This window comes from Chrysochloris asiatica, unplaced genomic scaffold (genome assembly GCF_000296735.1).
Source record: "Chrysochloris asiatica unplaced genomic scaffold, ChrAsi1.0 scaffold00178, whole genome shotgun sequence".
Classification (NCBI taxonomy): domain Eukaryota; kingdom Metazoa; phylum Chordata; class Mammalia; order Afrosoricida; family Chrysochloridae; genus Chrysochloris; species Chrysochloris asiatica.
In genome coordinates this window covers 1210709-1280393 of record NW_006408696.1, presented here as the reverse complement: position 1 = coordinate 1280393, position 69685 = coordinate 1210709, and the positions used below count along the sequence as shown (strand labels likewise).

Sequence of the window (69685 nt, the reverse complement as noted above, 5' to 3'; positions counted from 1 at the left end):
CCTAAGCCTTGCTAAGGATCTTTACAACAATCTTTAATACTTAGTCCCTGGGTAATGCAAATGGTTAATACACTCTCTGCTAACAGAAAGCAGTACCTGGGGAAAAGACCTGGTGATCTATTTATGAAAAATCAGCCACTGAAAACCCTGTGGAACAATTCTACTCGGACCCACGCAGGGTTGCCATGAGTCGGAACTGACTCTGGCAGCTGGTACAGGTGCCTGATGATCCATCCTTATCTCACCACCTGCTGGGCTGGAGAGTTCTATATTTTGAAAAGGTCTTCATTCATTAAACCAAAGTCATTTCCTCCGGTTCTTCCCAATTCCCCTAGAGCAACAAGATGAATCTAACTTTTTTCATGTGGTCCCTTGATCACTCACTCATTCACTCATGCACACTAGTCCAGGAGCTTTTGCAAAAAAAAAACAACAACAACAAAAAAACAAAACCGAGGCTTGTGACTATTATCCCTCTAATGGGTCCAAAGAGTCCTGGTGAGGCGCTGTGGGTTAATGCGCTGGACTGCAAAGTCGGTATGGACCACAAGGTTCAAGCTCACCAGCCGCTCCTCGGAAACCCTCTACAGGGTCGCTATGGGTCGGAACAGACTTGACGGTACTTCACAACAACAACAAAGCTCCCCATTTCACCGCTGAATATTCTTTAAGGAGCGCAGTGAGGAAAGCCCCGGGTCACCGACCACACCGCAGAGGGGGTCGAAATCTCTAGTTCCCTGGGAGCCCGCCACCCTCTTACTGGATCTGGGGTCTCCCCACATCCCAAAGCTGGAAAGACATTGGACCAGTCTGTGGAGGCCGGAAGACCAGGAGCCCGAGTCAAGAAGTTGAAAAGGAAAAAGATACTCTCACCCAGAAACTTTCCGAGCCCAAAAGAGAACAAAGAACTGGACCTTCAGAGTGCCCCGCCCCACCTCCTACGAGCGCGCCTGCGTGGCATTTGATTGGCCGAATCCTGGCGTGTCCCACCTCCGTGCCCCGCCCATCCTACTTTCTGTTGAATACAGTGTCACCCGTCAGCCCGAGGTCCTTGTTCTCCCAACATTTTATTTTGTTTTTATAAAAAGCCTGTAAGCCCAGTCTGGCCCCTACTTCGCCCTAGAGGAGATTTAAGAGTCTGGAGGTCGGAAAGAAAAGGGTTCTAGTCCAGTGAATGATAGAAGGTTGAGGGCAGCGGGAAAGATGGGTTTTTTTTCCTTTGCTTCCCATTCCTTGAATCTGGGCGGAGGGATGGAGGTGCCAAAGGTAACGGATTTTTCTGTCTGAAAAGTGAGGAATTGAATAGATGGTTCTCGAAATTTCTTCCAGCTCTTAATTACTGCAATCCTCATGGGAGCTATTCCACAATAGTCCTTAGAATCCGATCCTACAACTCTGCTCAGGACATGACTGACTCACTGCCATCCTGTGAATTCTGAGTCAGCAACCCTAAGGACCAAGTAGAACTGCTCCTAAGGCAGCCAGTCTCTACCAGAGCAGACAGCCTCATCTTTCTCCAGCTGAATGGCTAGTGGGTTTGAACCTCACATCCTACTTTGAGCAACCCAACGCTTAACCAACTACAAACAGGAGCGGAGGATTGTTGTTAAGTGCCGTTGAGTCAGTTCTAACTCATAGTGACCCTACATAAGGCGTCCAAGGAGCACCCTACGGGTTTGAATTGCTGACCTTGTGGTTAACAATCCAGTGCTTATCCTACGGAGCCACACCGGAACTCCTAGAAGCTAAGAATAGAGGTGTGGGGAATCGAGGCGGGTAGACTCATGAAAAAGACTTCAGGACTTCCAATTTTCTGCTGAACAAGCCTGTCACAGAACCACAGTTTCTGTAAAGCACCATCCCTCCCCTTCCTGCTTTTTAGCTTTTTATAATTTAATTTAAAATTTTTTAACCAACTCTTCCAGTCACCATTTCCCCTCCCGGCCCTACCCCAGCACTTTCTCTTCAGACCATGGCTACCAGGTTTCTTAAGGCTGCTCTAAGGAATTAAGTCTCCAAGATCAGATCTAGAAAACAAGGCTAAAAATAAAGATCCCAACAACCTCCACAAGTCTAAGCCAGACATTGAAAGAAGATCGCATTTGTCTTTATTGAGTTATAAAAATGGAGTATGAAGACCTGGATCACTGGGCTTGGAGGAAAACAGTAGGCAACTTTGGATGCTTACAGGGACTTCAGGAAAAGCCTGTATTTGGCCAGGAAAGGGTTGGCCATAGCAGTCAGCTCTTGACGAAGTTCCTGCAGAGCCCTGTCTTTCTCTTCCTGTTCTCCAGTCACCTTCTGCTTGTAATAGTTGGTGTACATGTTCACCCAGTCATCCACCACAGTCGCCATGTCTTCTTCAGAGATTGGACTATCGGGCATGACCTGAGGGGAAGGGGGAACAATGTGATTGGGAAGTGGAGGAAGTAGTCCCTGCAAACTCACTTCGGCCTTCCTTCCATTTGTATTTACTGTCTTGAGTTGCTTCCATCAAATGTACCATTACTCTCCCACTTCCAAAGTATTCTCCCTTCTGCCCTCACCGCCTCCTTCCCAGGCCTGTCCTTGGAAACAGAGTAGCCAGACTTACCTGCTGATTCAGCAGAACACCAAATTCCTTGATTCCTGTGGAAATGAGATCCTTATTGGTCTGAAGAAGGGCCATCTGCCTGGTTAGAGAAAGAGGTAGAATTTAAATATCCCTTATCCCTGGCTCCTGGATCTTTTCCCCCAATCCACATAACTCTTTTGCAGGTCCCTAGTGCCCTTCAGGCCACCGCCCAACATTTTCCAATGTCTACTCTTGTTGAGATGCTGACTCTCCCAGGCAGTGCTCACTTTTCTGGCAAACGGTGCTGTGTATGTCTCGCCCACACTCTTCAGAGACAGTATGTCCCTCTGTGCCAAGCTAGAGGCAAGGAGTCAACAGTCAGCCTAAAAGGGTAACGCCCTAAGCCTAGACCCTGAGGGAGAATGATAGGTCACCCTGGGGAGGGGAAGGAGGGAGAGGCCTCCCTGAAATAAGGAAGATAGTGAGACTAAGAAAAACTGATAACTGGGGAGATCCAGAAAGCACAAGAACCAAAGCAGGCCCACATCCCAGTACCCAGACTTTAAATACTAGGAAAATGAACATTTATTGAGGCCCTATTACACTCTGGTAGTGTAGTGGTTACGAATCGGGTTGCGAACCACAAGGTCAGCAGTTCGAAACTACCAGCTGCTCCACCGGAGAAAGATGAGGCATTCTGCTCTCGTAAAGATTTACAGCCTCGGAAACCTTGTGCAGGGTCGCTATGAGTCGGAACCAACTCCATGGCACATAACAACAACAACATTACATGTGACAGGCCCTTTGAAACCAAAGCACTGTGATGCCAATTAATCTCTCATTTCATAGATGACATATTACAGGATAATGTGGCACGATAGGATAAGCACTGGGCTGTGAACCACAAGGTTGGCAGTTCAAACCACCAGCTGCTCCTTAGAAACCATGGATTGGAACCGACTCAGAAGCACTTAACAACATATTACATAGGGTAAATCTGCTGCAAAAGACCTCTTTAAGATGTTAAAGAGCAAAGATGTCCCTTTGAAGACTAAGGTGTGCCTGACCCAAGCCATGGTATTTTCAACAGCCTTACATGTCCTGGTGTGGTGCTGTGGGTTAATGGGCTGGACTGCAAAGTCGGTTTGAACTGAAAGGTTGGTGGTTCAAGCTCACCAGTTGCTCCTTGGAAACCCTAATCAGGGTCACTGTGGGTCAGAATTTACTCAACGACACTTAACGACAATCCTTAGCTCCTGGTTGTAGTTGGAACCAACTTGGTAGCACCTAACAATAACATATTAATATATTTATGCAACAGATATTTTATGCCAAGCACTATTTCTGACATGTATTGATGTAATTTTAAAAAAAATAAAACCCCAGTTTTTATTATAAAGGTAGGTGCTTTATGAATTGAATTGAATTATGTCCCCTCCAAAAAATACTTAATATAAATCTTAACCACTATTGTTAAGTGCTATCAAGTCGGTTCCAACTCAGAGTGACCCTGCACAGGGTTTCCAAGGCTATAAATCTTTATGTGAACAGAAAGCCTCATCTTTCTCCCTCGGAACAGCTGGTAGTTTCGAACTGTTGACCATGCGGTTCGCAGCCCGATTCGTAACCTGTGGTTATAATCCCACTTGAAAATGGCTTTCTATTCATTATGTTAATAAGTCAGTGCCGCGTAGGGAGTGTCCAGTTCATTTCTTCTGAGATACAAATTCAGATTAAGCAGAGGTAAGAAGACAGATTGCACACCACATGCAGATCACCAAGGAGCTAGAAATAGTTGAGACCAAGACCTTCCCCCACAGCCCAGAGAGAGACACGATTCCCTACCTATAGCTGACATCTAAATTCAGACTTCTAGGCTCCTAAAGTGTGAGAAAATAAACTTCTGTTTCTTAAAGCCACCCCACTTGTGGCCTTTTAGATACAGCAGCACTTGTGGTATTTCTGATAACTAGATACCAGTAGTGTCTGTTATTAGCCACATTTTACAGATGGCTCTGCCCAGCCACACCCCGCAGAATGGAGATGAATTTGCTTTCTTTATGCTCCAGTATATCACCAGGTACTCAGTAAAGCAGAAATAGTCTTTTAAAAAATATTTTCCCTAATGTTTTCCATTTTAGCAGATATTTTTCCATTTTAGCAGCTATTTTTCAAATTTCAAATGCATAAAAATAAGTTTAAAAAAATTGACTCTGAAAAAGTTGATTGTTTTTGCTCCCTTCCTCCACTAACACAGCCAGCATTAAAACTTGGTGAGTTTCCTGGCACGTCTTTCTCCATTTAAAAAACAAAATCCATCAGCACCTATTCAAGGGACCTTCAGAAAGTTGGTGGAAATTGGAATGAAAAGATAATGGAATTTTTCCATGAACTTTTTGAAGCTCACTCATACATTCATAAAGATTTGTGGGTTTGTTTTTTGTTTTTTTTCAAAAAAATTTTTTTTTTACACATCAGCAATATTTCATGCAGAAGTCATCTGTCTACTCTGTCCTATAGTTGAAGTTTCCCTCCATGTTCTACTATCCCTTGATACTTAACACTAGACCACATCCAATATGTCTTTTTTTATTATTATTATTACATTCTGTATGACCCCATATCAGAACTACTACATTATGAATTCTGTTAAAGTCAATTTTAGAATTCTGTTTACTGCTCTCAAATTCACACATCATTTCTCCATGGATTTTCTTTTAAATTTATGTTGGTTTCTTAATCTGGGGTGACTCAGTGGTAGGACTCTCACCTTCCATGAGACCTGGGTTCCATTCCCCACCCGAGCACCACAATGGCGGCCACCACCCTTCTGTGGATGCTGCTGCAATACTATAGCAGAGCTTCCAGACTGAGACGGACTAAGAAGAAAGGCTCCGTGATCTACTTCTGAAAATCAGCTCTGTAATAGGTCATGAGACTATCTCAGGACCAGGTAGCATTTTGTTCTATGAGTCAAAAGCTCAGTAGCAACTAGCAGCAACACCTTAAAACAGCAAAATTGGCTTTGTGGTACATTGTGTAGCATTAAGTCAATTCCAACTTAATAGCGACCCTGTATGACAGAGCCAAGCTACCTCACAGGCTTTCCAAAGTTGTGATCTGGTGTGGTGCAGTAGGACAATGCACTGGACTATAAGGTCAGTTTGAACTGCAAGGTTGGTGGTTCAAATTCACCAGCAACTCCTCGGAAACCCTATACTTCCAAGTCACTATAGGTCTTGGAAGCAGCAGTCAGGAAATCAAACGACGTATGTATTATGTTAGGCAAATCTGCTGCACAAGACCTTTTTAAAGTGTTGAAGAGCAAAGATGTCAGATTGAGGACTAAGGTGCACCTGACCCAAGCCATGGTATTTTCAATAACCTCATATGCATACGAAAGCTGGACAGTGAATAAGGAAGACCGATGCTTTTGATGCTTTTGAATTATAGTGTTGGAGGAGAATATCGAAAGTGCCATGGGCTGCCAAAAGAACAAACAGATCTGTGTTGGAAGAAGTGCAGCCAGAGTGCTCCTTGGAGGCCTCTCATACTTGGAGGTCTCTCATACTTCGGACATATTGTCAGGAGAGAGAAGTCTCTGCAGAAGGATATCATGTTTGGTAAGGTGGAAGGTCAGAGAAAAAAAGAGGAAGACCCCCCAGAGAGATGGATTGGCAAAGTGGAAGCAACAATGGGCTCATGTGTGGCACAGTTGTGAGGTTGGCCCAGGACCAGGCAGTGTTTTATTCTGTTGTACAACTATGAGTTGGTACCGACCCGATGGCACCTAACAACAACAACAACATAGGTCAGAATCATCACGATGGCACTTACCAACAACAACAATCTCTAAGAAAGCACATTGTTATGTCTTCTTCCCAAGCAGCAGCTGGTGGTGTTTCAGTTAGCAGCTAAGCATTTAACTGAGCCACCAAAGCGCCTTTCTTTTTGGTCTGTAGTTTATTCCTTTTCATGCATGTATAGATTAATGTAACAACCTCCACATTCAGGATATAGAACATTTGCATCAACTCCAAAAACTCCCTAGGGTTACCCTTTTATAGTCACACTCAGACTCACCCCTAAACCCTAGAAATCACCAATCCATCACTAGAGTCTTTTCAAGAATGGCGTAAAGATGGGATCATACAGTATTTAACTTTTTTGAAACACACTTCCCTCCCTTAACATATAATGCCTTTGAAGATCATCCAATGGGTTTTAAGTATTAACAAGTTGTTTCTTTTTCATTGCTGAGTAGTAGCATCCCGTTGTATAGGTGCACAACAGTTTGCTTATATCCATGCATCCACTGAAAAACATCTAGATTGTTTGCAGTTTAGGGTGAGTGTGACTAGCACAGCTATAAACATTTGTGTACAGGTTTTTGTGTGAACATGTTTTCATTTACCTAAAGTAGAAAATACTTGTTACCACTAGGGAAATATTTATAATACAATCTGAGAAAGGATTTGTATACTTAATTTATAACAAATCTTACAACCCAATAATAAGACAAAAATCCTATTTTTTTTTAAGCAGCCAAAACCCAAAGAATCTGCACAAAAACTTTCAGAACTAATAAAAGAATTTATCAAAGTTGCTGGGTACAAGGTCAACAAACAAAAATTTGTTGGATTTCCATATACCAGCAATGAGATATCTAAAAGGGAAATTAGTGAAACAATTCAATTTACAATAGCATCTAAGAGAGCAAAATAGAAATCAATCTAACCATAGATGTGAGGGTCTTCATAAGAATTCAGGAAAAAACTACAAAAACAAACTGACAAAATAAATGAAAAATACAAAACAGCAAATAGAAATTCAGAAGATTAACACCAAGATTTCAGAAGTAGAGAAAACATTGAAAGGGCAAGGAGTGGAACTGAATCAATGGAAGGCTGAATTAGTGAGCTTGAAGAGAAATCTCGATATAATCTGCTAGAGGAATAATCAGTAAAAGGAAGAGGAAAGTTCAAAGAAAGTCTAGGAATTATGTGGGACACCATCAAGAGGAATAGCTTACATGTTATTGGAAATTCTGGAAAGGCAGAACCAAACAACCAAACAACAACAACAAAAAAACAAAACAGAGAAACTTGTCAAAGAGTTGTTGGAAGGAAACGTCCCTGGAGACTTCTGGCAAGATGGCAGACTAGGCAGAATCACTACATGGACCTGCTAAGCAAAAATAACAAGAGACCAAGTGAGACAGAGATGAAAACCCTGGAACCCTGGACTTCAGAGAAACATTAGAAAAGTGGGTTGAGAGCTTGCTGGAAGGAGAGGCTGAGCAGGATGGTGAGAGAGGGTGACTGACCATCTTGAACTTTTGTGAGCACCTTTGTCTACAGAAGGTGACCTGCAGACTAGATTCATACAGGCAACAGAAAAAGTGTGATTCCTTCTTTTACCATGCTTTCCTGGTGACCAGAGGTGTGGCTCCTCCGACCCTCATTTACCCCCAGCACAGACCCTGCTCTCTGGGAGTTTGGAGCTGTATGGTTAAGAGCACTCTGGTGTCTGGATTAAGGTCAGCTTGGCTCCAGACCTACAGAACCCACAGAGTCACCAGGCCAGCATTAGTTCTAGCAGAAACCCTCATAACCTATCACCTTGCCCCTAGCTGCCCTGTATCCTAACAGACACTGAAACCAGCTCCATCAAGGGCCTCCACGAACTACTTCCTGATGGAGTGCCCTAAACATAGACAACAAGGCCCATAGGAACTCCACCTCCATCTAGGGCTAGGAACTTGGCTGTCACATTCCTCCCGCACTCTCCTCATGAGCTCCTTGGCTAGTAGGAGCTCCCAAGAGTTTTCCTTTCATTGCTTGATGATTTGTATTTATTCTTTCTTCTCTTTCCAACTCTTTGAATTGTATCCTTTCTATCCCTGCTTTTATTTTTCCTTCTTTTTTTCTATTTCTCATTGCCCCTCTTGTTTTTCCTTTTGATCTTTCTTTACTACACTCTATTCTCTTTCTCTTTTCATCTTCCCTTCCTCTAATTGTTAAGTTAATTTTTATTTATTCCTTTGGTTTTCTCTCTTATTTTTCTTTACTATAGCTCCATTTTCCTGTCTGTCTTTTTTTCTTTTTAGCTATTATATATATTTTTTTTCTGGTTATTGCCTGTTTTTATTTCTTTTTTTTTTCTCCTTTGTTCTTTTCTCTGTTCATTGTTGGTTGCTTGTTTGTTTATTTTGTTTTGTTTTCTTGTGTGTGTGTCTTGGGACATTTCTCCTCTTTCCCACACAAAGGAGACAGCAACCATGCCCATACAGACCAGCCACAACTGTACCTTCTGCAGCTCCACCCACTAGCCAAGAGCCAATACCAACTCTTATAGCATCTGATCCATGAGAGACAGCAGCCAACACCAGTCAAGCCCACCCTAAACTAAAGTTCACAAACAGGGAACTGTGCACATGCATCCATTCTCTAAGTACACCCACAGCAAACAGTGAGAGTCTAAGAACACATCAACATACAATCTTCAATTAAATACAAATATAACAACACTACACTGTCCCACAGATGACAGACAATTTTAGTTTACATGAAGAAACAAGAGAGAATAGCTCAAACAAATGACCAAGATACAAAGCCAGAAAATGTTTCTGAGGAAGAAAAGGTAATAGAACTAACTGGAAAAGAATTTCAAAGACTGATATTTAGGTACCTTCAAACGACTGACAAAAAGATCCAAGAAAGCAAGAAGAACACAGAAAAAAACTTTAGAAGAATTCATGAAAACACTACAAGAACAAACAGACAAAATATATGCAGAATTTGAAACAATACAAAACTTGCCATTAGAAACCCGGAAGGTTAATTCTAAAATTTCAGAAATGGACAATACATTAAAAGGGCAAAGGAGTAGATATGAAGCAATTGAAACCCAAAATAGTGAGCTTGAACAATAATCAGAAAAAAGAAAGAAAAAAATCTGAAGAATGCCTAAGAGTTATGCAGAACACCATGAAGAGGAATAACTTACAAGTGATCAGGATTCCAAAATAGGAAGAAAATTAACAAGCACAAAGTTGTTGAAGAGTTCTTAAAAGAAAACTTCCCTAACATCATGAAAGACAAGAAGATAAGCATACAACAAGCTGAACAGACCCCAAACAGGATAAATCTCAAAAGAAAATCATCAAGATGTGTCCTAATCAAACTTTCTAAAACCAAAGACATGGAAAGCATCTTGACAGCAGGTTGGTTCACCTACAAAGGAGAACCAAAAGACTTAGCTCTGATTTCTCAGCAGAAATCATTCAGACAAGAAGAGTTTCTTTACAAAAATCTGAAAGAAAATAAAATGGCAACCATAAATCATTTACCCAATAAAGCTGTCTCTCAAATAAAATGACACAATCAGGACATTTCCAGATAACAGACACTAAAGGAATTTGTAATAACCAGACCAACTTTACAAAAAAAACTAAAAGGCGTTCTTTGGACTGAGAACCAACATCAGCAGACCTGAGATTAATACACATGACACCACCACCCAGAACTCAATCTAGATCCGTTGTTGTTAGGTGCCATGGAGTCTGCACCGACTCGTAGCGACTTTTATGTACAACAGAAGGAAACACTGCCGGGTCCTGTGCCAACCTCATAATCATTGCTACGTTTGAGCTCTTTGCTTAAATATTTTAAAAAGATAATTGTTATCATATTTTAATGCCATTGTTCAGCCTTGGGAACTGTCCATTGTTCAATGAAATCATAATTAAATAAAATATTTAATAAAACCATGAAAGATAAAAAGATAGGCATTCAAGAAGCTGAATGAACCCCAAACAGGATAGACCCCAAAAGAAAATCACTAAGATATAATTAAACTTTCCAAAGCCAAAGACAAGGAAAGAATCCTGCGCACAACTTGGGAAAAGAAACAAAAATGTTCCGACGAAGGAGAACCAATAAAATGAAGCTCTGATTTCTTAGCAGAAACCATGCAAGCCAGAATGCAATGGCATGACATATATAAAACTCTGAAAGAAAAAAAAAAAAAAAATTGCTGACCAAGAATCATATATGATGGAGAAGCTCTATCTTCAGTCAGACTGTGGAACAAACCATTAATGACTTATATACAAGTTCAAGGTGAAGCTGTAGAAAATTAAAATAAGCCCATGAGGGCCCAATTATGACCTAGAGTATATCCCACTTGAATTTAGAGTCCATCTCAAGAACAGATTTGAATCACTGAACACGAAGCCCAGATGATTTGTGGGATGACATTAAAGACATCATACATGAGTAAAGAAAAGGATCATTACAAAGACAGGAAAGTGGGGAGGGGGGCATGAGGGGCAAAATGGGTATCAGAATAGACTCTAAAACTTAATCATTAACAGAGAATGCATAAAGCAGATTGCAGAAATGATGATGCATGAGAGCTTCAAAAGGTAGGTTAAGGGACAAAAAAAGTATTATAATAAAATGTTCAAAGACTTGGAGTTAGAAAACCAAAAAGGAAGAATGTGATCAGCATTTCTCAAGCTGAAAGAAGTGAAGCTTTAAGTTGCAGTATTGAAGGAGTCTACAAGCAAAAAGGAGCTCTGGTAGCGTCGTGGTTATGAATCGGGCTGCAAACCTCAGGGTCAACAGTTCGAAACTACCAGCTGTTCTGCGGCAGAAAGATGAGGCTTTCTGCTCCCGTAAAGATTTACAACCTCAGAAACCCTGTACTGGGTCGTTATAAGTCAGAACCGACTCCACGGCACATAACAACAACAACAACAACACAAGCAAAATACTGAATGACCCAGTAAGCATTTAAAGAAGATGGCAGGAACACACGATACTCTGTGTTGCCAAAAAGAATTGGTAGATGTCCAGACATTTCAGGAGGTAGCATATGCTCGAGAACTAATGGTCCTGAAGGAAGATGTCCACGCTGCACTAAAGGCATTGGCAAAAAACAAGGCTCCAGGAACTGCTACAAATTGAGATGTTTCAGTGAAATCGATGCAGCACCGGAAATGCTCCCTCATCTATGCCAAGAAATTTGGATGATAGCTGCCTGGCCAACTGACTTGAAGAGTCCCATATTCATGCGCATTCCAAAGAAAGGTGATCCAACATAATTTGGAAATTATCAAACAACATCCTCAATATCACATGCAAATAAAATTTTGCTGAAAAAAATGTAAAAATAATTGTAGAAGTCCATCAGCATAGAACTGCCAGAAATTCAAGCAGAATTCAGAACAAGACATGAAACAAGGGATATCATTGCTAATGTCAGATGGATCATAATGGAAAGCAGAAAAGATGATTGTGTTTTTATTGACTTTGCAAAGGTATTTGATTGTGTGGATCGTAACAAATACAGACAACATTATGAAAAATGAGAATTCCAGAACTCTAATTGTACTCATGTGGAACCTGTACGTAGACAAGAGGCAGCCATTTAGACAGAACAAGGGGATACTGCGTGGTTTAAAATCAGACAAGATGTGCATCAAGGCTGTATCCTTTCACCACGGTTTCTATTTATATGAGGGTGAGTCAAAAATTCTGCTCTGGCAGTAGAATTTATTTTAATCAACTTGAAGTTTTTTTTACTTCAAATGCACCGCTGTCTTTACTTATTCATCAGAAGTGAATATTCAGCATCTAAGGTCTGCTTTCAGGGGACCAAATGGGTGAAAGTCCTATGGAGCAAGACCAGGACTAAAGGGAGGACACTTTAACATCTCAAAACGAAAATTTTGCAGAGTGTCAACAGTGTAGGTGTGCAGACATGCATTGTCATGCAAGATCACAATTCCCTTGGTTAGCAGACATCTGCTTTTAATCCAAAGTTTAGGCTTCAGCTCTTCATTGAATATCTATCTCACTGTAATAAGCACTGTTGATTGTTGAACCTTTTTCCTGATAGTGTTCCAATACTGATCCTTGAGTAGCCCAGAAAACTGTAAGCATCAATTTTCCAGCTGAAGGTTGACTTTTGAACTTTTTCTTGGCCCACAGTTGAGGACATATCCATTCCATACTCTGCTGTTTTCTCTCAGTCTCATAGTGATGGAGCCATGTCTTGTCACTAGTAATGACATTAGGAAATTTTTACCTTCCTTCGAGTATTTGTCCAGATTTTGTTCACAGATGTCCCAACACTTCTGTTTGTGCTTTTCCGTGAGTTGTTTCAGTACCCTTTTTTAACCCCAAGTCTTTCATGGATGATTTCATAGGCAGAGCCATGGCTGATTTGCAAATGATTTGCCACATAATCCACTGTCACTGTCCTATTCCATAGAATCATTTCATGTGCATGCTCATTGTTGTCATGAGCCATGGACATGGAGGGGTTCTTTTTAATATAACCAGAGTGCAGATAATTTTTGACTCACTCTGTATAACACAATGTTTGTAACACCATTTTCTCACTCCATTGGGAAACTAAAAACCAAAAATGCACAGCCTATCTTGATCTCAGAAACTCTTAGATACAGTGAGAGAGGCTGGAAGGGCAACTCAGGTGGAGGGAAGTCCATGAAGAAGAATCAAAAGTTTCCAGTAGAGAAGGTCATTGAAGTCAATCTATGGAGGAACCAGAATAGTTTATTTTCTGAAAGAGAACCTTTGGGCACATTTCTAGTTTGGAGTAGGATCAACACCGGAATGTGAACCACAAGATTGGTAGTTCAGATCCACCAGTTGCTCCTCGGCAAGCCTAAACAGGGTCGCTATGAGTTGTATCGACTCCTCCACGGCAAATAACAACGACACATGTCCTCCAAGTCCTTTCAGAATAGTAATCTTCCAGTCCCAGGGAAAACAGAGGGGCAGAGAAATTCTAGTAGAAGCCAGAGATACCCAGATGGAAAACAGCAAAACAAAAGACTGGGCAACTCGGGACTCTACCCAGAGAAGCAGTGACGCCAGAGATGGAGGCAGAGACGATGACGTGGAGAGATGGACTGGCTGGGGACTTTAGACCTTGAGAGGGAGAGGGGCTATGTGCTGACGAGGGGAGGGGTGGGGCAGGCTTGCAGGGTATACCCTTTGGATGGTTGGTTGGAGGGAATTGTAACCATGGCAATGAAACGATAAACAATAGAATGAATGTAAAGCCAATGTTCTCCCACGTAAACTATCACATAATTCACAATATAACAACAACAACAACAAAAAAAAGTGGGAAAAACAAAACAAAACACTGGGCAACTCAATGTGGCCTTGGGGAACTTCCTGGGGATCATAAATATCTCCTGAGCACCTACTTTGTGTTAGGTACTGGAGATAAGGGAATAGAAAAAGATTTAGTCGCTGGCCCTGGGCTCAGAGAGTGAAACATTGACTTGCCCAGAATAACACAGCTAAAAAGTTTGTGGCTAAACTGGATCTTGAACACAATTGTTCCGTAAGTACACTATCTTTCCTTCTTCCTGTAACTGGAGGTTGGGCATACGGTCGCTATGCGTGGGAACCGACGCATGTCACCTAACAGCAATAACTGCATAGCTGGAGGCTGCATGTCACAGGAATTCTGGTTCCTCCCAGACTTGTAGAGCCAAAGGACCCGCACTCCTCCAGCTAAGGGCTACAAAGAACAAGGTCTGGAGCCCGCCCAGCGATACTTGAAGCGGGAGTCGAAGAGGCCAGAGCACAGGACAAGAGAAGACGCAGCGATCAGTTGCAGTTTCGCGAAAGGAAATTGCCTCTCCGCAGACGCCGTAGCCGAGACGGAAGCGTCGCTCTGCCACGTTTCTCAAATGACTGGACACGGACGCTGAGATCCGGGATGGCGGAGGACCCGGGGTTTGAAGTTACGCTGTGCTCCGAGCAGTTTGGCTCCGGGGCTGCCCGGGGCTGTCGCGCCACCGCCGACGGGCGCCTGCAGTGGGAAGCCGGGGAGTGGCGCTGGTGGGGGTTATCAGGGGTCTTCTCGGTGAAAGCGGAAGGCCGAAATGGTGGCAGAGCAGGGATCCCTAGAGCTCTCTGTCCACCTCTCTCCGCGCTCCTGGCTGTGTTCCTGCCGCAGGGCTTCCCTGACAGTGTCAGCCCGGACTATCTGCCCTACCAGTTGTGGGACTCTGTGCAGGTCAGCCCGGCCGTCCCATGGGTGGGGGTGGAGTCACGGGCCCGGGCCGCCCCACATCATTTACCGACGGGAGACTGAGACCCAGATCGGAGGAGTAACATGGTTCAGGTCACACACCTTAAGAGCCGATGGTAGAACTTAGCCGTCCATGCACCTGTCCCCACCCCTCACCCCACTGATTCTCTTCTCCAGGCCTTTGCTTCCAGCCTCTCGGGCGCCCTGGCCACCCAGGCAGTCTTGCTGGGCTTAGGGGTGGGGAACGCAAAAGCCTCTGTTTCAGCTGCCACGGCCACCTGGCTCGTGAAAGGTGAGATGGGCGCCTGGAGCCTCAGCTCTCCACCCTGCCCTTTCTGTGGCCTCCCTGTTTGTTCTCCCCCATCCCCTCATCAGTACAAAGGCCTCACTCCTTTCTGCTCCTCCCGTGTTCTGCGCTCTACCTCTGATTTGCCATCTCTCTAGTTACAGACTCACACCTGATTAGGTCAAAGAAGTCAAGTCTGCCCAGTGCGTAGAACAGGGCCTTGCATTGAAACCGTATCACCCCTAGCTGGGGTAGCCTTATCCCACACACCAGTCAACAGTCACACCCTGCTGCCCTACAAATGTTCAAATCTATATCCCAAGGCCCTCAGTTAACCACGCCCTGCTCTTCTAGTGTAGTTACAGAATAAAACTACCAGCTGCCTGGAATAGGGAAAATGGCTCTGTTCCAGGGAAGACGGTAGTAGATGGTTCTTTGTGAAAGAAAGGAGGTTCTGGGAAGGATGAAAGGCATTCTAGAGCCTCTACCATACAAGATGATGCATAAGTAACCATTGTAACTATCTGTTGAGTGCCTACACCAGTTTTTAAAACCAGTAATAATATTAACAGTTTGGTCCCATGCCATTCAGGGAGTGGGATAGAGAAAAGGGAAGCTGCCAAGGGCCATGTGTTTCCTTATCAAAAGGACCTGTGGTTCTCTTCATTGACCTTTCTCCTCCCTCAGTAGGTGGCAGAGTGGGTTATGCATTGGGTTGCTAACTGCAAAATCAGCAGTTCAAACCCACCAGATGAGGCTTTTTTGACAGCGCACAACCACTACTACTGTTCCCAGTGGATAGTTAAAGCAGACTCAAGGGGAGGATCAACCTAGCTAATTGTGACTCAGCCCTGAGTTATTGTTGTTAAGTGCTGTCGAGTTGGTTCCGACCCATAGCGACCCTGCACAGGGTTTCCAAGGCTGTAAATCTTTACGGGAGCAGAAAGCCTCATCTTTCTCCTGCAGAACAGCTGGTAGTTTCGAACCACTGACCCTGAGCAGTGCCTGTGTTTTGTTGATTTGGCTGTCTTTTTTTCTTATAATAACAACACTTTGTACCAACAGTGCTTATTATGTGCCAGCCTTTATACTGTTGTTGTTGTTAAGTGTCGTCAAGTCGGTTCCGACCCATAGCAACCCTGTATAGGGTTTCTGAGGAGTGACTGGTGAACTTGAACCTTGCAGTTCTAATGGCTTTATATTTAGATTACTGACTCTGTTTTCACAACCACCCTGAGATAACCAGTACTCAGTTGCCTTTGAATCACTTCTGACTAGAATTGTGCTTTGTAGATTATTCCTCACTCTTCTCAGAACTAGATCTCCAGGCCTTCCTTACGCGACACTGGCTGGACTCAAACCCACCAACCGTCTAGTTAGCAGCTTGAGTATTTGCATCACCCAGGGATTCCAACTCTGAGATAGATACTGTCATTTCCATTTTACAGAGAGGAAGCTGAGACACAAGAAGGGAACTTGCCCAAGGTGGCACAGCCGTCAGTGGTAGGATATGGATTTGAACCACTTAGGTGTCACTGCAGAGCCCATTACCATGCCATCACATTGTACTTAGTTTGCATTGTTTTAGCTGCTCTCCTGTTGGTTGAATTTGGGGAATGTAATTGGAACTTAGGTCAAGGATTGGTGGTTTTATATCCTGACTGAGCATCCCTATCCAAACGAATACGTTGCCTGTTTCTTCAGATTAAGCAGAGTGAAAACACAGCAGCCTTTTTAAGATGTGAAGGAATACCCATTTACTTCAGAGCCTGTTATTGTTATTAAAAGAAGCCCTATTTGTATATAGATTCAAGTGTCATTTTCAATTACTGGTCTCTTAATGGAGCATGTTGTTAACTCTCATAACAATTACAAAAAACACCCCATGCCATCAAGTCAATTTCAGCTCACAGTGTCCCTGAGTGTTGCAGAGTAAAGCTGCTCTCTCGGATTTTCGTGGCTGTAATCGTTGTGGAAGCAGGTCCCCAGGCCTTTCCTCCAGCCTGCTGATAATCTCTATAGCCTCCAGACGTTGCCATTAACCCACTGGCTGGGGGTCACATGGGACCTGGAATTAGGTGTAGGCAAACTGACTCCTATGTCCCACTCTTAACATTCTTGGCCAGTTAGGATTTTAGAGTGGAGCCAAGTATAATTTGTGGATGGCTGATCCCATACTAGCCTCAGAAGTTTATAGATTCTACAACTCTGCTAGTTATAAATGAGGCAAAGAAGGGCTGGCAGAATGTAAATTTCCTATCCTGGACAATATTGGCTTTGAGATAATAGGTCAGGGATATGCCACTAATGAAGCTTAGTGCCAAGGATCAGATTCCAACAAGGGTGCTACATGCTACCTCTGGCATAGAAAGTATGGTAGGACCCCTGTCAAGTGACCCATATGAAGAACGTTTGTTGTTGTTAAGTGCCTTCTAGTTGATTCCGACTCATCATAACACTACATAGTGTTTCCAAGGAGCAGCTGGTGAGCTTGAACCACCGACCTTGTTGTTCAAACTGACTTTACAGTCACACCAGAACATACACTTGATTAAATGTGAGTGTGCAATCAAAATCCCCTGCTGCCAGGTTGATTCTGAGTGATAATGACCCTACTGCACAGAGCAGAGCTGTTTTATAGGATGCCCAAGGTTGTACCTTGAAACAAGCCCAGTGTCTCATCTTTCTTGCATGGAGCAGTGGGTGGTTTCTCCCAGTGCTTAGCCCAGTGCTCCTCCAGGACTCTGGTACAAAGGGTAAAAAAATTGAGTCTGGCCCAGTGGAGGCCCAGTCAATTAGTTAAAGTAGTCTTGCCATATTCAGAGTTATTATTAGCTGATCTAATTTAAGACTATTGAGTAGAACAATGGAAAAATCCTATGGAATTAAACTTGAAGGGGGCAGTGATCTAGGTAAAGCCTGGCAGGAGACAGGAATGGGAGGGTAGAGCAAGTGGGGCGGGAACTGTGTTGTGCCCCTGCCTCTTCTGAGTGAAGGCACTGCTACTCAGCCCTATCCAACGGTGGTGAGAAAAGCTGGTCGCAGTGTTGTCCTGTCTCCGGTGCTTTCAGAGAAGCTAGAAATCCAAATTGTCTTCTAAAAAAGCATACACCAAGAAGAGCAGTAAGAACTTAGACTTCCATGCTTCAGCTGCTATCCCTCACCTCATTTTTGCCTCCAGCCTTGGGCTCCTTGGCCACCCTATGTTGCTGGACATAAGAGTGAGGAATGCCGTCTTCTCTGAGGTTTACTTGCTTGTCTGTGAATAAATGGCCCCTCCCAAGCTCAGAGGATTATTGGAAAGAATGAAAGGTGTCCACCACAGTGCTTGATCATCTTCCTCAAGTCCAGGGTAGGGTAAGCATGTCTAACCAGATGATCTAGTTAGAAGACCTCAATGGCCAAGATCAGAAGCAGTGACAAGGAGTCCATGCATCTTTGTCCAGGGGAAAATGGGCAGGATACCATCTTTACATATTGTGGGAGGTCCCTGACCCTCCTGCCCACAGCCTAGTCTCTCTCCTTCTTGGCATCCACCAGTGAAGGGTCCAGACCTCAAGCTCAGACTATTTGAAGCCCTCTGCCCACTATGTGAGTGAGTCCCTCCCAGTTGTCTGGTTCTTAAGCATCCCTTTGTGTTCCACCTGCTAGACTCAGTGGGTGCTACTCCTGAAATAACCAAAGTCCAAACCAAACCCATTTCAACTCCTCACAATGCTGTCTAGGGTTCCTGAGGCTGTAAATCTTTATGGGAGCAGAAAACCTCATCTTTCTCTCAAGGAGCGGCTGGTGGGTTTGAACTGGCATAAAGGATAGTCTAAATCAGGGGTTGGTAAAGTTTTTCTGTAAAGAGCCAGATGGTTAACATTGTAGGCCATATGGTCTCTTTCTCAGCAACTCAGTTCTGTTGTGCCACAAAAACAGCCGGACATGGCTGTGGTTCCAATACAACTTAAACAAATATCGGGAGTGGAGACCCACAGAGCATCTATTACCCCCTCCTGATCAAAAGCAGCATAGTTCAGACTAACTGCATTCTGCTCTTGCACTAGACTTGGAGGCAGGGACCATGACTTAGGCTCACTTCAGCATGCCCCTGCCTCAGGCACCTGCCTTAAAGTCAACAACCAGCTAGCATTTGTGTGCAAATGAGGATCCAGCAGATTCCAGAGACTTCTGTGACCTCCAGCCTGAGACATCCTCTCTGGCCTTTACCCCACCAGCTCTCTGTCATCAACCTGGAGTTTAAATGTGTTTATAATCGTAATGACCACAAGTAAACCCACTGCCCAACCTAAGAGCTAGATATCAGCAGTCACCTCTAAACTTTGCACTTAGGAGTCCTTGCTGTTTTTTTTGTTTTGTTTTTTTTTTAATGGTTTTAATACCCAAACACTATATTGTTTAATTTTAGTTGCTTTTGAACTTTACGAAAAGTTGATCATGATATATGTTGTCTTAGGTGTCTAATGGGTCTAGAACAGAAAGATCACAGGTGGATAGCTTTAAGAAATACATTTTCTCACAGTTCCCATTGCAAGACAGCTATAGAAGGATCTAAGAGCTTCACAGTGTAGGGACCCCGATCAAAGGACACACTCCGCTCCTGGCTCTTCTTTCTCCATGGGAGTAGGTCCCACCATTCTCAGCTAGCCTCTCTGTCCTTCTGTCTCTTGTAATATAAAAGGTATTACATCCCGCTCTTGAACCTCTTCTTGGTACATCACATCATGGGGTATCCTTACATAACTTCCAAACCTGAGAATCATGGGTCAGCCAAGTTGACACATATTGGGGCTGAGGCGGTGGATATGGTTCTAACCATGATATGTGTAGTCTTCATGACTGTTTTATGCAAGATATTTTTATGATACTCGGATTTATGCAAGGAGCCCTGATGGTGCTGTAGGATAAGCACTGTACTATTAATCATGAGGTTATCAGTTCAAACCCTCCAGCAGCTCCATCGGAGAAAGTTGAGGCTTTCTGCTCCTGTAAAGATTTACAGCCTTGGAAACCCTATACAGGGTAGCTCTGAGCCGGAAGCGACTCGATGGTGGTGAGTGAGCGAGGCTATATGGTAATGTAGGTAGTTTTAGTTGACTGCATTCTCATTGTTCTAATATGCCATCCAGTGAATATACCAGAATTTATTTATGCATTTTCCCATTGATGGGCATTTGCATTATTTCCGTTTTTTTGTTGTTGTTGTTTTGTTTTTGGGCTGTTAAGAGTCATACTGCAAAGAACACTCTTGTTTATGACTCTCAGTGTGCATGGGACATATATTTCTTGGATGTATACCAAGCACTTGCTGGGTGTGGACTCTTCAGACCTGGAGCCTAGCTGTGTCTGTCCACAACTTTGCAAACCAGACTCAGCTCCCACCATCAGTGAGCCAGTGTGAATCAGGAGATTCCATCGCAGGGTCTGCCAGCCCCCAGCATCCTCCGGGCTCGTCCTTGTTCCTTACCAATGCCTTCTTCTTTTCCCCAGACTCAACTGGCATGCTGGGCCGCATTGTCTTTGCCTGGTGGAAGGGGTGAGTTTGTCTTCCCAGTGACCAGCCTTCTGGCTGCTCCCCCTAGACTGGGGTCATTTCTGTTTTTTAAAATAGTTTGGTCACGTAGATATTCACTAGGGCCTTTAAAAGGTTCATGGGAAATTTCCAATATCTCTTCACTTCATTTTTCCCTGAACTTTTTGAAGCCCCCTTATATAAGCTAAGTGATAAATATGGCTTCATTTTGGTGGGTCTAGGGCTTCATGAAGGAGCTCTGGTAACGTAGTGGTTATGAATCGGGCTGCTAATTTCAAGGTCAGCAGTTTGAAACTACCAGCTGCTCCATGGGAGAAAGATGAGGCTCTCTGCTCCAGTAAAGATTTACAGCCTCGGAAACCCTAGGCAGGGTTCCTATGGGTCGGAACCGACTCCACGGCACACCACCACCACCTCCACCAGGGCTTCATAAGAGACATATGGTGTTGCATGTCGGCATCCTAACTGTATTTCTCTTGCATTATACACTTCCTGGCCACCCAAGCGGGCTTTAAAAAGTGTCTGGGGAAACTCCATTCTCTTTTCATTTCAGTTTTCCATGAACTTTTGCAGCCTCTTTGTGTATTCAGCTTCCCCTCTCTGATAGCAGTCTCCCAGTGTTGGAGCATCCTCAGAGTCTCGGACTCTTTAGTGAGTGCCCAGTCTGGGGGGCTTACCCAGGGTTGCCTAATAGCAGCTGATCTCCAGATCTGTGGCTGTGCTCAGACCTCGCCTCAAAACCACTAATGTGCTGCTTTGCTGCCCATCGTGGACAACGCAGAAAGCCAAAGGCTCTGAATGTCCTCTGCCTAAGAAGCTTGTCAGATAGCAGGCGGGAGGTATGGGGTATCCAGAGCCTCTCAGACTTCTTTACTCCCCCTCCTGCCCAGATGGTTTCTTCCTTAAATCAGAGTGGTAACATCCTTTTCTCCCCAACAGGAGCAAACTGGACTGTAATGCCAAGCAGTGGAGGTAAGGAGGGGCTGGGGCCCACAGGAACCATGTCTTCCAGTAAGGGCTCTGACCTCTGATCTCTGATCCTCCTCCAGGCTTTTTGCTGACGTCCTTAACGATGGCGCCATGTTCCTGGAGATAATGGCTCCCTTGGCCCCAGCTTACTTCACCATGACTGTCTGCATCAGCAACCTGGCCAAGGTACCTGCCTTTGTGGGGGCTTACTGTGGGCCCTGGGTGAGTCTGGCCTGAGCCTTCCTCTCAACGAGCTTCTAGAAGGGTGAGAGCATTTAGATGTTTGCAGTTGGACCCAACATCAACTGTGTTTTCGGGTCCTCCTCCAGCCAGGCAGTCTGTAACACTTTAGTCAGGCCATCAGAAGAAGGAGTGAGGAGGTACAGGACTAGTGGGGGAACTCCCAAATCGAAAGACCAGAGTGGCCCCATGTCAGCATCTTGACAAGAACCCTCCATCCTTTCACTAAAATATATATTGAGGGTCTAATGCATGTTTGGAGTCCTAGAGTGGTGGTGTGGGCTAATGCGTCAGACTGCAAAGTTGTTTGAACTGTAAGGTCGGTGGTTCAAGCTCACCAGCTGTTCCTTGGAAACCCTATACAAGGTCGCTATGGGTTGGAATTGATTCGACGGCACTTCACAACAATAATGCATGTTTGGCACAGTACATGAGCCATCCTGTCTTTGAAAGGAAGCCATACATTGTTAGATACATATTTAAGTAAGTATAACCACAGATGTGTCAAATGAGAAGTGCAGAGACCCAAGAGACAATTTGGTGGGGTATCCAACTTGGTCAGTGGGTGCAGGAAGACCTCCCCCGGGATGGTAATATTTCACCTGGGTCCTGAAGAGCGAGTTCAAGGTGCAGCGAAGGTGTTCTGGGCATCCAGAACCATGTGGTTCACTGTCTAGAAGCTGGAGTGACAAGCAAGGTGAGTGTCAGCCTTTGCGTTCCCTCTGGCGGGCTGCTCACCAGCACAGCAGCTCTTTCAGATTGGCTCCATCTACGTAAGAAAACAGAGGCCCATTGAAGTCCACTTAAAGAGCTCACCCATCCACCACAGGGTGTGGTGCCGGCCACAGAGTCAAGACTCCTAAGCAAACACGGAAGATATATCTGTTTGTTTAAAATCACTTTAAAACAGCATTACTCCACGGGGAACTGCTGTTTGGTTGCAACCATTCTTTGTGGTGAAGAATGTTTCGTCTCCCTGGACCAGGCGCTAAGTGCCGTGAGCACACACATCTCCCAAGGACAGGAGTGCCCCAGAGAGAACCGCTGCTGACTGCTGCCATTATTGCTCATTCTGCTACCACCCTTCACCCTGGAGGCCTCAGTGTCTACGTGATAAAGGCCATGAGCTTCTCTCTAGACCCTTCTTCTAAGGTTCTCTGTCTCAGTGACTAAGTCCTGGTGTAGCACTGTAGGATAAGCACTGGGCGGGCTGTTAACCATAGTCAGCAGTTCAGACCCACCAGCCGCGCCTCGGAAACCCTATGCAGGGTCACTCCGAGTCGGAACCGATTTGATGGCACTTAACAAGAACATCTCTGGCCAGCACCTCCCTCCCCCTGATGTACCACCCTGAAGTCTGGTTGTTATTGTGCTGATGTGTGTATGTGTAGTGCTGATACACACACACACATATATCTTATGGGAACAAAAAGCCTCATCTTTCTCCTGCAGAATGGCTGGTAGTTTTGAACTGCTGACCTTGAGGTTAGCAGCCCGATTCATAATAACAATGCTACCAGAGCTCCTTATATGTATATATATAGACTCTATACTTATATATATAGACTGTGAACCACAAAGTCTGCAGTTCAAACCCACCAGCTGCTCTTCAGAAAGCCTATACAGGGTCGCTATAAGTCAGAGCAATTTGAAGGCACTTAACAACAACAACACTTCCTTCAGTTGTATGATCACCACCCCCCTAAATCTCTGCAATCCATTTACTTCTCCATTTCCCAATCACTACTATCTGGTTGGAAAATCAGTTTGCTTCATAGCGAATCTCCCTCCTTCCATTCTCACCCCTCTTCAATCCTCAGAACACCAGATAATCCTTTACAAATGGAAGACAAATCAGGTCACATCCCTGGCCGGAACCCACCGTGAGTCTGACTTAGAACAAAGGTCTTAACAAGACTCACAAGCTTCCGACCCTGCCAGTCACTTCATCTGCGTTTTGTACCGCATTCCTCTTGCCTTTGGACAAAATAATTTATTTATCATTATTGATCTATAAGCTGCAGGAAGGTAGGGGCCCCTAGATCTTGTCTGGTCTGAAAGAGGCTTGGTAAAGACCGTAAAGTAGGGTGACCAGTGACCTTCATCATTGAGCTCTAATCCTGAGCTCTCGGGGCAAGAGCCTGGTGTCCCTGAAGGTAAGGGCCACTGATGGGGTTGTAAGCTGGCCTGGAAGGGGACAGGAAGAGAGCAGAAGAATGATCAGGCAGACAGAATGTTGTGAATAAAAGCATGAAATTAGAAACCTTTGGGCCTGGTAACAGCTGAGGGAGAGAACAAAGTAGGAGTTGGAGGATGGGGAAGTTCTGGGCCAATAACGGTCTTTGCGCCTCCACCTTGAGAAAGGAAATTGTGTGTCCCTGGGAGCCTACTCCACAGGATAGTGGTGGAAAGCAGGGCAAGACTGGGGAGGCATTTCGGGATGAGAACTAGATAGTGAGGAAGGTGTTCAGGCTTTTGTTGTGGGGTAGCTTGAGACCTGGTTTCCTCAGAGGTTGGTCCATGTCGCTTGCTTGGCTTCCCCCAGAAGCGCCTCTGTTTGCCCATCAGTCAGTCTCTCTGACCTATTCTCTTTCCTCACCCAGTGCATTGTGGGCGTGGCTGGCGGGGCGACTAGGGCTGCTCTGACTGTGCACCAGGCCCGGAGAAACAACATGGCAGATGTGTCAGCCAAGGATGGCAGCCAGGTGAGCAACAGAGACTGAGGGGCTACCCGTGGCAGAGGTGGGAGGGTCTAGGAAGTATGGGGGGAAGCTCCTGAGGACCCTGGGCATGGGGATGGGGGCATGCATGGAGGATATAGGTGCTCCCTGCTCTAACTTGCAGACACATGGCCAGGTGTGAGACCACAGGCTCTGGTGGCAACAAGCCCGTTACAGCCTCTGAGCCCCACTTAGGGTGAATGTTCTGGAAAGTGAACGTTTGAGGAGCCACACATGAAAATGGTCAAAAATGAAAGTGCTTGGATTGTGGGCTGACCAGGGCCGTGGGCTGAGTCTCTACTCAGCCGTTTAACAGACCCTCTAGCTGCCACCTGAACTAGGGAGTTTGAAGTAAGGATGGGGACACTCCTAAGACTGAATCCTACATGCATTAGATCCCCCTCAAATCTCTGGGTGCCTGTGTACCTTCTATCCTTCAGCTCTCACACTGACGCCATGAGGTAGATACCAGAAGTGTGCCGGTTTTCCTTGACATGAAGCAATTTAGGAACCACTGCCTGCCTAGTCCTAATTTCTGGCCTTGCCTTACTTTTTTTTTTTTTCAGTTTATAAGTCGAATTTCATTTAAAAACATTTGTTATAAAATAATAAACTAATAGCCATTCATGTCTTGCACCCACTGCCACTGAGTTACTGCTGTCTCATAGAGCCCCTGTAGGTCAGAATAGAAGTGTTCCCTGGCTGTAAATCTTGACGGGAGCACACATCCTCATCTAGAACCACCAGCTCTGTGAGCCGCCCAGCTTGGTACTCACCAGGTCACCAGGGCTCCCATTAACAACCCTAGCACAAGCTCATCTTTATTAATGGGAACATGGGTAATTTTATTCACCTTCCATGCAGCACACGTGGGCTTCATTCCCAGCCAATGCACCACATATACAGCCCGCATCTGTTAGTGGAAGCTTGAATGTTGCTCTGATGCTGAACAGGTGTCAAATAGCGCTTGGAAATTAAGATAGACTCGGAAGAAAGGCCTGGTGATCTACTTCTGAGACTCAGCCAGTGAAGACGCTGTGGATCGCAGTGGTCTGCTCTGCACTAGAGTGTGGGGATGTCTCAGGACCAGGCAGCCTGTCCTTCTGCTGTGTGTGGAGTAGCCTGAGTAGAGTGGAGTAGCCTGAGCAGAGTGGAGTAGCCTGAGCAGAGTGGAGTAGCCTGAGTAGAGTGCAGCCTGGCCAGGAGCTACCAGCAATACTCAGTCAACGTTAACTGTGGACCAAGCATTTCCTTCAGAGGAATTGATTCCATTGTGGACATGGTCTTGTGCAGTCAGTCCTCATTGTCACTGTGGTTACAGATGAGGAAACAAGGCATCAGCCCAAGCCCACTGTCATGGAGTCCATGCCGACTCGTAGCCAACCTCGAGGAGAGAGTAGCACTGCCCCCTAAGGTTCCCAAGACTGCCACAGCTTTCTCCCAAAGAGCAGCTGGTGGGTTCAAACCGCCAACCTACTGATTAGCCACTGAGTACTACATTTAACCACTGTAATACCAAGGCTTCTAAACAAGACAGAGAGGTCCGGTGTCTCTAGGTGAAGCTGGACAGTTCCCTTCTTTCTGGACCTGGATGGATGAGTTCTTCCTTGCTGCCTCTTCCAACTCGAAATCCATGTGTGCAATCCAGGCCCTGCTCTTCAGGATTTCCCAGCTCCACTCCTGCCCTCTCCCACCTGTTCTCTCCCTCCCCGGCGCCTCTGCCCAGCTGTGTCTTCCACAGCCCCGAGGGCTCTTCTGTCCACAGAAGCAGCGGGGCAGCCTGGGACACAAGCTTTCTTAGTCCCAGGCATTTACTTTCTGCTGATGTTGCTCTTGTTGCCACTTCGTGTGGCTGCTGGAAATGGCTGTTCCCTCCTAGAGGGGAGAAGGTCCCTTTGCTCCTGAGCTCCCAAGGCGCCAGGTGTCACAACTCACCTCCTTGCCAGGGGGGCTGCGTCAGAAAAGCTCTCAGGCCTCAAGTCCTCTCTGTGCCAGAAGTCAGGGCCAACAATCGAGATGCCTCCTCCCTGATGAGCAGGTGGCCCTGGGTCTTTCCCCACAAGGGGCCTCGGCTAGGCCAGCTCAGGCCATCAGATTGGTACTAATACTATTGAGTCTCGAGAACCAAGTTTTGCGTCTTGTTCTTTTTTCCTCAGCCCTTTTGCAGATTAGTTTGCCTCTTACCCACCTGTTGCATGCAGCGAGCGGGACTTAGGGGGCTATTGGCCTGTTTAAAAACAACCACCACATAAAAAAAGGCCCCCACTCTGGACATTTATTTGCCTGGGTGTGGGGTTACTCTCTCTCGTGATAACTACAACCCAAAGCGCTATTTCCCAAGGATATTGCATCTACCTGAGCAGAAAAACAGCTGGTGTCTCTGAAATGACCGTTTACTCATCAGAAATGTTAAAACTTGACTAGGTACTCATCAGAGTTGGGTGCCCTGGGAGGTTTTGGAGCAGGGAAGACTGGTGAAAAACCCTCAAGGACACTTTGTCTGATCTGGAAGGCATGCCTCCACTGCTGATCCCTCTGCCATTTTTCAGGAGACTCTGGTGAATCTGGCGGGGCTCCTGGTGAGCCTTCTGCTGCTCCCCCTGGTGTCAGACTGGCCTAGGTGAGGTGAGATTGAGGATGGGAAGGAGATGCCCAGCTGGGCCTCTGGCCGTGGTGACCCTTCACTCTCTTACCCCAGCTTCAGCTTCGGGTGTTTCCTCCTCTTCACTGCCCTCCACATCTACGCCAACTACCGGGCAGTCCGAGCCCTGGTCATGGACACCTTGAACGAAGGCCGCCTCTGGCTGGTCCTCAGGCACTTTCTTCAGAGGGGAGAGGTGCTCAGCCCCACATCAGCCAATCAGATGGAGCCACTGTGGACAGGTGACCCAACCCTATGGTCTGGAGTCTATGTTTCCCTGCCTCTTCCCCTGCCTGGGCATCCTGACTCCAGCTTCCTACAGGTTTCTGGCCATCTCTGTCTCTGTCCCTTGGGGTCCCCCTGCATCGCTTGGTTTCCAGGTGAGTGATCCAGTGTCCCTCACCTGCACTCTCATCACTTCGGTCACCCTGTTCTTCACACATGTACCTTACTCCACTTACACACTGGCCTCGCCTCCTCAGGCCCACTTCTGTTCTAAGGTCTTTATTTCCACCAAACAGACTTGGGGAGCAACAGGGCTGTTTGAGGGTAAAGGGGAGTGTGACCGAGGAGTAACACAGTGATCGTGTGTTAGCTGAAAGAAGGGTAGGTAGGTGGATGACTGGCTGGAAGGTACAGGAAGGCGGGATGGATGTAGGGGTACGTTGGCAATGGGTGCAGGAAGGGTGAAGAGTGGACAGTTGTAGGTAGGTAGGTGGTCACTCCTGCCTTTGCGCCCCCTCGCTCCCACTGCATTCCATTCTCTCTCCAGAGTCTCTGAACTACAGCAGCTGATTGGGGAGCACCAAGAGCCCTACCTCCTTCACTGGAACCAATCACAAAGTGAGTGTGTGATGTTCTACCAGCCTTAGACCCACCCTCCTGGGGTTAGCTCCTAATTGTCGCTCCAGCTCCAAGGTCTGGGATAACACCCCAGCTTAGAGGCTGCCTGGTGTCTGGGGGGGAGCTCTAGACTAATGCTTTGATACATTCATGTTAAGGTTTCTTTACTAAGCTGCATGCCCAGTGAAATTCACTTTACCCCTCTGTAAAATGAAGCTGGTGATAACACCTGCTGTATTGGCTTATAGGGTTTTTATGAGGCTCAGATAAGGTGTTGATGTCGAAGTACTTTGTATATTGTAGTAGGCTGACTCCAGTAAGTATATGGCTGTCTCTGGGTAATCGCTTTCCTATCTCATCTTGGATGAGTCAGAACTGACTGTTAGCAATTAACAACATTAAAAGGACACTCTGGAAATGGTCATGTATTTAAAGGTGCTTGTTCTCATGAAAGAAATGTAAAATAAACCCACCTCAGGGTGCAAGTGTCAAGTTATGGTGGGAAATGGAGCATTTCAGTTGCCCAGAGCATTGGGAACCAGCAGATGATGAAGCTGGAAAGGGAAGAATGAGGAAATGACGTTCCACGCCAGGTGAAGATCTATCTCTAGGGCCAGAGAGGTGATGCGTAAGGACAGGCTGAAGGGGGTGTGGGGAAATGGCCCTTGCTTGCCATCAGTCTCTCCCTGGATCTCTCCAGACCAGGTACAGGTAGTTCTGAGCCCTACAGCAGGGCCTGAGACTGTCCTCAGAGCCGCCACACACGGACTGGTGCTTGGAGCCCTGAAGGGAGCTGGGCCTCTTCCAGGAGAGCTGGAGGAGCTGAGGAACCAGGTGTGGGCAGGTAGGAGCTTTACCATACCATAGGAGCTGTTGATGACTGGGTGGGCAGAGGTTGGGGTGAGGGGGAAGCCTTCTCTCCTATTTTGGGATCAGATAGCTTCTATTCTTGCTACCACCCACCTGCCAGGTCCTGAAAACCATAGCTGGGCCATTGTCAAGGAAACACACCAAGTGTTGAACAAGCTATTTCCAAAGTTCTTGAAAGGTAACATCCCTCAGCTTTCTCCCCAGATCCCTAGTTACCCCCACCTACCACCTGGGAGATAAGTCTGGCTCCTTAGGCCTTAGCTGTCTGTGGGGTGGGAAGTTTAGGGTGGTCACTCAGACTGTATCAGTGTTGACAGTCTGTAATGCTGGTCAGCACTGAGGAAAGTGGGGGTGGGAGAGGACAGTGTTTAGTGTGCACTCCCTGCCAGCTCGTGTCTCTGTGGTGTCTCTTTGAATCCGTCCTGCAAGCAGATGGGGTTTGAATTTCATTTCATGAGCTCAGAGAAGGTACAGAACTTGCAGAGGCAAGAGGAGCCCAAGTAGAACACACACCCTGTGCCCGGCCTGCGCCTCTCTACCCCCTCCCCAGAGTCTGTCCCATAGCCTTCCAGCAGCCCCCGTGTTCTCCCCCCAGGCCTGCAGGAAGCTGGTTGGAAGACTGAGAAGCACCAGCTGGAGGTGGATGAGTGGAGAGCCACGTGGCTGCTGACTCCAGAAAAGAAGGTGTTGTGAGCCGCCCAGGACCAGAGCCAGGGACAAGGACACTGTGGCCACAACAGGATGTGTGAAAGGCAGCTTTATTTTTGTTGAGGGAACTGCTGGATCAGGTTGGCCAACGCCCCCTGGGAAAGTGACTGCCAGTCAGGTGGAGACAAGAAAACGGCCTTTCCCCACTCTTGCCCCCCCCTCTTCTCATGGCCCCCCTCCCACTCCTTGTGAAGCTGAGCCCTGACCTGGTTGTGGCTCATAGTGTCCAACATAGTTGCCTCAGGCGTAAAAGCCCCAGAGGAACGTAGCCACAGCCATCATGAGCAGGGCATTGAGGTTGACCACACGGGCCCAGCGTGGATCCTCACTGATGTCCTCCAGTTGCCTGGCTGCTTCAGCTGCCTCCTCCTGGGTAGGGGGTGGGGGGCTACCTGCCCCACTCCTGCTCATGCCGCAGAACCAAAACAGACACTGGCGGAAGAGGCCCGGTGCTGGGGGCTGGGGCTCTGAGAGAAGTTGAGATGGTGCAGTTAGCATGAAGAGTGCATCCTCTCCAGCCCTCCACCCTGGACAGTGCCTCACCTTCCATGTCCACTGCATGCTCTGGACACCCATTCTGTATAGGCGGTAAGCTTGGGCCTTCCAGCTCCTCGGCCACATCAAGGTCCTCCCGCTCCTCCTTGCTGTGCCGGAGACTGAAGACCAGTCGGTGAAGCTGGGGAGGGGTGGCAAAACAGCATCCTCACTGGCCCTCCCTGCCTGCCCTAACCTTCCTCTGTGCGGCTTGCACAGTTCCTGAAGCTTCACTTTCCAGGGCTTCCCTTTGTCCTCAGGCTAACCCCAGGCTCCTCACCACCACCCTATATAAGAATGCTTGCCCTTTTCTCCCCTCTCATCACTACATCCAGAATTGTAGCATTCCAGCCTTGGGGGTGCAGTCTTACTAACAGTGTTCCTTGCTCCCTCCCCCTGTGGAATCCTGTCCATCCCAAGCCCAGCTCTTTGGTCCAGCTCCCCAGTCAGCTCTTCCCTGGGGTACCTGCCCAGTAGCAACATAAGACCAAACCCACTTGTGGGCTTTCAAGATGGCAATTTACCGCTCTCATCCCAACAATCTGATCCTGTGTTTTGAGTCCCAAAGACTATGCCAAGAATTGACTTGAATCCCTAAGGAAGATTGTGACTGCCCCCCAGTCTTCTTCAGCCCACCTCTCCCAAAATCACTCTAAATAAATGGCATTTAAAGTAAACGTTGTACTGGCCCTGAAAATAAAACATCACACGACTACCAGCCAACCTTCATTATGGAAATTCTCCAGGTCTGGAGGGCATGACACTGACCAGGTGCAGAGGCCAGTTGCTTACGTGTTTGCGTGGGATGGGTGCAGTGCACAGAGAGACGACAAGGGTGAGGAGGCCTGAGCAGAAGAAGAGCACCATAGCAAAATAGAGGTAGTGCACACCGCAGATCAGTGCTGGGCACATCGAGGGTCTCACGCAGCTGCCCGAGCCAAAGGAAAACTCAGGAATAAGCCGTGCCAGGCCCATCAGCAGGCCCCCGATCAGTCCCCAGAAGGCGCCCTGAGGGGAGAAAGAGTCAGTCTCTTCAGATGCTCAAGCCCTGCCCTCCAAGTACACACGCTTACCTTTTCATTGACGCGGGGCACAAAGAGCGCCAGTACGAAGACAGCGGATACTGGCGGCGCCAGGTAGCTGGAGACCGCCTGGATGTAATCGAAGAGCTGTCCACCCTGCGCCGCCTGCACCACAGGTAGCCAGGCTACCGAAACGGCCACGATGAACACCACCCAGAGCCTGTGGTGGAGCGGCCGTCAGAACTCAGCCCTGACTCCTACCTTCCCACAACCCTGCAGGTGCTCCCTGGCCCCATCCGATCCTAGGACGATTCCTGGGGCAGGAGAGGGGAACCCAGGCCGCACCGCCCTATTAGCAGCAGCTCGCGGTCGCTGGCGCCAGGCCGCAGGCGCGTGTAGATGTCCATGGTGAAAAGCGTGCTGCTGCTGTTGAAGATGGAGGCCAGCGAGGACATGAGCGCCGCCAGCATGACCGCCAGCATGAGTCCGCGCAGGCCTGCGGGCGGATGGGAATCCTGAGGCCTGGGACACCCTGGTTGTACGGACTCCACGAGGGATCTACGCAACCTACCCAAACTTGTGGGGGCCCTTCCTCACCATTGGGCATGAGCTTCACGACCAGCCGCGGATAGGCGATGTTGGAGCAGCCCACCTCGGTGCCACACACGCGCTTACACACCTCGGGCACCACGCAGGCGACTTCGTCTGCGGGAAAGAGACCACGGTGCAGCTAGAGTGGGACCAGGTCGGTTACTAGGTTCCCTGAGGTGGGGACTGGGAAGCCTATGAGAGGAGAGATGGGACCCTTGGTGGAAGGCGGGGCTAGGCGCCAGGTCATTACCCGGGTAAAGAATGCGACTGATCATGCCTGGCATGACCATGAGGAACATGGGCATCAGCTTCAGGTAGCCGCACAGGATACAACCCGCCTTGATGTGAGTCAGGTTCTTCCCAGCCAGACAGCGCTGCACTATGACCTACGAGGAGGGGCATTCAGCACCTGTGTCCTGTCCCAGAGACGCCCCACCTCAAGCTTGGCCTCAACTCGCCCAACCAATTCCGGCTGCGTCTCTGGCCCAGCTGGGCCCCCAGTTTAGACCCTGACCCTTGGATCCCTGCTTCATCTGGTTTAGCTCCACCTTAAGGTGTTTCCCTGGATCTGGGGCCATCCGGCTCAGACCACCCAATTGAACTAGCCAGACTGGAAAACGCGCAGGCTCCACCCAGCAGTTCCGGCTGTGAGCGTGTGTTGCCAGGGGCCCAAGCTCCGACCCCGCACCTGGTCACTGCACCAGTACCAGCCTGAGACGATGGTGAGCCCCAGGAGCAGCGCAGGCCAAGGCAGGTCTCCCGTCACAGGGTCCCGAAGTAAGTGATAGGAGTCGGGCCGGGGCCGATAGCAGGAGCTGGAGATGTTGCCCAAGGCAGGGTCCTCCGATACTGTCAGCGATGTCACTGCCCCCAAGTATTTGTCGAAGAGCCCCGAGTACCCGCCCACTTCGTGGAAAGCTGTGTGAGCAAGGCCGTCAGGGGACCCAATGCCCACGCCAAGGCCCTCCCTGGGACTCCTGTGCCAGAGACAAGTGACGTTCCAGCTACTGGGTATCTGCAACCCTCAAACTCCATCTCTCCTCTCCCGCCCCCTGCCGCCGAACGGCTGAGTACTATACCGTAGCCCATGAGGATCAAGGCTCCCCCAAGAATGACGAAGGTCTGCACGGTGTCTGTGTACATCAGCGCTGCCAGCCCTCCTGCAACGGGCCTGGGTCAGTGGGGAGAGCCCAGCTCGGAGTTCACAGACTGTCCCTAACACACAAGTGTCTCTGTGCGAATTTGAAAAAGGTGCCCCTTCCTAGAGAACAAATATCTTAACAGTGGTCCATTCTCTGAGCTAATGGGCCCAACAAGAAGTCACCCGTTGAGTTGTGTGTTGAGGTTTAGGTTCCAATGAATGTTCCTTGCTTGGCCAGGCACCTATGTGCAGGAGTCCTCTCTCTGTCCCAGTTTTCTGGTATATGTACTAGGAGGGAATGACGCTCTGAGGTAACCGCTCAAACCCGCCACCTGCACCAGGCCACGCCCACTCCTGTCCAACATCTGGCTGGAGTTCATCTTGGAACCCCTGGGTTTGACAAGAAATTCGCTCTGCATCCAGGTGTTCAAAAGCTGCTAAACCTTTCTTTTTCCTCGGTGCCCACTCCGAGATTCAGCACGAGCTTGTTGCTCTAAACTTCCAATCCGAATCCAAGTAGGGAAAGGAAAGTTTGCCTTCTAGAAGTTTCGGTCCCCCTCCTACCTGGACCACATTAGACTTTAGAACCTCTCCTCCCGGCTTTTCTCTGGTGACTGCCCTAAAACCTGCCCACAGCTCCACAGCCCCTAGCACATCTCCCCTCTCTTTCCCTTCCCTGGGCCCCTCCGCAGACACCTGTCACAGTGTAGATCATGGTAATACCCAAGAGCGCGATGACTGAGGCGTAGATATTCCAGCCCAGAGCTTGTTGGATGAACACTGCTCCCGAGAACATGTCCACCTTGAGGGAAGGAGTCAGCGCACAGGTCAGGCACCCAGAGCCCAGGGCAGGGGCCCAGGTCCACCTACTGTCCAGGCCACCTCACTACTGACCACACTCTGGAGGCTCCCTCATTTCAGGACGTCCTGGTCTTCCTAGGCGCCAACCCATAATCCCAGCCCAGAGATCCTTTCCTTACAGGTCCCACCTTCATCACTGTTATTGTGGGTTTTGCGTTGGGTCGGTAACCGCAAGGTCAGCAGTTGGAATCCACCAGCTGCTCCACGGGAGAAAGAGGCGGCTTTCTGCTCTCCCGTAAAGATTTATAGTCTCAAAAACCCTTCATAAGGCCCCTTTGGGTCATAATCGACTCGATGACAGTGGGTTTTGTTGGGGTTTCCTCCAGGCCTCTCTATTGTGTGCTTTCTGGTAGAAGCGACTCACAGACATTGTAGGACAGAGGAGCACTGCTCTGTAGGGTTTCCGAATCTAAGCTGTTTAACGGAGCAGATCGCCAGCTCATTGCGCCCTCTGAGCGGCTGGTGGGTCCAACCATTAACCATTCGCTAGCAGCCAAGCGCTTAACCATTTCACCACCAGGGCTGTCAGATCTCTCTGGTGGTACTTATGTGCTGTGGAGTCGGTTCCGACTTATAGCGACCCTGTACAGGGTTTCCAAGGCTGTAAATCTTTACGGGAGCAGAAATCCTCATCTTTCTCCCGCGGAACAGCTGGTAGTTTCGAACCGCTGACGCTGAGGTTAGCAGCCCGGTGCTTTTCAGTGACCCCGCCCATCCTCGGCCTCGCCCCGCCAGCCGCGCATGCTCACCGAGATCTTGGTGAATATGTACAGAAAAAGCGAGAGCACAGACAAGTAGAGTCGGATGCGTTGACCGCCGAAGCGCTTGCGCAGGTACTGTGGCATCGTAATGACGCCTGCTGTCAGGTACACGGGCGCGAAGAGCCAGCCCAGCAACAGCACCACGAACAGGGCCTGCGGGCACAGCGCGGCAGCTGAGGATGACATTGTTCCTGAGATCTTGCGATGAGAGTGACACCCCCCCCCACCCCACCCCCGCGAACCCCACCTGAAGGGTCTAAGAGACCTTCACTTCGTGACCCCTGGGGCCCAGAGGGCGCAACTTCTGGCAGTGGTCTAGTGTTCTGGACATTAAGTGGCAGGGTCTTGACCTCTTCCTGGGCCTTTGCCTCCATGACCCCTGATCAGTCCCTCCCAGAGCTGTTCCTACCTCTGCCTCTTCCCTGCAATCTTAAAAGCATGAACTTAAAGAACATGAGCCTGACTCCAGTCTTTTAGGCAGGGTAACCTTCCTACTCTCCAGCTTCCAAGACTTCTGCCCTTTAAGGCTCAGCTCAAAGGTCTCCTCCTCCAGGAAGCCCCAAGCTCAAGTTCTTCCAGGAAGTCCCAAGCCTCCAAGTTTCACCTCAGTCCCAGAGCTCTGTCTCCTCTTCCAAGTAAGGGTTTTAATTTGGCCCAGGCATCGGCACAGGCCACCACTTCAGAGAACATCAGAATTAACAAGCACTGGGTTCTCTTTGAGGCCACTCACCCTGCTTCCGAGAGGAAAAAAATCAGCGTCCAGAACAGGGAGTGACTTGTCCAGGGTCACACAGCTAGTCAGGAGCATGACCTACCCTTGTTCTGAAAGTTGTCATCCCCGTGCAACTCCCACCTCTGAGCTGGACCCCATCACACTTATTCCCAACCTAACCCCAGCACACAAATGGAAAGTCCCAACTCTGAAGTATCCCCAGGTACGGTTCTCCCAGGGATTCCCACTGGAAGCAGGATTATTGGAGAAAATGGGGGTCTCACATTCCACTCAAATCCAGCCACAGCCAAACCACTTGCAGCGCCAGTCCCGGCCAGGCCCACAAAGTGACCGCTTCCAATGTTGCTGGCAAAGAGAGAGGCCCCAACCTGGGTGGCCAGAGGTGCGGTGAGTTAGACTGCCTCCCTAGGCCTTCCCACCCCCTCCACACCCCAACCCTGCTTACCGGCCACCACACCATGCTCCGTCCAGCCAGGAAGTAGCCACCAACGGTGCCTCTATTGGTTTTGCACATAGACTGGGGAAGAGGAGTGAGGAAGACCTGAGCTCAGGGCACAACTTGGGACTATTAGCCTTCTTAATAATTCCTCAGTCTTGTTTCAGGCTGAAGGTTAACCAATGCTTGGATCCCTAATCTCCCTGCATCCCATCTCCTCTCAGGCACCTGAGCTTGACTGGATTTGGCCTGACTTTTCTGGGGACCTTAGCTACAGGCTGCTGCTGGTCAGTCATAAATGTGGACAGGGGAACAGAGGCCTCATCTTCAATGCTGACCCTAATGAAAATCCAACAATCTCCTCAAGTAGTTCGATCCAAAGCGGGGGTGGGTGGGACAAGGAATGAATGTTGACTGGGCATCCCTGAGGTTCAAAAGACCTGCTTGCCTCCCAACTGGGGATCTCCTCCTCCTCAAAAATCCAGGCAGCCTGCCCCCACCCTTACCATGGGGTTTACCTGAAACTTCCCCCCAGGCCTCAGAGACCTGGTCTCCAGCAGCACCCTATGACTCACCCACAAGCCGACACCAATGACCAGCAGGAAATATGCGGCAATGACCAAGATGTCAGCAGGGTTGTCGATTAGGGCCCTCTGGTTCCCCAAACCTGGGGCTGAGCCTGCCTCTGTGAGTGCTTCCATTCTTCCAAGGTTCTGCCCCTCAAGGGACCAGCTTCTGGACTCCCCCAGGGGAGGGATTAATGGTTACCTCAAGGGCAGTGAGCCGGCAAGTTCCCCGCTCCCCAGCTTTGTTCAGCTGAATCAGGTCTTATCAAGGCCAAAGTTAGCCCTGAGGACCCTTTTAAGTTCTGGAGCAGTCTTTCCTAGCCCCACCCACGCCAATACCCAGGCTCAAAATCCCCCATTTCATCCACCCTAGTCCCAACCTGGTGTGGTACTGTAGGATAAGCACAAAAGATTTGTTTGATTCGAAAGGTCAGCAGTTCAAACCCACCAACTGCACCTCGGAAACCCTGTACAGGGTTACTATGAGTCGGAACTGACTCGACAACTCTTAACAATAGCAAAGTCTCAACCTAAGGAGCCCAACTGAGCCAGCTCCCTGGTTCTACACATTCAAAGGAATCATTTTCTAACTCAACTCTTAACAGTGTCACTCCCCTACTCAAAACCCCTCCATAGCTCCCTACCACTCTCAGGAGGAAGTTCAAGCTCGCCGTCTGATAGTCAAGGTCTACCATATCTTTTCATGCTTCTCTTTGCTCCTCCATAACAATCTGACAGTGAACCGATTCCTTTCCGAGGTCCCTGCCCCGTTCACATTTTCATACCTCCACACCTGTGTCTTCTGCTTAGCGTGCCCTCTTCCACATACTAACGCCTACTCAACCATCAGTACCAAGTCATGTTGTCTCTTTAGGGATTCCTCTGAATTTTCTGACTCACAGTTCACCGTGCGATCCTTGTATGGGTCTAGGTCTGTCTACCCAATAGACTGTTTGAATGCCCCAAGAGCAGGAACCTAATTCACAAAGCCAGGTATAGAAAGGGAGGAGGTGGGTGAATAACTGTACCCCTACCTTTCTTATTGATTATCTCTGAATCTGGGAGAACTGTAGAGGAGGACTCCTGTTTGTTTACAGCAGCTAGGGTCATCCCTGAGATGCAGAACACAGAAAAATATTTTAGGGGACTATGAGTTCTGTTTAAGGGGTGTTTTAGTTTGGCTTCCTTCAGAAGAGATCTTGAGGCAAGAATTTGGGTGCAAGGGCTTTATTTGGTGAATAATCCCAGGGAGAACTGGGAAGGAGTGAGGAACTGAGACAAAGAAAGCAGAGAAGCCAATAGCGTGTGGTTTGATCACTGAGGGCAATTTGGACTCCAGCCCAATAGAAGCCCTCCAGGAGACTGAAGAACACAGCTCAGAACTGCCCCTCACGGGGCCAGGAAGCTGGGTTATTTATTCACCAATTTCTATCTCACTGGCTGAAGATCGCAGAGAATTCCCATGCACACTTCAGGCTTGCCCAATACATGAAGTGTGCTCCCTACCCTAGAAAATGTCCTCAGGGAGCAGTTGGGAAATGTGGGCACTATCTGCATATGGCTTCCTAGGTGAGTCAGATGACTGGACAAGGCACCCACAGTGTCTGCTTCAGTGGGTGATGAGTTTCCAGTTTCTAAGAGAAGGCCAGGGGCAAATGCCAGAAGACACATTTGGCTCATAGGCACTTAAAATAAAACCCGTGTGGTTGAATGGGCTTTTTGTGGTGTGACCTGTTTCCCCTTTAACATTATCTTCTAGACTGGACTTCTTTCTTTTCTTACAATATGCCAAGCATTTTCCTACCTCTTAGCTTTTGCACTCTGGTAGCATAGTGGTTATGAATTGGGCTGCGAACTGCAAGATCAGCAGTTCGAAACTACCAGCTGCTCCGTGGGAGAAAGATGAGGCTTTTTCTGCTCCTGTAAAGATTTACAGCCTCGAAACCTGATTCAGGGTTGCTATGGGTCGGAACTGACTTGAACGCACATAGCAACAAGCTTTTGCACTTGCGGTTTCCTTTGCCTTGAATGCTCTCCCCCAGCTCTTTGGCCAACTCCTTCAACTTTCAGCTTAAACATCACATTTCCAGAGAGGATTTTCCTGACTACCAGGTTAAACTGAGCCCTTCCCAGTCTTCTCTATCTTAGTCTTCCTTCATCCCTCTTTTTCTTTCATGTAGCAAACATTTAATGGGCACTTTCCACACCATTCCTGATAATTGGAAAGACACGAGTCAGCAAACCAGATATGTCCTCTGCTCTCAGGGAGCTTGCCTTCCAGTGTTGGAAACAGACACAAATACCCAATAAACGAACTAACTCTGATTTCAGTAGGATAATGCACTGGACCTCAAGGTCGATTTGAACCGCAAGGTGGCAATTCAAACACACCAGCTGCTCCTCAGGAACCCTTTACAGGGTTGCTATCAGAACCAACTCAATGGCACTTAACATTTATAAAAGTGACAAGTGTTATGAAGAGACTAGAAAGATACTGTAGGGTAGAAATAAGGGGAAAGAGCTATTTTTGGGGAAAACCCCATTCCTTCATCATACTGTGTATTTGTCATCTGTTCCCCTTACTCGATTGTCAGCTTCTCTGCTGGGACTTGGCTCAGGAATCACCTTTCCGGGGGAGCTTTCCTTGATCCCTAGTCTGGGTTAGGAGCTCCAGGTGTCATCCTCAATTTAGGTGTCCCCCTAGGCAGGACTGTTCAGACCCAACACCTCAGAGCACAGAACCAAGCCAGGGGAGGCCTTGAGGAGTAACTGATAAACCAAGAGGGAAAGTAAGCAATTGCTTTGGACATGCCAATTTTGCTGCCTTCTTCTGGGTAATTCCTACACATTTGACAGATTCATCACAATCTGGAGGGTGTCTGATGTGGGTGTTGAAGGGTGAGGATAAGTTGGAGTCATGTGGACATGAAACCTACAGGCTATTGCAGATGGTGTGGGTCAGTATTACTGTCTTAGTGCCCAGATGCAAAGAGTGGGTAAGCGGGCACTCCTGGATGGAGCCCTATCTCCAAGGGTCTTTTAAGGAAAAAATAATTTTGGGAACCAAACAAAGGGTGAGAAGAAGAAGAAGAAGAAAAATCAAAACCCACACTAACTGCTTATTTTAAGGATCTGGAAGGTGGCAATAATGATTTAGCATGAGCTGGCCTGGGTCGCCACTAACTGTACTATCCCTTCCGGGTCGCCGCCCTCTCCAACCTCAGGCTCATCTTATACTTGAGTACCAGGAGTGGCTTCTTGTTGGGAGAGAGTCTGTTCTGCCGGCTCTGCTCCTGCCACACCGATAGTGGTCTAGAAGCAGGGACAGACGAAGGGGCGGGGCGTCCAGAGGAAGGGCTCTGCACCCCGCAATCGGAGAGACACAGCACCAGCGAAGCGTGGAAGGTGTTTATGCAGGTAGAAAAAGGTGCACAGAACGGTGAGGGCGCAGGGACGGCCTGCCCTGACTTCTAATTCGATTCGTCAGGATTGCCAGCTCCCCCACCCGCCGTTGGGGGGCTCTCTCGAGAGTGGGGATAGAGTGAGGGGTTCACGTGGAATCTACCTTCAGTGTACGACCCATCAGTGGGGTGTATGGCTTTAGAACTGGCGAAGCCATTTCTGAACTTGACCCAGAACGCAGAGTACCTTAGGGGCTGGGTCTCTCGGGACGGGGAGGTGGGCTGACAGAACGGGGTCTAGGGGGAGCCTCCAGCTCAAAGAGCCGGGCCTTGGGGTCAGGAGGACGTGGGTCCCCGACAGCCCGGTGCGCGGTCAGCCGAAGAGCTTGAGGAAGCAGGGCTGGCAGTAGGGTTTGCCGGCGCGTTCCTGGAAGGAGCCCTTGGTGAGCGGGCGCAGGCAGAAGGTGCAGGTGAAGTGGTCTGGGTGGTAGCGGCGGCCCAGGGCCGACACGCAGCGACCGGTGACTGGGAGGCCACACGTGGCGCACAGCGAACCCCGCCGCGCGTGGAAATGGTTCTCACACAGCGGGCGACCCTCGTGCTCGAAAAAGCTGCCTCCTGAGAAGGGCGCGAAGCATTCCTGGAGAAGGGCGGTGGCGAAAGGGAAAGTCAGTGGCCAAACTTCAGTGCTGAGAAGGAGCCCTGAATACCCGCCGTGTGACTCCGCTGCCCCTCCGCAAACAGGAAGCCAGGGCCCCGCCCCCGGCCCATATCCCACCTCTCGATGACCCTGCCCGCCAGAGCCCCACCCTACAGCAGCGCACCCTGCAGACGAAGCAGTCTGGGTGCCAGAGCGCGCTGAGCGCCGAGATGTAGTTGTCTAGAATAGGACCCTGGCAGCCGTGGCAGCGCGGGGCGAACAGCTGCAAAAAGTCCCGGCGACAGTAGGGGCGGCCCTCCCGCTCGTGGAAACCTGGGGGCAGGAACAGATTGGACTGATAGCAGAGGGCGCCGTGTCTGACTGGGGACCTCCAGGTCCGAGACTCCGCGGCCCAATAGATCCCGCACCGAGCAGTAGGCTGGAGCAGGGTCGCGGAGCCGGCACTGCGGGAGAGGAGGGGTGGGCGGGGTCTGGGACCCACGGAGAGGAGAGGGAGGGATCAGAAGCGACTTGGAGAAAATTCCGCGGTAGGACTCGGGAGGTCCGAGCTCGAGGAACCAGAGGGACCCAGGGTCGGGCTGAGTAGAGGGGCGGTGCGGGACATCCAGCTTTTAAGATGGGTGTCAAACTCTTACCTTCATCCCCAAACGGCTCCCTGCAACTGACGCAGCAGAAATGCTCCGGATGCCAATGGGTGCCCAAGGCGGTAACCATTTTCTGCAGAAAAAGAAAGAAAACACGCAGTATAGAGCTCTTCTTTTCTCCCTCTTCAACTAGGACCTAGTAGGTGGGCTGAGGTAGATGCTAAGGCACTGGAGAACTAAGGGATCTTGGGAGACAAGGGCAGATGGTGAAGTCCAAAGGGCAAGGGGGAAAGTTGCAAGGTGGACTGTGCGTGGCGGAGGTCTCCGAAGCTAAGGCCTGATGAGAGGGCGGGCCCAGACGCTGAGGTTCACCCCACAGGTGGCTGTGAGGCCTGGTGGGACTCACGTGTTGGATGGGTTGATTGCAGAGGCCACATCTTGGTGAAAAGCGCTCAAAGTAGCACTCGGGGCAAAAGGGTGCTCCATCCTTCTCAAAGAAATTGCTGCCTGCTAGGGCCATGGAACAGCCACCGCAAACAAAGTGGTCCGGGTGCCAGGCATGGCCCAGGGCAGTCACCACCTGCCGGTTGGAATGAAGCAGGGACCAGAGTGGATTCAGTTGCATATAGCGCCTTCCCAGTCTTACTGCTGAGAGGTCAGAATGGAAACTACTGCCTGCAGTGGGGAAAGAATCTTCAAGGTCATGCAGAGTGTGAGTGAGAGAGATTCAACCCAGGTCTTTGAGTTTTGCTACAAAGGCACAGCAGGCAGGGTTTGGGCACAAAATATTAGTAGGGGCCTATGAACATGCTTGAATTTCTTTTAATATCAGAAGACAAAATAAACCAGAAGAAAATGTTTTAATATACAACAATATATTCAGCTTGATATTCATGCAGTAATAAAATCTGGGTGGTGGTGGTGTGCCGTGGAATTGGTTCTGACTCATAGCGACCCTGCATAGGGTTTCTGAGGCTGTCCATCTTTATGGGAGCAGAAAGCCTCATCTTTCTCCAGCGGAACAGCTGGTAGTTTCGAACTTCTCACCTCGAGGTTAGCAGCTCGATTCATAACCACTATGATACCAGAGCTCCTTAAATACTGGGTAGTAAAATATATTTATGGAGAAAGGAACCCATGCAGGCACAAATGCCTCACAAACGTCATAATGTTGCTCTGTTTTGCTAGCGTTGGCACTTAGCTAGCAGGAGGATGTTGGTCAACTATTGGACACAGTTGTTGTCAATCACATCTGCTCAGTCAAGCCATTCTGGGATGGGCACTTAGCTAGCAGGAGGATGTTGGTCAACTATTGGACACAGTTGTTGTCAATCACATCTGCTCAGTCAAGCCAAGAACCAGTGCTCCCAGACCAGACTCTGGTGGTGAAGGAAGAGTCTTGGTAGATGGCTGAGGAGTAGTGAGTGGAGCCAGCAAAGCTTTTGTGAAGATTACATTTGATGGGTTTTATTTTTTTAAAAGGGGCTCCACAGTGCCTGGCAGAGAGTAGGACCACAATACATGATAATTGAGTTGAAATTCTGATACTGTCACCTACTTGCTATGTGACTCAAAGTTTCAGTGTCCTGGTCCATTTGATATGAGTAACCATAGTAGCCACTTCACAGAGTTACTCATGTAAAGGAAACAGCACCAAGTCTAGCTCTCAGTAAAGAATGGTCTGTGGATACCTGCCCCCTTTCGTGGGGCTCCACTTACCTGCCCAGCAATGGGTTTATTACAGGAGCCACAAAGACCCTTGGCCTGGGTGGGAACACCACGGCGGCTGAGGTCCGACTGTAGCAGCCCCAGCATGGTGTCTAGGCTGCCCTTACTGGTTGGTCCTGGTGGGGATGGGGAGCCCTCATTCACTGAGCTTGGCACGGGAGGCTGTGTTGGCCCAGAGGCTGGAAGCTGATGAGGAAGGACATGAGAGTTGAATCAGCAAGGGGACAGATGTGGAAGGAGCTAGAGTGTTGGAGAATCTCAACTGACACCAACTCACCCCCCTGCCTGACTCACATGGTTCTGGACTCGGAAGTCAGAGAGTGAGGCCATCAGCCTATCCAGCTCCAGGGTGGCCGAGGTGGCTGAAGGCTTTGTGAGGCCAGAGGATGGGCTGGGAGAGCTGTGAAGACAGTGTATCTTCAACCTCAGTGTCTTCCAGATGCTCCCTCCAGTAACCGGGGCATCCAGGGCCCCTGTCACCTCTCTCTCAGCCCTGACAATATGCCACACTCACATGCTGGGCCTTTTCTTATCCTCAGATTGGTCCTCCTTCTGCTCCCCTGCAGTTGCCTTGCTAGATGGGAACTGAGACATTATTTCATCTGGAGAGAGGAGAGAAGGGCGCCTGGACATGGGTTGTGTTCAGAGACCCCTGCCCCTCCCAATGTATGCTTTAGCAGTTGCTCTGGAATGTCTCTGATCCTTAGTCTCTGTCCTTCCCTGCCCACCCCACATCCCATCAAAGCCTGTCTCAATAACCCTATTTATTACCTGTGATGTTGAATTGGGTGGCATTAAGTTCCTGGAGCAATCGGTCTAGCTCACAGAGCCCAGTGCCCAAGACACCACTGGAAGAGGAGAATGGAGGGACGGCAGAGGCCGCAGGCTTCGGGGATCGAGGCTTGCATACCGTACTGGGGAATAGGGTGCAGCCTGAGCTCAGGAGTGGAGCACCCAAGCCCCTTCACTGAGCCTCAAGTGGATTCCCTATCCCCCAGATTGCCAGGCACCTCACCTGTACAGATGGTCCTTGTCCCCAGATGCTCCTGAAGATTCCCCAGGCCCTGTCTACAAAAAGAAGAGATGTGTGTGTGTGTGTGTTGGGGGGTGGAATGTCAGGTTTGTAATATGCCTCACTGAAGCCCAGACTTCCCTAGCTTTGGCCCAGCCCCCAGCATTTGACCTCACCTGAGTCTGGTGGTCATAGGGAAGGGGAGGCGTGAGTGGCTCTGGGGGCCGCTCTTTTGGAACCCCTGACCTTGGCATGTGTGAGGTAGTGGTCTCCAGGTCAGAAAGCAGAGCATCTGCAGGGAAAGAAAAAGTCAGGGGTTGAAGGGTCAAGATTAGGTCATCTGGAGTTAGAGACTACGTTTCAAATCACCAGGAATTAGAGAGCTGAGACAGGGTCTTCAAAGACTAGAGGATAAGGGTTCCTAATGGGCAGGTTTTGAAAAAGACGTAAGTCAATATTGACAGCAGAGGTCACGAATCCGAAGGAAACCCAGGGCCAGACCAAGGCAGAGAGGTGAAAGGGCAACATGAAATACTAATGACCAGAACACCCTGTCCCCTCATCTTGGGAGTCAAGCACGAACCCAGCCACTTAATTCTTTTTATTCTCTCCATCTTTCCAAATGTAGTCAAAATTGGCTTTCTCAAGTCAAGTTTGACTCCACCCCAAATTGCTCAGTTGGCTGTATGCCTGGCATCCAGATTTCTGATTGGATGCTCCCTCTGCCACATGCGCTAATTTCTCCCTCTACCTAATCAGGCCCCTCCCGATTTTGGACCACCTCCCGGTTGGTTCCACTGGGTCCCACTCTGCTCCTCATTGGCGAGTCGGCCTGGACCTGACTTCTGATTGGCTTTTTCTTCACACTGCCATTGCCCATTACCCTTACTGAGGCGCACCCTCTACTGGAGAGTGTTGGAACCCCTTTTCTCCCTTGGAGGACACTGCTTTCCAGCCCCAGCTGCTCGTCAGCCCCAAAACCTCCTCCTCCTTCCTCCAGAATTGGGTTCTTTTAACCATTTCCCTTCCAGAACCTAAAAGTCCATGCCCCTTTACTCATCTCTCATCCCCATGGTGAAACCCTTAACCTCGCTCTCTGGCATCTTTACACTCCTTTATTGTGCTCTTTCTTGCCCCAAGGATTTGACCCGTACTCCTACTTGGGAGCCCTTAACTCTTCCTTCCCTTCCCCAAACCTTGTAGAATTCCCAGTCAAGCTCTGCCTCTCCTCCCTCTTCCACTCTTTCAGTTCCCAGACCCGGACCTCCCTTCCCAGAGAGCTGGAGCAGAGACGCCCTCCGGGGCGCTGCACCTCCTAGTCCATCCGCCTGCAGCCAAGGATGGAGGAATAGAGGGAGGGAAGAAGGGAGAGAGCGGCTGGCAGGAAAGGAGAGGCAGGAAAGGAGACGTGGAGTGGGAAAGGAGACGCAGGGCAGAGGCCAGAAGCAGGAGAGAGAAGACGCGAGGCAGGGATGGGGAGCACTAGAGGGCTCCTGGGTGGAACGCAGGGACCCGGGCTCCACTCACCCAGGTCCTCCATGGCGGGGCGTGGGCCGGCTGCGCGGGGCGAGCAGGGCGGGGGCCGTGTCCGGTGGGGGCGGGGGCAGGGGGACGTCCGGGAGCTGGAGGCCCGGCTGTGACCATGTAAGGAAGCTGGGACCCGCTGGGATGGGGATGGGGGGGGCATGAACGAGGGAACCCAGGGTGGGGGCGTGGAAGGGAGAGAAGGCAGCGGCCCACCCAGGCCCCGCCGCCGGTCTGCCACAGAGGCGGCCACACCCCAGCCTTGGCCTCAGCTGCCGGATTCCCAGGCGACTGAGACTGACCGTTGTCCAAGAAGTCAGAGAGCGCTCTTCCAGACCAAGCCCCGGAACCCCGGTGTCCAATGAGGCTCAGCACCTGAGTCCTAGAAAGAGCCTCCGGCCACCCAGATCATTCCTGGGAAGTAGATCTCAAAGAACTTTTAGATTGGGAACAAGAGTGAGCCCAGGTCCAGAGACCCTGACAGGCAAGCACTTAAACAAAGATCCGGAAAGACACACATACTAGACAAAGAAATCTGAGACCTAGTCAGGCAGTAAACCCACCCAGACTACCTTGGGACCTTCCCTGCAAGACTTGGAAATAGGCATACAGATATAAGTCAGATCCAGGTCCTAGGGAATCTTCAAGGCAAAACCCATCCCCAACACTGAGGTGACCCAAGATACTGAACACAGACAAGAAAGCAAGGCAGTCACCAGCCATAGGAAAGCCTCCCTGGACTAACACCCTGGGAAATCAACGTGGAAATGAGACATTTTATATACACACAATTGTGCTGTAGTCAATTTACTAAGGTAGTCCTGAGCACTGGAAAGTGAGCATCAACCGAGGTAGATCGGAACAAGCTGGATGTCAACCCAAGAGTAGTTCAGAACAACCTGAGAAACATAAAAAAAATGTTTTATAACAAAAAGGGTGGAGTAGTTAATCTGACATTCCAGGAACAGAGGACTCCAGGACCATCAAGGGAGAAGAGTATGAGCAGAATGTGGGATCCTATCCAGAGAAGCAGTGACACCAGAGATGGAGGCAGAGAGGATGACATGGAGAGAGGGAGCAGCTGAGGACTCCAGGACTCAATTCATGGAAGGAGAAAGACTGAATGTTGGCAGCCAGGAGGCAGGCTTGCAGAGTGTGCCCTTTGGTTGTTTAAATGTTTATACATTCCTGAGTGTTTTTGTATACATAAACAAAACAAAAACAACACAGAGGGACTAGAAGCAAATACTGTTGAATGATGATGCACAGAGGAGATTGTAATCATTGTAATAAAATAAGATAGGATGAGTGTAAAACTGATGTTCTCCCATGTAAACTATCACACAATTCATTATAAAAATTCAAAAATACTGATGCCCTAGGCATCCCCCAGTCTAATTTGATCAAACTGAGCCTAGGCACTTGTAGATACATTATGTAATTTATTTTTATTATCATTGAGACTGTACACAGCAGAACATAGACCAATTCAAGTTTCTACATGTATAATTCAGTGACATTGATTACATTCTTCACAATTATTTTCACCTTCCTTGAGTTGTTTCTCCCTCAATAATATAAACTTACTGTCGCATAAGGCCTCTTATCTAATCTCTTGAGTTGTTGTTGTTACTTTGATCTCACATATAGATCTTAAAAGAAGACAATGCTCAAGGTAGACATCCTTCACCAGTTGAGCTAAACTATTGTTTGGTTTTAAGAAGACTTCAGAGGATATTTTTAAGGTGAGGATTTTTCTTTTCTTTACATTGAGGTGCAACCCATTGAAGTCTGTGGTCTTTGATCTTCATCAGTAAATATTATAAGTCCTCTTCACTTTCAGCAAGCAAGGTTGTATCACCTGCATATCGCAGGCTGTTAATGAGTCTACCTCCAATCCCGATGCCACCTTCTTCTTCATATAATCCAGCTTCTCAGAATATTTGCTCAGCATACAGATAAGAGTAAATATGGTGAAAGAATACATCCCTAGTGCACACCTTTCTTGATTCTAAACCATTCAGTGTCCTCTTGTTCTGTTTGAATGCTGCCTCTTGGTCTATGAACACAACATGTTCCTCATCACAATTAAGTGTTCTGGAATACCCATACTATGCAATGTGGTCTACAGCTTGCCATTATCCACACAGCCGAAAGCCTTTGCATACTTAATTAAGCACAAGTAAACATCTTTCCGGTATTCTCTGCTTTCAGCCAAGATCCTTCTGACGTCAGCAATGATATCCCTCATTTCATGTCCTAATCTGAATCTGGCTGAATCTCTGGCAGTTCTCTTTCAATGTAATGTTGCAACCATTTTTTTTATTATCTTGAATAAAATGTGACTTGTATGCGATTATTGACATTTTCCGATGGGTTCTGCATTCTGTTGGGTAACCTCTCTTTGGAATGGGCACAAATATGGATTTCTTCCAATCAGTTGGCCAGGTAGTTGTCTTCCAAATTTCTTGGCATAGTTGCGTGCCTCCAGTGCTGCATCAGTTTGTTGAAAGACTTTAATTTGTATTCCATCAATTCCCAGAGTCTTTGCCAATGCCTTCAGTACAGCTTAGACTTCTTCCTTCAGTACCATTGGCTTTTGATCATATGCTACCTCTTCAACTAGCTGAATACTGTTGTTGGTTTTTTTTAATGTTTTATTGTGAATTATGTGATAGTTTACATGGGAGAACATTAAGTTCCTATCATATATCATTTCATTGCCATGGTTACAATCCCCTCCATGCATCATGAACCAACCAAAGGGTATACACTACAAGCCTGCCCCCAGGTCGTCAGCACACAGTCCCTCTCCCTCTCTGTCGAAGTCCTCAACTGCTCCATCTCTCCACCTGACTTCTTTTTGGTACAGTGACTCTGTGTATTCCTTCCATCTTCTTTGGATGCTGACTCATTCAATATTTTGCTCAAAGAATCCTTCATTATTTCAAGTCGAGGCCTGATTTTTTTCCTCAGTTCTTTCAGCTTAAAAAATACTGAGCATGTTCTTCCCTTTTAGTTTTCTAACTCCAGATATTTACACATTTCATTGTAGTATTTTACTTTGTCTTCTCAAGCTGCCCTTTGAACTTTTTCTGTTCAGCCTTGACCTCATTTCTTCCATTTGCTTTAGCAGGTCTGTGCTGGAAAGCAAGGTTCAGACTCTTCTGACATTACTTTGGTCATGTCTTTCTTGCTTGCCTTCTTAATGACCTTTTGTTTTCTTCCTGTGTGATGTGCTTGATGTCATCCCACAACTCTTCTGGTGTTTGGTCATTAGTGTCTAAAACATCAAATCTGTTCTAAAGATGATCTCTAAATTTGGATGGGATATGTTCAAGGTCCTATTTTGGCTCTGTGGACTTGTTTTTTCTTCAGCTTCAGCATGAATTTGCACATGAGCAATTGATGGGGCCGCTTCACAGTCTGCCTCTGGCCTTGTTTTAGCTTATGACATGGAGCTTTTCCAGCGTCTCTTTCCACAGATGTGGTGGTGGTGTTATGTTGCGGAGTCAGTTCTGACTCCAGCTACCCTGTATAGGGTTTCTGAGACTGTAACTCTTTATGGCAGCAGAAAGCCTCATCTTGGGCCTGCAGAATAGCTGGGAGTTTTAAACTGCTGGCCTTTAGGTTAGCAGCCCCACTCATAACCACTATGGTGCAAGAGCTCCTGTCCACATATGTAGTCAATTTGATTTCTGTGTATGTCATCTGGTGAAGTTCATGTGTGTAATTGTCTTCTATGTTGCTTAAAAAAGTTATCTGCAATAAAGTCATTGGTCTTGGAAAATTCTGACATGGTCTCTAGCATAATTTCTATCATCAAAGTCGTATTTCCAACTACTGATGCTTCCTCTTTGTCTCCAACTTTTGCATTCTAATTATCAATATACCTTGACTACATGTTTGATCAATTTCAGACTGAAGAAGTTGGTAGAATTCTTCAATTTCATCATCACTGGCTTTAGTGGTTGGTGTACAAATTTGAATAATAGTGGTATTAACTGGTCTTCCTTGTAGGTGTATGGATATTATCCTATCACAGACAGCATTCTACTTCAAGATATTGAAATATTCTTTTTGATGTTGAATGTGGTGCCATTCCTCTTCAATGTGTCATTTCTAGCATAGTAAACTATGTGATTGTCAGATTCAGTATGACCAATATCAACCCATTTAAGTTCACTAATGCCTAGGATATTGATGTTTACGCTCCATTTAATTATTGACAACTTAAAAATTTCCTAGATTCATACTTTGTACATTCCATGTTCCAATTATTAATGGATGTTTGCAGCTGTTTCTCATTTTGAGTTGTGCCCCATCAGCAAATGAAGGTCCCAAAGAGCTCTATTCCATTCATGTCATCACAGTCAGCTCTACTTTGAGGAGGCAGCTCTTCCCCAGCCGCATTTTGAGTGACTTCCAACCTGTCGGGCTCTTCTTCCAGCACTATATCTAACAATATTTTGGTGCTATTTGTTATGTTTCAATATTCAGTAGTCTTTTGCTGACAATGTTCCACTGCTATTCTTAAGGCTTCCAGTGGCTAAACATTCAGCAGTAGTCCACCTCTCCTTCCGAGTCTTAAGTCTAAAAGCTTAGCTGAAATTGTCAACCATGGGTGAGCCTGTTGGCATTCCAAATACTACTGGCATAGCTTCCAGCATCACAATATGCAAGTCACCACAGTGTGACAAACTGACAGATAAGTTTTTGTGAGATCATACAAACAATATTTGTCCCATTGACACTGCCTTATGTTATTCGCATGTTTTCAAATTCCATCCATATTGTAGCATGGAGCAATAAGTCATTTCTTACTACGTAGTATGCAACTATAAAGATGTGCCACATTTTGTTCCCTTAAAGACTCCTGATGTGGCACTGTAGGATCAGCATTGGACTACAAACTACAAGGTGAGCAGTTGAAACCCACCAGCTGCTCCTTGGAAACCATACAGGGTCACTGAGTCGGAACCAGCTTGATGGCACTTAACACCACCACCACATTTTGGTTATCCATTCATCCACTGATGGGCATTTCAGTTGTCTCCACCGTTATCTTTAGTCAATAGTGCTGCAATGAACATTGATGTACAAGTCTTTGCTTTTCAGTCTTTGGGTCATATACCTAGGAGTGGAATTACTGGGTCATCAGGAGGGACCACTCTCTGGAAGGCTTCGTACTTGGCAGGGCAGTAAATGGGGCTGACTGGCACAGTGTCTGCAGCAATGGGCTCAAACACAGGAAGGACTATGAGGATGGTACAGCACCTGGAAATTTTGTTCCACTGTACACAGAACATTTGCTAGGAGTTGGAACTGACTCAACAGACCTACGACGTGGTTATTTTCAGTTTTTTTTTTTTTCAGAACTGCCACACTACTTTCCACAACGGCTGTATCGTTTTGTATTCTCATCAGCAATTCTCCACAGCCTGGACAATAATTATTTTCTGGATTTCTTTTTTTTTTTTTTAATTTTAGTCATCCTATTTGGATTGAAATGGTGGTTTTGATTTGCATCTCTGATGGTTAATGATGTTGAACATCTTTTCATGTGTTTGGTGGCCATTTGAATATCCTCTTTGGTGAATTATCTATTCAAGTCCTTTGCCCATTTTATGATTGAGCTGTCTTTTTGTTCAGTGCATTTGTAGCTTTTGAAAGCTCTCTGGGTGGTTCTAATGTACTGCCTGAAAACCAGACACCTTGGCAAATATCCACAGAAGCACAGAGACAACAAGGGCCAACCTTAACTCCTCAGGGGCAAAGCACCACAGGTATAGTCCAGGCTCCTGAAAGTCACACTGCCACGCCAGTGGCTGGGGGATCTAGGAACCAGGTGATGGGAGTCCCTACCTCGGAGATCAAAGCAATGTGAGCCCTCCCTCATCTGAACACCAGCCCAGAGTTTCAGTTCTCTCTCTGGGTATGACCAAGACAGGGCCTCAGAGATACCAGGAGCACACCAGGTCTCCCCTCAGGCAGATGCCAGAAAACGTGGCCCAAGAGATGATCACAGATCTACAGACTGAGACCCAAGACAAAAAACAGTTAGGACACAGTAATGCCAAGGCCTCAGACACACATCCCCACACTCGCAGGATCTCCTCAGCCCTAAGGGTTATGCATCATCTAGCAGTAAGGCTCCAGAAGCAGGAAGCAAACTTCGCCCGGGCCCTCAAACCTTCTCCCAAGGAGAAGCCTGGCAACTCTGTTGTATCCCAGGGCTCCAGGAACCAATGTGCAGGTATTTATTAAACCCCATGCCAAGAGTAGCCTATATCTAGCCATAAAGACCAGGACACAGCCCTGCTTGATGGTGAAGGGGTGGAAGGACTTCCATAGGAAAGCAAGCAGAGACACCACATAATCGGGGTATCCAACTCTAGAGTCTTTTAATCTCAACTCTATAGTGCTTGGTCGGGTCAGAGGCCCGGGACCCTGGGCCACTCTCCTTCTCTTGGACCCAGGCCCAGACCCTGGTCTTCTCCTTCTTGGGTCTTCACATCCTGGTGTCTGGTTCCATCTTCTCCTCAGTCTGTGTTGTAACTCCTCCTGCCCAGCTTCTCCCCATGCTGTGACCCCTTCACCATCACCACTCGGAGGGAGTACCTCCCTCACAGCTGATTCATCTGTAGGTCCTCCCTCAGAGGACACCAACAGTCAGTCTAGACGGGGACCCTTGCCCCCTGACTCAAGCCCCATCACCACAGCCAGCAAAGCCTCAGTCAGTGGTTCTGCCTCCTCCCCCGCTGCCTCCACAAGCTCCGTCAGGGCCAGGGCTCGTTTCCGTGGGCACTGTCCCTGCTCCAGTGTCCAGCGGGCACAATGGGCAGCCAGCCGGGGCCGGCCCAGGCGAAACACCTCACCCACTGACTCTGGACCACCCTGGGGCCCCAGGTGAATATGGCCCACAGCCTCTTCCAGCTCCTCTTCTAACCTGGGCAGCAGGAAACGGGCAGCAGCCTCCAGGGCCTCCTCAGCCTCTGAGCCAAGCAAGGGCTGGCCTGGTGGGGGCACGGGCCCCAGAGCAGCCCCACAGCCCCGGCAGCCATGCAAATGATGCAAGACTGGCCAGGCTGCACTAGGGGACAACCCTCGAAGGGGCACCAGGTCCATCTGGGCTTCGACAAAGCTCCCAGCTAGCAGGGCCCGGAAGAACGGGGAGGCGGTGGCAGAGGTAGCCCGTTGGGCAGGGAGCCGCAGGCCTGAGTCCAGTAGGAAATGCAAGTCAGGGGCTAGGGCAGGGGCTGGGCCCAGCAAAGGTTCATAGAGGCAAGGGGAGGGCAGGTCTGGGTCCAAGGGTATTGCCGGAGGGAGGGATGGAGGGTGAGTTGGGCTCGCAGTGGGAGACACCAGGCCTTGGAGGCAGGAGAGGGAGTCCGCAGCAAAGAAGAAGAAGAGTGGGTGTGGGGCTGGCCGGGTCAGCGCTGCGAGGAGGAGACGGAGGCCACCCTGGTCCAGAAGAAGCCGGCGCCACAGACAAGGCTTCCTACATGGATGAGAGGCTTTCAGGAGGGCCAAGGGGCAAGATGGAGGAAAGGTAACGGCACTATCCCCACCCCACGAGGCATGCCCATCCCCCTCACCGGCAGATAAAGGGCAGGGTCAGGGCGCAGGCCACGCGGTCCTCAGGGCTCCCAGAGAGCAGGAGGTGGGTGAGAGCACCCACTCCAAAGGGCGATTCAGCTTGCACAGTCAGGTTCTGCAGCAGCATCTCACCTACAGGGATGGACAGAGCAGGTCAGATGGGAGCTGGTGGCCCGGGCAAGATTGGGATGGGAGGGGTGAGACAGAACTCCAGACCCTGAGAGACAGGAGGACAAAACTGCAGGGCAAATCGTCAGCGCACAGACAAGGGAGCTGACTTGACTGCAGGCTCTGGAGAGACTGAGGCAGGTGCTAGGCAGTGGAGATCACCAGCAGGAACAGCAAGCGGGGTGGTCAGAGCCCAAGTCTGGGTCCTCAGGCCTGAAATGGACTGTGGTTAGGAAGGGGCCTAGTGGGATGGCATGGTGCCTGTGCTGGGGTTCAGTCACAATGTGCCTGAGGAGAGAGGAGTCAGGCAGCACCGAGGCAAGAGTCAAAACAGGTAAAGAAACACTTTCAGGTAAGAATCTAGTTGTGGGGTCCAAGGCTGGAGTCAGGGTATCTGGGCAGAAGATGGGACAAGATTCTGTATGCTGGAGTCTTGGGGCAGTAGGGAGTATGACATGCCACCCTGTGCATACCCACCCCAGTCTCCCCCAAAAATGGCAGGGCCTGTTGGGGGCTGTAGGCTGGGGAAGACAATGGAAGTACCTGGGAGTAGTAAGGCAAGGTTCTGGGCCCCGGGACCCTACATGTGGGTGGGAGGAGCAAGGACACACCCAGTTCCCGGTGCTGGTTGCGGCGGGCAGGTCGGACCCGAGGTGCAGGCCAGTCGTCAGGAGCAACGCCGAGCACCAGCCAGGCTCGCAGCAGCGCTGCACCGTAGCTACGCACGAAGGCCTCGAGGCAAGCAGGGTTGCAGGTAAGGCGCGCCAGGATGCGCAGTGCGCGTGGATTTGGTGGGCCAGGTGCACCTGTCACGTAGGCCAGCAGGCCACTCAGCGCTGGGCCTGTCACGAGTGCCCCACTCGGGTCGGGAGCCTGGGAGAAGCGTGAGAGCAGCAGCAGCGCTGGCCCCTCGCGACCCCAAGGCTCTTCTGAGGTGATGGAAGGGCTACGTCGTGGGGTGAACAGCTTGCGTTGTGTCTGCAGTAAGTTTGGACGTGGGGCAGGACTGGAGGGCTCAGCGGGCTCCTGTGGCGGGCAGTGCTCGGGGGACCAGTCAGGAGAGATGTCTCCAGGGCCTGCAGCATAACCCTCGGAAACCAGCCATGACCTGCAATGGTGAGAAAGTGAGGAAAGACCAAGAGATTGGGCCCAGAGCCCGCTCAAAAGGAGGTGAAGTCAAGGGACAGGAAATGGGCCTAAAGGTGACAGGGGAGAAAAAAACCCTTCATGACATTATATGCTAAGTCCTGCTGTAGCTGCTGGGAGACAGTCCCCTGGAATTTATACAGAGTTAGACTCCAGTGAAGAAAAACACACAACAAAATAAGGAATTAGATAATATGTTAGATGGTGTAAAGTGATCTAGAGAAAAAGAAACGGGAACAGAATGAGCTAGGGAGGGGAGAGCTGAACTTTTAAATGGGGTGATGGCAGCTCCCACTAAGGATCAAGGCATCTAGGAATGCGAAGGATCAAGACAGGGAGACAGAAGAGTGGAGAGAGAAGAGTGTTCTAGAAGGAGGGAACAGCAAGCAGAGGCCCTGAGGGAGTGCTCAGCCTATGATGCTTAAAACCCAGGCTGGGCAGAAGAATGTCAGAGTCACCGGGGAGAGCAGTAGGACATTAAGCCAGTTTACGAGGCTGGCAATTGCAGAGAACCATTTAGGGCCAGACCGGGTGCCGGGTGGTTGTGGTGGTGATTATGTGTTGTGTAGTCGGTACTGGCTCATAGCGACACTGTCTATATTGGGTTTCCAAGGCTGTAAATCTTTACAGGAGCAGAAAGCCTCATCTTTCCCCTGAGGAACAGCTGGTAGTTTCAAACTGCTGACTGTGAGATTAGCAGCCCGATTAGTAACCACTACTCTGCGAGTTCCTTCTAGGCACAGGGTACCCTGCTTTAGTCCTTACAATAACCCTCTGGGGTTTTACAGATAATGAACGGGAAGGCCCCCGTAATATCTCAGCTTGTTAGTGGAGGCACCAGAATCAGCACAGAGACCCCGGGGGCAGCCACTTTAACCTGGGAAATACCCTGCTGCTTAGGACCCTGCCTGGAGCCCCAAGTTCAGGAGTGCTGGGGTAGTGCCAGGAACAAAAGATGAATCCAGGGGAGAAGGGGTGGATTTAATGGGGACTGGAAAGGCGCCATGGCAGGGAGGAAGGAGCAATTAGGAGTCAAGAGTCAGTAAACTATTTTTTTAAAGTCTTCACTAAGCTAGAGCTGAGAGTGAAGCATCCGGCTGATAGGAAGTGAGGGGAGACGCACAAGAAAGTCCACATTTGCAGATAGTATCCATCTGATCTAGCCTCAATAGCTTGATAATCAGAACCCGACTAGAGGAAAATATTTTAAAAAACAATTTTGATAAAGGAAATGAGTATAAATTGCTGCAATTTGATGAACTTGACCTATACTTATAGATGTGGTGGTGATTAAGTGCCGTGGAGTCGATTCTAACTCATAGCGACTCTGTACAGGGTTTCCAAGGCTGTAACTCTTTATGGGAGCAGAAAGCCTCATCTTTCTCCCGTGAACAGTTGGTAGTTTCAAACTGCTAACCTTACAGTTCGCAGCCCGATTCGTAACCACTACGCTACCAGAGCTCCTTATACTTAGAGATGTAGTAGTTCAAAATACCAACTGAGAGGGCAGGTGTCCTCACATCAACAATCAATCCTGTCCCCTCTGTACACAGGGTAGATAGGGACAGGCAACTTAGACACTGGCTACCTAAAATGAGGGGGTGATAAAGGCACAAAGTAACTGACTTAGTTTTCATCTTGTCTAGATGGATCTGGTGAAAAGAAATGGGGATAAGAGTCTTATGATTCAACAGTGACTAACTGTTATCATGACTAATTGTGCCTGTCACAACTGTAAACGAAGTTTTGTAACAAAAACAGGGGAGTATGGAGGCAGAGATGATGGGGGCCGGGGGGCGGGTAGGCTTGCAGGGTATAACCTTGGTTGGTTGATGATGCATGGAGGAGATTGTAACCATGGCAATAAAACAATACTAATGTTCTCCCATGTAAACTATCACATAATTCACAATAAAACATTAAAACACACACACACATACACACACACAAAAAAACACCAGGGGAGTAGTTAATCTTACAGTCCAGAAACAGAGGACCCTAGGACCATCAAGGGAGAAGAGCACAAGCGGAATGCGGGACCCTATCCAGAGAAGCAGCGAACCCCAGAGATGGAGGCAGAGATAAGGACATGGAGAGAGGGAGTAGCTGAGGACTCTGGACTCATGGAAAGAGAGGAACTGAGTGCTGGTGGCCAGGAGGTAGGCTTGCAGAATGCGCCCTTTGGTTGTTTAAATGATTATATATTCCTGAGTGTTTTTATGTACACACCCCTACCCCCCAAAAGAAAAAAACAAACAGAGAGAATAGAAGCAAATACTGTTGAATGGTGATGCATGGAGGAGATTGTAATCATTGCAATGAAATGATGTTGTAAAGCCGATGTTCTCCCATGTAAACTATCACTCAGTTCACAATAATAATAATAAAGAGTTAAATAACAACATTACTAGGTGAGAACTTCTGGCAAGAGGGCGGGCTATGCAGATGTACTACATGAATCCTCTACAACAAAGGTAAGAGACCAGATGAAACAGACACAGATGGAAATCCTGGATACAGGTACTTCTGAGGAAAGGTTAGAAAGTGGATTCAGTGCTTTCTGAAAAGCTGAGCAGGGACCACATGAAAGGGAGACTCACTACTGAATGGCAGGCCAAACGCAGTGCAACCATTTTGAACTTTTATGAGCAGTTTTGGCGGCATAAGGTGGCCTGGCAGAGAAGATTCACACAGGTAACAGGAAAGGTCTAATTCCTTCTTTTTCCTTACACTCCCCTGGTGACCAGAGGTGTGGCCAGCTCCCATGCCCATCACTTCCAGCACAGACCCTGCTGTCCGGGAACTTGGAGCCACATGGTTGGGAGCATTGCCAGGGAGATGAAGACAGGCTGGGTCACTCTGGTGCCTGGATGCAGGCTGGCTTGGCTCCAGACTTACAGAACCACCCGACAAGTATTGTTGATGTTTAAGTGCCACTGAGTTGGTTCCGACTCAAAGCCACCCTGTATAGGGTTTCCAAGGAATGGCTGGTGAGTTTGAACCCCCAACCTTGCAGTTCAAACTGACCTTGCAGTCCAGTGCTTTATCCCACAGCACCCCACCAGGACTCCTAGACAAGCATTAGTCTAGCAGAAACCCTCATAACCAGCCACCCTGCCCACAGTTGCCCTGTGGTCCTAACAGACACTGAAACCAACTCCATCAAGGGTCCCCAGGAACTACTTCCGGATCGATTGCCCTGAACACAGATAACACTAAGGCTGATAGGAACTCCATCTAGGGCCAGAAACTCTGCCGTCGCATCCCTCCTGCACCCACGTTGTGAGCTTCTTGCCTGGCAGGGGACCCCAGAGTTTTCTCCTCTCTGGGTCCAACAGCTACACTGTTTTTTGTTGTTGCTTCTTCCTTTCGTTGTTTTTATTTTTTCTTTCTTCTTCTCTTTCCATTCCCTTGAATTTGATCCTGTTTTCTTTCCTTCTGTTTATTTTCCCCTCTTCTTCTTGTACCTTTTGATCTTTCTTTACTGTTCTTCACTTTCTCTTTTCACCTTCCCGCTTCCTAATTTTTCTAAGTGTTAAAATTTCTTCCTTTTATTTGGTCTCTTATTTTTTATCTTCTATAGCTCCATTTTCTGGTCCGTCTTTTGTCTTTATAGTTATTATATTCTTTTTTTCAGGTTGCTGCCTGTTCTTATTTCTTTTCCTTCCTTTATTCTTTTCATTGTTGGTTATTCTGTTCTGTTTTCTTATGTGTATGTCAGTGTGGAGTATTTCTCCTTCATCCCATCAGACAGAACACAGCAACCTTACTCATACAGTCCAGCCACAACTGTGCCCTCGGATGCTCCACTAAATGGACAAGAGCCATTATCGGCTCTTGTACAACAACTACAACACACCATATGATCAATGATAGAAGCCAACTTCAGCCAAACCCACCCTAAACTGAGGCACATAAATAGTGAACAAGAATGGTCTACACATTTCCATTCTCTAACACCACCAGAAATAGTGCTCTTTGGTTGTTAAAATGATTCTCTATTCCTGAGTGTTTTTGTGTACACACCTCTACCCTTCAAAATAAGAAAAAAAACCCAGAAAAACAAAGAGAGAGAATGAAAGTAAATACTGTTGAATGATGATGCACAGAGGAGACTATAATCATTGCAATGAAATGATGGTGTAAAGCCAATGTTCTTTCATGTGCCCTTTGAAGTGGAGTAACTTATGGGTGACTGGGAATTCCAAAACAGGAAGAGATAATAAAAATCAGAGAGAAAATTATTGAAGAATTGTTAGAAGAAAACTTCCCTAACATCATGACAAGAATATAAGCATACGAGAAGGTGAACAAACCCCAAACAAGACAGATCTCAAAAGAAAATCACTGATACATGTATATATATATCAAAGACAAGTAAAGGATCCCGAGAGCAGCTTGGGAAAATTCAAATTCCCTACAAAGAAGAACCAATAAAACTAAGCTCTGCTTTCTCCACGGAAACCATGAAGACACGAAGGCAATGGGATGACATATAAAAAAACTCAAGGGAAAAAAAAAAATGGCAACCACAAATCACATACCCAGCAAAACTGTCCCACAAATACACCGACGAAATTGGAACACTTCCAGATACACAGAAATTAAAGGAATTTGTTAATAACCAGATCAACTTTACAAAAATACTGAAGGGTGTTCTTTAGACTCAGAACCAACAAAAGCAGACAACAACTTGCCATTAACATACATGATAACACCACCCAAAGTCGAAATCCAGATATAAAAGTATTAAAAGTAAAACCAACCTACAAGACTGAAAATAGAGAGTCAGAGATAACAATTTATAATGCAGTCAATTACAAAACAAAAAGAGGGAACACAATTGATACAGAAATTCTAAGATTTCAAAATGAAACAGACTGTTTTAAATGGGAGGAGGGATTACAAGATCACCTCGAAGAAAATTAATACACCTTTACATCGAAATAAAAAAGAGGAAAATAGATTCAGTAAACATTAACACAAAATAAATGAAAAGAAAAAACACAAAATGATACAGAACAAAGCAGCAACACCGAAAAATCCGCAGCAAACTGGGAGCAATCAACTCATGTTGTTGTTGTTTAGTGCCATCAAGTCAGTTCTGACTTCAGTCAATCCTGTGTAGGATTTCCGAGGAGTGGCTGGTGAGTCTGAACTGCCAGCCTTGCGGTTAACAGTCCAGTCAGTGCGTATCCTCCAGCACCCCACACCATACCTATCGATAATTAATTACACTGAATGGATTAAATGCATCAGTCAAGAGACAGAGAGGATCAGAAAGGATCAGAAAACAGAATCCTGGGAGACTTCCAGCAAGATGGTGAACTAGGCAGATGCACTACATGGACCCTCTACAACAAAGACATGAGAGGCCAATAAAACGGACACAGATGAAAATCCTGGACCCTGAACTTCGCAATACAGGTTAGAGAAGTGGACTGAGCGAGTGCTTGCTGGGAGGAAAGACTGAGCAGGGCCGGCCAGACACAGCGAGACCATCTTGTGAGCAGCTCACCCTCATCCACCCCCAGTGCAGACCCTGCTCTCCAGGAGTTCGGAATCACCTGGTCAGGAGTCATGCCAATGTGAGGCAGGGGTGGGCAGTGCCACTTTGGTGTCTGGATTCAGGTGGGTTCAGCTCCAGAATTCAGAGTCCCAGATCAGCATTTAACCAGTCACCTTGCTCCCGGCTGCCCTGCGGTCCTAACAGACACTGAAACCAGCTGCCTAAAGGGACCCCAGGATTGAGTGCCGTGAACACAGAGAACACCTGGCTGATAGGAACTCCATCTAGGGCCAGGAGCTCTGCCATCACTTTCTTCCCACAGCCACCTCACCTCGTGAGCTCCCTGGCTTACAGGAGACTCCAAAAGTTTGTACCTCTCTGGCTCAACAGCTGTACTTTTTTGTTGGTTTAAGCTTGGTTTCCCCCTTTTCTAGTTTGTTTTCATTTATTTACTCTTTACTCTTCCTTCTTCTCTTTCCATCCCAATCCCAAACTCTGTATCTTGAGGTGTGAAGTTTTGAATATGCCTCCAAATTTCTTCTTTCGCTTGGATATCGGGGCTTCTCCCAGGTCACCGTTCACCCGGAGACATGTAGCTCACGCAGGTTGTAGTTCACCCAGGGCCATTGCTTACTGGGAACCGTTGTAGCTCACCTGGGTCATAGTTCACCCAGGAAGTAGTTCACCTGGGCCCATACTTCACCCAAGGCCGTGACTTTTAAATCTTTGGGGAGGCAGAACACCTCATCTTTCTCTCGTGGAGTAGCTGGCAGGCTGGCTCTGGTATCTTTGCCATAGAGGAGCCATACAATGTGTCTGCCCAGTCCGTCATCTTGCTCAGGCTTAATGTTTTACTAGCACAGGGCTAGCTCCAGACTCCTGGTGTGGTGCTGTAGGATCAGCACTAAACTGAATTACAAGGTTGGCAGTTCAAACCCACCAGCTGCTCCTCGGAAAGCCCACACAGGGTTATCATGAGTCAGAACGGATCCGATGGCACTTACCAACAAGAGGGCTACCTCCAGACTCTTCCTCCCAACATGCTCCATAGGGACATCAGGTTCTTTGATCGAGTGGCCTCTAACTTCCTTATCTTAGTCTCTACGGGGGGCCCTTCCTTGGAGTCAATTCACTCCTTGAAGGGAGCCCGGAATGCTGAACCTGACTCTGTTTAGGGTGGCTCTGTTGTTGTTGTTGTTGTTAAGTGCCGTCGAGTCGGTTCCGACCCATAGCGACCCTGTACAGGGTGGCTCTAGAGCTCTTTAAGTTATCCCTAAGGGGTTTAGTTCTTCTGTGTATTTCTCTCTTATATTTCTTTCCTGTAGCTCCATTTCCCCGTCTTTTGTCTTTATAGTTATTATATTCTTTTTTCTAGTTGCGGCCTGTTTTTATTTCTTTTCTCTTTTCATTGTTGGTTCCTTATTTATTTATTCTCTTTTGTTTACTCATGTGTGTATGTGTGGGAGGGGTTGTCTCTTTCTCATCCAACAGTACACAGCGACCATGCCATACAGTCCAGCCATAAAACTGTACCCTCTGCAACTTGAACTTTGTGGTTCAAAGCAACATTTTGGTCCAGCGCATTAACTCACAACGCCATACCAAGACACACACAACAGGTTACAATTCAGGATCAGAAATGCTCAGGTTACACTTATTCCAGTTGTTGTTAAAACTGACCTTGTGGTTGAGTGCTTATCCTACAGCATAGCACCATAGATCCCAAATAAAAATCACCAAGACATCATGATCAAACTCTCCAAAACCAAAGACAAGGAAAGAATCCAGAAAGCAACTCAGGAAACCCAAAAAGTTGTCTATGTAACTGTTTGATAACAAAAGGAGGGGAGTGGCTGATTTTGCAGTCCAGAAGCAGAGATCCCTGGAACCATCAAGGGAGAAAATCAAAGTGTGAGACCCTGTCTAGGGAGGCAGTGACACTAAGGGTGGAGGCATTGACGATGACGTGGACAGAGGAACGGCTGGGGACTCTGGACTCAGGGAGGGAGAGGGGCTGTGTGCTGGCAGCCAGGGGGCAGGCGTGTGGGGCGTACCTTTTGGTTGACTGTTTGATAATGCATGCAGGGGATTGTGATCATTGCAATGAAACAAAATACGATACGATGAATGTAAAGATAATGTTCACCCATGTAAATTAACATATAATTCAAAATAAAAACTAAAAAAAAAGTTACCTATAAAAGAGAACCACTAAGACTGTTGTTATTAGGTGCCATCAAGTCGATATTGACCCATAGCGACCTTATGCACAGCAGAACGAAATACAGTTGGCCCGATCCTGGGCCAACCTCACTACTGTTGCCACGCTTGAGTCCATCGATGCTGCCACTTGGCCAATCCATCTCGTTGGGGGTCTTCCTCTTTTTCTCTGACCCTCCACCTTACCAAACATGATATCCTTCTCCAATGACTGGTCCCTCCTGACAATATGTCCGAATATGAGAGACGAAGTTTGGCTATCCTGACTTCCAAGGAGCACTTTGGCACTACTAAGACTAGCTCCGATTTTTCAGTAGAAACCATGAAGAAAAATGCAATGGGATGCCATATATAGAACTCTGAAAGAAAAAAACTGCCAACCAAGAATCATATACCGAGCAAAGCTGTCCCTCAAATACAATGGGGAAATCAGGATAGTTCCTGATAAATATATTATTAAAGGAACTTGTAATGACCAGACCAACTTTACAAAAAAATGACTGAGAACCAATAATAGCAGATAATAACCTGAGATTACCAGACATGACGAATACCACCCAGAACTCAACCCATATATTGTTGTTATTAAGCACCACTGAGTCAGTTCTGACTCACAGCGACTCTGTATAGGGTTTCTGAGGAGTAGTTGGTGAGTTTGAACAGCTGATCTTGCAACTCAATCCAACCTTGCATGTTGTCCTAAGGTTCCACGCCAGGACTCCCAATCCATATACATAAGTACTCAAGGTAAAACAAACCTACAAGACTGAAAATAGGGAATCAGAGATGTCAATTTATAATGAAGACAACTATAAAACAAAAAGAAGAGATAGTGTAGATACAGAACTTCCAAGTGACAAGGAAGTCAGGTAGATTTCAAGAGACAACAGACTATTTTAAACATGGAAAATGTCAATAAATTACATGGCAAGCTCAAAGAGTGAATATACCTGCACATCAAAATAAAAAGAGAGGAAAATCATAAGATTTATTACACGTTAACCCAACAGAAAATGCACAGAAATCCCACAAACAGAATGAACAGCACAGGAAATTATGTGTAACAAAGAAAACAGCAGAACAACAACAACAACAACTCATACACAGAAAATGACAACAATCAACTCATACCTATGAATAACTGCACTGAATACAAACACATTAAGTACGCCAGTCAAGTGACAGAGAGCGTAGAAAGGACAAGAAAACAGGAACCTTCCATATGCTGTCTACAGAGACATATCAAAAAGATGGAGACAGCCTAAATGCCCAGCAATAGAAGAATGGTTAACCAAACTTTAGTACATATACACAATGGAATATAATGCAACTTTGAAGAATAACACTAAATCAACAAAACACCTCACAACAGGGAGGAACTCAGAAGACAGTATGCAGAGTGAAATTAGTCAATCACAAAAGGACAAAATGAGAACAACGCAAAAAGTTCAGAAAAGGCATTCTTGATAAGAGAAACTTTCTATGAGGATTATGAGGTGGAGGAGGAAAAATGATTCGTGGGCTAGTGGGTAGACGGGATCATTGTGGCTCCATTTGATAAGCACTGGACCGCAAACCACAAGGCCTATGGTTCGAGGCTGCCAGCCACTCTGCTGGAGAAAAATGAGGCTTTCTGCTCCTTCGAAGATTTAAAGCCGTGGAAACCTTTTACAGGGTTGCTATGAGTCAGAACCCACTCAACAGCACTTAACAACAACAAAGAGGGTAGACACGTGTTAGTATGGGCAACTGGGCAGGCAACATGTAAAAAGAGGGAGGTTGGCAGAGGAAAGATGAAGGTAGCGGAAGAATGCAATGTTAAAGTGAATAGAGGTAAACACTGTTAACTGATGGCACGTAGAAGGGATTGCAATCATTGTAATGAAGCAAAGTATATGACTTGTTGAAGGTAAAACTGATGACCTGCTCAGTAAATCTTCACCCAATTCACAATAAAATGTTTGAAAAAAACAAACCTTACTAGGCAGAATTTGGTATTGGGGGAGGGTAGGGTAGGGAAGAAGGCCAGAGTAGACACAGAATCCCACCCACCCCAGCCCCAAGGTTGGACTTACCTGAGGCTTCGGAAGCTTCCAGCCTCTGGCCGCTCAGGGGTCCGCTCCTCGGGGAAGTCCCAAGAAGCAGCTTCTGTGCCCTCTTCTTCTTCCTCGCCAGCCTCTCCACACAGCTGTCCAGCCAGGAGAGGCACAAGCCCCAGAGCCTGCAGCCGGCCCAAGGCCCCCGTATCATAGAGGAAGCCCACAAGGGCAGCCACAACACGAGGGTGCCAGGCTTTGGCACGGGAGTCACGAAGTAGGCCCATCAGCAGCTCTAGACCGCCAGCATCCCGCAGCCGGGCCCGGTTGATGGCCTCCCTGCAGAGGAGGCAGACAGCCCGCACCAGGGGCTGCTGGGAGGCTGGACTGGCTCCATTCGTGTCCCTGCGCCGCCGGAGCTCTCCCAGTAGCACCTCCACGCCACCAGCATTGCCCAGTGCAGGCCGCACCAGGCCCTGGGCGCACAAGTTGGCAAGGGTCAGAATGGTTGCCTCACGTACAGCCCGTTTGGGATGAGAGGCCAGGCTGACAAGGGGGCCCAGCCCTCCACCCAGACTTAGCTGCTCAGCACAGGCCCGGGAGCAGCCCCAGCTCAGCTCCAGGAGGGCACGGACCAGGGCTGAGGTCAGGGCAAGGTCTGGGGTAGTGGCCAGGAGTTCTGCCAGTGGACGTACCGCTCCCTGCTGTGCCAGGAGCAAGCGGTGCTGGGGGGAGTCCGCCAAGTTGCGGAGGGCACGGACCACGCTCTGCAGACACTGTGAGTCCTGGCAGGCCGTTAGGCTCTCCAGGAGCAGGGGGACACCACCTGGAGAGGAGAAGGGTAGGTCAGCAGGTGAGCGAGGCAAGATCCCCAAGCCCCTCTCCTACCCTCAGCCTCCCAGCCTCTCACCAGCGGAGTGGATGTCGTTACAGCTCTCAGGTTCCATGGCTAAGTTCCCCAGAGCACGGGCTGTTCGGTTCAGGATGCTGTCTGTCTTCACACATTGAAGGATGGTCACTGCAAGGAAAGTTTGGGTGCCTGTTTTCTCTCTCATCAATCACCTCAAGAAGGCCTCCCGAAGATACTAACTTGAGCTGGGTCTGGAAGGCTAAGGAGGAATTGGCTAGAGAGAGAGTAACAGAGCTGTTACAGGACTTGTCATGCTTGGAAGTAGCCGAGGAAACGGCCCAGAGCTCAGCTAGTGTCTGTGCTATGGCCTCAAATGCCAGGCCTGAGATTTTCTGAGAACTCTGGGAGGTACGGGAGGCTTTAAGAAAGGGAGTGACATGATACATTCTAACAGTCATATAGAGAAAGGATTGTTGATGTAAAGTGCTGTCAAGTCGATTCCAACTCATCACAACCCTGTATAGGTTTCTGAGACATGGCTGGTGAGTTTGAACCACTCATCTTGCAATTTCAACTGACCTTTTGGTTTGCTTATCCTACAGCGTCACACCAGGATGACTCCAGAGAAAGGACTGCTGTTGTTGTTGTTGTTAAGTGTGGTTCCAACTCATACCAACCCTGTATAGGGTTTCCAAGGATGACTACAGAAACAAGGACTAAGACAGGGGTAGGGGAGGGGCAGCCCTACTGGGCAGCAGCAGTTTGAACCAAGTCAGCTAGTCCCTGGGCATATGGGAGAAGCGGGGACAGAAAAAAAAAAAAAAAAAAAAAGGATGGATTCAGGAGCTGTTCAGAGTGACTGAAGAATGTAAATATGTATGTGTGGACGGGTATACATGAATTCAAAAACCCTATTATTTACTGAGGACTAAAGGAATGTACCGGAATCCCTGGGTGAGATAACTGGTAAATATGTTCAATTGCTAACTGCAAAGTTGGAATTTTGACTCAAGGTAGAAGTACCTCATAAGAAAGATTTGATGATCTACTTCTGAAAAATCAGCCTCTGAAACCCCTGTGGAGCGCAGTTCAACTCTGGCACACATGGGGACGCCATGAGATAGACAACTGGACAAAAATAACTGGTTTGAATTACTGCGCCAAGCCTCTTGTTAAACAAATTATAATTTGGAGGCATTTTTGTTGTTGTTGTTTTATTGTGAATTGTGTGATAGTCTACATGGGAGAACATCAGCTTTACATTCATTCCATCCTCCACCATTTCACTGGCATAGTTACCATCCCGTCCAGGCATCCTCACCCAAGCAAGGTGTGTACCCCGTAAGCCTGCACCCCCCCCACCACAGTCCTCAGCCCCTTTCCATCTCCTGATCCCAAGTCCCCAGCCACACCATCTCTTGACGTCGTCTTCTCTGCCTAATTTGGAGGCATTTTATGGATAAAAGGTTACCAATTCACTATCCAAAACATTTCATCAAAACTGACATCTGGCAAGTATGTGTATATTGTATTTGCATTGTTGCCACCAGGAGGCGCCAATTAAGCTGGGAAACAGCAAAGCTTGTTCCTTTTTGCCAGGACTTCTTGTTTTGTGCCAATTTTTAATAACTTGAGGCACCCAGTTCTGCGTTCTATACTTGTATTTCATTGCTTCCCCACTCCAGTTTTGAGAGGTAACTATTACAATCTCATTTTATAAGGGATCCTAGCCTCGGAGGGTCTAGGTGTGTTGGAGGCAAGGCGACCCACGTCTGGAGAGTTGCAGAGTCCACTTTATGAATGGCGCTTGGAAGATAAGCACTTGACCAGAAGGTTGGTTTAAACCACAAGGCAGGAGGTGGGAGGTTCAAACTTACTAGCAGCTCCTAGAAAACCCTACAGGGTCACTATGAGTTGGAACCGACTTTACAACACTTAACAACAACCACGTTTTTATGCAAATAATGTGTATGGGTTGGCAAATACACACATTTCCTGTGTGTGCTATATGTGCTATTTGCAAAAAGAAGAAAAAAAAAAAGGACATCTTCTGGCCTCCAGCTCATCAAGTCGGTTCTCAAAACCTAAACACAGAGTAAGCATTCAGTGTCTGCTTTTGAATTATCATAAATAGAGCATAGGAATCATGTGAAAAAGTCACGAAGTCTACACCAGGCCAGATACAAGAAGCCCTACTGATTATATCCAGGTAATAGCTGTAATTATTCCGGCAAGTGGGGGAAGGAGGGACGGCTGGGAGTAACATCGTAAGCATGACGCCACTGGGCGTGATAGCGTAAGATGGGGGTGCTGTGACGTCACAAAGCATGTTCTCCTAGTTAAATAAAGAATACAAGACTCCTCCCAGGCTCAGACAGGGAGGGAGTTGTGGATTAGATCACTGTAAGAACTAAGAGCGGAACACTTACCCAAGGGGAGAATGCCTCCGAGTCTGCGCACTTCAGCCCGGCACGCCCCTTCTGTACAGCAGTTGGCTAGGATGCTGAGAGCCAAGTCCAAAGTCTTGCGCTGACGCACTGGGGGCGAAGACGTCGTCGAGGACGCAGAAGAGGGGGCGGAGCCCGATGGGGGGGCGGGAACAGCAGAAACCGTTGAGGGGGCGGAGCCGGGGCTTGCCTGGGCCGGGGCGGGGTCCGCAGCAGCCGCTCGCCGTAGCAGCGCAAGAAGGGGGCGGAGCCCGCCGCGTGCCCGGAAGCGCTCGATTCCCCCTGCTGCCTTGACGTGGCGTGTGCGGAGAGCTAAAAGCGCACGGCCGAGGGGTGTCTCGCTGATAGCCGTGTCCTTTCTTCCACCCAGACCCTCCCCAGCCGCCGCCGTGAGCTGCGCGAGGCAGAATGAGAGCGAGTCCGTGGGGGTTAGCTTTGCAGCCGCCATCTTGGCTCGGGCCGAGGCTCCGCCCTCCCTCTCCCCCACTCATCTAAAAGGAGCGGAACTGCAAAAGAGGGCGTGGCCAGACACCTCCTCTCTGATGCTTTTCAATCGTGCATCCACGGATATCTAGCAAGTCGGAAGTTGTAGTTCATGATCCAGAAACTGATTCTTGCACAGTAGCAGAAAGCACGTCGTGATTCACTAAACGTTGTGCGACCCTGACAGGCGCGCACTCCACGTGCTGGGATGTGTAGTTCTTGCCAAGCTTAACACGCCAAGCTTAGGAGGGATGGGAAACCCACTCCTAGAGGTTTCCGAGTGGACCGATGCCCCTGGAGAACCCAGACATCCGACCATGAAGTCTTCCTATGGTGCAGCTCCAGATGACTCGGTTACTCTGCCTCTGGTGTGTCCCCAGCAGCGACCGCCTTCCCTCTTTTAGGCTCACTTCGCCTCCCCTCGAATGGTGCTCAGGCCCAGGTGTCCAGGGTGATGAACTCCGAGTTCGGGCGATTGTGTCAAGTTCCTGACAGTGACCGCAGACGGGGAGCTCTCGCTTGGCCAGGTGAATGAGAGGGTTAAGCCCACCGAGACCGTTTGCCGCTGCTTCCTAGAGCGCCACGGGCTTGTGGATATTTCCGTTTCCGGAAACCCCCCCCCCCCACAACTCCATTCTATTTGAGGTGTGAGTGGAGGATGTCCGCCGGATGGGGCGTTGTTCACTTGCGTTGGAGTCTGTGACTCCACAAGTTTTGAGGAGGGAGTTCAGATGTAGCGTGAGTGGCGAGAGACCCCAGGGGATCCCGGGAGCTCTGAGGCCTCCCCTCGATTGTGAAGTTGTTTCTCTAGAGTAGGCGCCGGGGAAATGCTGCTAGACCCGCAGTGCCGGTGTAAGTCTGGCTCAGGCCCGGGGGAGGAAGAAGCTTCCAAGACCTCCCTCCCGTCTTGTACGCCCCACAATTTTCTGGTGCCAGGAGTGTGGTCTGACCGAAGCCAGCTTCCCTAACCTTATTCACCACCCAGGCAGGCAGGTGACAAAACTTAACTGCTCTCCCAAGTGTGGCAAAGACTCCCGACATGGTCCAGATCTGATTAAGCATCACCATGGACACACTGGCATAAAATCGTACTCCTGCCCCGAGTGTGGCAACTGCTTCAGCCTCAGCTCCAATCCCATCCAACACCATTGCTAGCTCTCAGGCCACCGGCTTCACATATTCCTAACGTGTGTCGGAAGCTTGGACCTAGTTAATTTAACGGGTGCACAGTGGGGGAAGACTCAGCATCAGCGTCAGCCAAATCCAGCACCAGCGTATGCACACGGTTGAGAATCCCCACTGTTGTTGAGATTGTGGCAAGAGTTTCCGCCTCAGTTTCACCCCCTTGCAGCCCATACTAGCGCTCACATGTACATGAGAAGCCCTACTGCTGTACCTGGTTCGGTAATGGCTCAGGCTGAAGCTCCATCTGCTCAAGCATTCACTTGTGTCCTAAATGCGGCCTTGGCTTCAGTGAGCCACCCAGTTCACTGCACCAGCACAGCCACTCTGGTGAACAACACTATGCCTGTCTGGTGGTGGTGGTGATGATGTGCTGCAGAGTTGGTTCCCACTCATAGCGACCCTGTACAGGGTTTCCGAGGCTGTAAATCTTTGTGGGAGCAGAAAGCCTCATCTTTCTCCTGCGGAACAGCTGGTAGTTTCGAACTGCTGACCCTGAGGTTAGCAGCCCGATTTGTAACCACTATGCTACCAGACTAGAATGTGGCAAAAGCTTCTACCACAACTCCAAGCTCCTTAAACACCAACTCTCACACACAGACCAGAAGTCCATTTAAGTGCCCCGATTGCAGCAAGAGTTTTGTGGACAGCTCACATCTGCTGTGGCACCATCCCACATGTGCCAAAAGCTTTTCACATGCATCACGTATGGCAAGGGCTTCAGCCAGAGCTCTCCCCTGCTCCTCCACCTGGCAGCCCACAATCATGAGAAACCCTACATGTGTCTGCATTGTGGCAAGGTCTTTGCTCACAGCTCCAAGCACCTGATACACTAGGGTGGCAGCCCTCGCAGATATCCCTGGCTTCAGTTTCAGCCCCAACTTCAGCTCGCTGTTGGCATAGTTCTTGGATAGCCTAGGAGATGAGTGTTCTCTAAGCAAACTTCCTTTCTGCTCATCTAGGGCTGTAGATTTGTGAGCTGACAGTGGAATTTGAGAGGGGCTCCACATCCTTCTGTTGACATGGGCCTGCTACA

At 48.3% G+C, this 69685-nt stretch overlaps 5 protein-coding genes across 5 annotated transcripts; 1 reads left to right on the top strand and 4 right to left on the bottom strand.

Moving 5' to 3' along the window:
• Positions 1–2184: 2184 nt before the first annotated feature.
• AHSP (alpha hemoglobin stabilizing protein) lies at positions 2185–2668 on the bottom strand. The gene is made up of 2 exons (XM_006871989.1): positions 2594–2668; positions 2185–2388 (listed from the first exon to the last, which is right to left on the bottom strand). The coding sequence occupies exons 1-2, from the start codon at positions 2666–2668 to the stop codon at positions 2185–2187; spliced, it is 279 nt and encodes a 92-aa protein (XP_006872051.1).
• An 11655-nt stretch (positions 2669–14323) lies between these two features.
• LOC102821339 (chromosome unknown open reading frame, human C16orf58) lies at positions 14324–29439 on the top strand. Its single transcript, XM_006871939.1, has 13 exons — positions 14324–14623; positions 14816–14930; positions 20421–20466; positions 21403–21435; positions 21513–21618; positions 24276–24377; positions 26942–27012; positions 27091–27275; positions 27356–27413; positions 27806–27876; positions 28577–28720; positions 28847–28924; positions 29342–29439. Exons 1-13 carry the CDS (start codon positions 14324–14326, stop codon positions 29437–29439), a joined length of 1407 nt encoding a protein of 468 aa, XP_006872001.1.
• Positions 29440–29694: 255 nt separating this feature from the next.
• Positions 29695–36247, bottom strand: SLC5A2 (solute carrier family 5 (sodium/glucose cotransporter), member 2). The gene is given in 14 exon segments (XM_006871938.1): positions 29695–29988; positions 29990–30130; positions 30781–30996; positions 31062–31230; positions 31356–31506; positions 31608–31715; positions 31852–31987; positions 32290–32519; positions 32681–32761; positions 33439–33544; positions 34353–34517; positions 35361–35465; positions 35543–35614; positions 36109–36247. Coding segments are annotated over 14 exon segments (2100 nt in total). The 5' UTR covers positions 36235–36247.
• Positions 36248–39873: 3626 nt separating this feature from the next.
• Positions 39874–45053, bottom strand: TGFB1I1 (transforming growth factor beta 1 induced transcript 1). The gene is made up of 11 exons (XM_006871937.1): positions 45013–45053; positions 43662–43777; positions 43489–43541; positions 43245–43387; positions 42988–43075; positions 42768–42873; positions 42465–42659; positions 41152–41325; positions 40797–40878; positions 40325–40473; positions 39874–40140 (listed from the first exon to the last, which is right to left on the bottom strand). Exons 1-11 carry the CDS (start codon positions 45023–45025, stop codon positions 39874–39876), a joined length of 1386 nt encoding a protein of 461 aa, XP_006871999.1. The 5' UTR covers positions 45026–45053.
• A 7550-nt stretch (positions 45054–52603) lies between these two features.
• ARMC5 (armadillo repeat containing 5) lies at positions 52604–67432 on the bottom strand. The gene is made up of 5 exons (XM_006871936.1): positions 66967–67432; positions 64598–64705; positions 63727–64513; positions 53388–53884; positions 52604–52740 (listed from the first exon to the last, which is right to left on the bottom strand). Exons 1-5 carry the CDS (start codon positions 67430–67432, stop codon positions 52604–52606), a joined length of 1995 nt encoding a protein of 664 aa, XP_006871998.1.
• Positions 67433–69685: the final 2253 nt, after the last annotated feature.

What these genes read in the sequence shown, in the direction of transcription:
- AHSP (XM_006871989.1), bottom strand. Translation starts at nt 2,668, where the DNA reads ATGGCCCTTCTTCAGACCAATAAGGATCTCATTTCCACAGGAATCAAG. An exon ending in GTGTTCTGCTGAATCAGCAG is followed by an intron (nt 2,389 to 2,593) that starts GTAAGTCTGGCT and finishes CCTTCCCCTCAG; the next exon opens with GTCATGCCCGATAGTCCAAT.
- LOC102821339 (XM_006871939.1), top strand. Translation starts at nt 14,324, where the DNA reads ATGGCGGAGGACCCGGGGTTTGAAGTTACGCTGTGCTCCGAGCAGTTT. An exon ending in AGTTGTGGGACTCTGTGCAG is followed by an intron (nt 14,624 to 14,815) that starts GTCAGCCCGGCC and finishes TCTCTTCTCCAG; the next exon opens with GCCTTTGCTTCCAGCCTCTC. An exon ending in CTGGTGTCAGACTGGCCTAG is followed by an intron (nt 27,013 to 27,090) that starts GTGAGGTGAGAT and finishes CTCTTACCCCAG; the next exon opens with CTTCAGCTTCGGGTGTTTCC.
- TGFB1I1 (XM_006871937.1), bottom strand. An exon ending in GCAATCAACCCATCCAACAC is followed by an intron (nt 40,879 to 41,151) that starts GTGAGTCCCACC and finishes CTTTTTCTGCAG; the next exon opens with AAAATGGTTACCGCCTTGGG. An exon ending in GGAGCCGTTTGGGGATGAAG is followed by an intron (nt 40,474 to 40,796) that starts GTAAGAGTTTGA and finishes TCCTGCCCCCAG; the next exon opens with GTTTCCACGAGCGGGAGGGC.
- ARMC5 (XM_006871936.1), bottom strand. Translation starts at nt 67,432, where the DNA reads ATGGCGGCTGCAAAGCTAACCCCCACGGACTCGCTCTCATTCTGCCTC. An exon ending in TAACGACATCCACTCCGCTG is followed by an intron (nt 64,514 to 64,597) that starts GTGAGAGGCTGG and finishes TCTCCTCTCCAG; the next exon opens with GTGGTGTCCCCCTGCTCCTG. An exon ending in GGAAGCTTCCGAAGCCTCAG is followed by an intron (nt 53,885 to 63,726) that starts GTAAGTCCAACC and finishes TCACCATTGCAG; the next exon opens with GTCATGGCTGGTTTCCGAGG.